Source organism: Xenopus tropicalis, chromosome 5, assembly GCF_000004195.4.
Source record: "Xenopus tropicalis strain Nigerian chromosome 5, UCB_Xtro_10.0, whole genome shotgun sequence".
Lineage (NCBI taxonomy): Eukaryota > Metazoa > Chordata > Amphibia > Anura > Pipidae > Xenopus > Xenopus tropicalis.
In genome coordinates, this window is record NC_030681.2 from 143,903,414 (window position 1) to 143,975,502 (window position 72,089).

At 39.1% G+C, this 72,089-nt stretch overlaps 1 protein-coding gene across 1 annotated transcript; it reads right to left on the reverse strand.

Annotated features, from left to right (window-relative positions):
* Positions 1-16,559: 16,559 nt before the first annotated feature.
* On the reverse strand, positions 16,560-52,516 carry apob (apolipoprotein B). Its single transcript, XM_002934492.5, has 29 exons — positions 52,380-52,516; positions 50,752-50,790; positions 47,505-47,620; positions 47,269-47,414; positions 46,621-46,762; positions 45,757-45,912; positions 45,230-45,354; positions 44,183-44,268; positions 43,702-43,918; positions 43,174-43,401; positions 40,770-40,887; positions 39,780-39,926; positions 39,219-39,430; positions 37,975-38,215; positions 37,629-37,805; positions 36,433-36,624; positions 35,466-35,633; positions 33,636-33,847; positions 33,059-33,241; positions 32,050-32,171; positions 31,748-31,958; positions 31,466-31,641; positions 30,268-30,467; positions 29,903-30,042; positions 28,869-29,233; positions 21,120-28,721; positions 20,823-20,928; positions 19,962-20,145; positions 16,560-18,609 (listed from the first exon to the last, which is right to left on the reverse strand). The coding sequence occupies exons 1-29, from the start codon at positions 52,429-52,431 to the stop codon at positions 16,807-16,809; spliced, it is 13,866 nt and encodes a 4,621-aa protein (XP_002934538.3). The 5' UTR covers positions 52,432-52,516; the 3' UTR covers positions 16,560-16,806.
* Positions 52,517-72,089: the final 19,573 nt, after the last annotated feature.

Sequence of the window (72,089 nt, forward strand, 5' to 3'; positions counted from 1 at the left end):
TCGTGAGCCACAGTCAAATGTAAAAAGACTTGGGGAGCAACACAAGCACCATAAAAGCTCATGGAGGAGCCAAATAAGGGCTGTGATTGGCTATTAGGCAGCCTCTATGCACCCTATCAGCTTACAGGGGCTTTATTTGGTAGGAAATCTTGTTTTTATTCAACCAAAACTTGCCCCCAAGTCAGGAATTCAAAAATAACTCCCTGGTTTGGGGGCACTGAGAGCAACATCCAAGGGGTTGGGGAGCAACACGTTGCCCCTGAGCCACTGGTTGGGGATCCCTGCTATAGATATTTGTCAGGCATTTATCATTAGGCAGTGAGCTAAATCTTATTATAGACACCTATGAACCTAATCATAGAGATAGGACGAGCTTCACAAAAAACACTTGCTAAGTATGCTGCCAGAGGATTTCTACAGGTATCTATTTGAAACAGTGGTCTCCACTTAACAGGCCCCCTTCAACTGCATCAAGCTCTCCCCACAAGGTTGCCCAAAAACTGGCCTTAGGACACAGGACAACAGGGGTGGCTGCCACCAAGTCTGGCTTCATCACATCCAGTGCCCAGGCTCCCTGGTAATGATTACCAAACAGGAGCAGTCATACTGGAAGTAAGAGATAGGTAGGCGGCCAGACACATGGTCCTGGTTGGTGATCAACCCCCAGGGAGGCTGGGCACTGAATGGGATAGGGGCAGACTTGGTGACTGCCAACCCTGGTGCCCTGCATTCTGAGCAAAGTTGTGGGGAAGATACAGTCTCGGGGTTGGGGGAGACCTTGCTCTGGTTGAAGAGCAGGAAAGAGCTTCTTGTCCTTGCTGCCCAGAACTGCCCTGTGCTGTAACGTCCCCCAAGCACAGAATGTGTTTAACCATATTCTTATGAACTGACAAATTCATTAAATCAGTAAATGCTTTTACAGACATGTCTATTCAAGACACATATTCATTTAATAAATCTGCCCCTATAATTGTAACCCCTCATTTACCATGTATCCAGGTAATATTATATCCAGGCAACATGAGAGTTAATCGTGCTTCTATTCCCATCATTTGAAAATATAACACATTTCTTTTTATTTAAAGTTCTATTATGTTCCAGAACACGATCCATATATCCTGAGTTTATTTCCACTGTGACTTGAAACACCTAGAGATTCTGTTCAACTTGAAGAGACGCAGCTCCGCATTAACAGAGAATCATGTACCTCTACTAAAATAGATTATGGAAGATCCCCTTTGTGCGCCATCAGGAATATTTTTGTACTTTAAGCCTAGTATGTCCTGGTTTGCCTTTGTAGCCGGACAGGACAGTTTATTAAATAACGTTTTTTTGCAAAAAAATAATAAAAAATAAACAGCTCATTTATAGAAATCACTGTAACAGAATATCCCAGGAAAAGCATCACAGGCTTAACTGCTCATGGTGCCTTGGCCAACAGTACTGCACAAATAATTTGCTATTGGTTATATCATTAAACATTAAATAGAGCGTAGGAATATACTGTTGGAGCAGAGCAGGAATTTGTAGTCAAAATGGTTTTGGTTGTTGGTTTATCAATTAGATCTTTACTTACATTTTATATGAAAGGTTTGAAAGTAGTGATGGGCGAAATGTTTCGCCAGGCATGGATTCGTGGCGAATTTCCGCGTTTCGCCATTGGCAGATTGTTTCGCGAAACGGCTGAAAAAATTAGCTGCGGAAAAATTCGCCGCACGTCCAAAAATTTCGCCGGCGTCAAAAGAATAGCCGCGCAACGAAATAATAGCTGTGTGATGAAATAATAGCCGCGGGCGACGAAATAATAGCCATGCGACAAAACAATAGCCGCGCGACAAAATAATAGCCGCGGGCGACAAAACAATAGCCGCGCGACAAAATAATAGCCGCGGGCGACAAAAGATTAGTCACGGGCGACAATTTTTTCGGTCGCACTACATTTTCGCCGTTTCGCGAATTTTTTCGGCGAAGCGAAAGGGAACAGATTCGCTCATCACTATTTGAAAGTTCTTTAACTTTATGATAAGGTAGTTTGGTCACATGTCACATGGGCGGAGCCACCTTGGCAACAGTCTGTGTGATAGTGAAATTCAAAAAGCAAGATGGCCATAAATGTGACAACCTTGTCTACAGACTTGAGTTTGATGATGATTTGCAGTGATGGGCGATAAAATTCCCCAGGCATGGATTTGCAGCAAATCTCTTTGTTTCGCCATTGGCGGATTTTTTTTCTGTGACACTGGCATCACAATTCAGCGCGCGTCCAAAAATTTTGCCCTCGTCAAAAGTATTGTCGCACATCAAATGTATTGTTGCGTGGCAAAGAATTTTCTTGTGCCAATAAGAATTGACTCTCTCATCAAAAGAATTGTCTCTCATCAAAAGAATTGTCTCTCGCGTCAAAAAAGATTGTCTCTCATCATAAGAATTGTCTCTCTAATCAAAAGAATTGTCTCTAATCAAAAGAATTGTCTCTCATGTCAAAAAGAATTGTCTCTCATGTCAAAAAGGATTGTCTCTCATCATAAGAATTGTCTCTCATGTCAAAAAGGATTGTCTCTCATAAAAAGAATTCTCTCATCATAAGAATTGTCTCTCATTTTAAGAATTGTCTCTCGTGTCAAAAAGAATTGTCTCTCATAAAAAGAATTGTTCTCATCATAAGAATTGTCTCTCGTGTCAAAAAGAATTGTCTCTAATCATAAGAATTGTCTCTCGTATCAAAAAGGATTGTCTCTCATGTCAAAAAGAATTGTCTCTCATGTCAAAAAGTATTGTCTCTCATCATAAGAATTGTCTCTCGTATCAAAAAGGATTGTCTCTCATCATAAGAATTGTCTCTCATGTCAAAAAGAATTGTCTCTAATCAAAAGAATTGTCTTTCACGTCAAAAAGAATTGTCTCACATCATAAGAATTGTCTCTCGCATCAAAAAGGATTGTCTCTCATAAAAAGAATTGTCTCTCATCATAACAATTGTCTCTCATTTTAAGAATTGTCTCTCGCGTCAAAAAGAATTGTCTCTAATCAAAAGAATTGTCTTTCGCGTCACAAAGAATTATCTCTAATCAAAAGAATTGTCTCTCACGTCAAAAAGAATTGTCTCTAATCAAAAGAATTGTCTCTCACGTCAAAAAGAATTGTCTCACGTCAAAAAGAATTGTCTCTCATCATAAGAATTGTCTCTCGTGTCAAAAAGGGTTGTCTCTCATAAAAAGAATTGTCTCTCATAAAAAGAATTGTCTCTCGCGTCAAAAAGAATTGTCTCTGATGAAAAGAATTGTTGCTCGTCAAACGTATTGCCACAGCCTCATTGCACCCCGCCATATTTAGTGTTGAGCACAACTTCCCCTTGTTTGCTATAGTTTATACAGAAGTGTTGGCCAACTCCATGGTGTAGCTCCCATTAGGATATGAAAATGAAATGGGTCATGGGATTAAGAAACTGGTGGTGACCTGGGGACATTGGTGCCTGTGACAGGAAGTGGACAAATCCCATATTTTTCATGGTTGCCCTAAGGTCTCTAGTTCTGCAACTAAACGGCTGGAAGATTATGGGCTTGTTAACATATTTTTACAGTCTTTGTTTTCTTCAATAGCACCGATACATCATATTCTTCACTTCTACTTGGCACCCATGTCAACTTGGTTTCCCAAAGCCTTCCATTAGGTACTTTACTAAATGGAAGCAATAGGCTCTAAACACCATCCTCCACATGAACTGGCAGAAGAAGAAAATACCAGGGCTGTAGAATGTGGAAAAATGAGACAGTCGTAAAAGCCTTCCCATTTTGTCATAAAATGACCAGAAGTAGTGATAAATCTTAAATCTCTAAATTTGAAACAGGACAGTTGCATTAGGCGTCCCTATTTCTAGGGGCCCCTTGGGCCCCTGTGGCCCAAATCCTACCCTAGCGGCCCCCTGCCCGACCGTTACTCCCCTGACGCGTTAAATTTACCCACGCTCAGGTGGGGTTCCCTGCTCCCCCCAGTCCGACCCTGTTCACAACAACAGACCTATAAATGCTACCTTATAATTGGTTGCTAAGGGTAACAAGAACTGGAACACACTTTGCCCCATAATATACTGCTTAACAGTTATAAGTAGTGATGGGCGAAATGTTTCGCCAGGCATGGATTCGCGGCGAATTTCCGTGTTTCGCGAAACGGCTGAAAAAATTCTCTGCGGAAAAATTCGTTGCACGTCCAAAAATTGTCGCCGGCATCAAAAAAGAATTGTCGCCGGCGTCAAAAGAATAGCCACGCAACGAAATAATAGCTGTGCGACGAAATAGTAGCCGCGCGACAAAATAATAGCCGCGGGCGACTAAATAATAGCCGCGGGCGACTAAATAATAGCCGTGCGACAAAACAATAGCCTCGGGCAACGAAACAATAGCCGCGCGACAAAATAATAGCCGCGGGCGACGAAACAATAGCCGCGCGACAAAATAATAGCCGCGGGTGACAAAACAATAGCCAAGCGACAAAATAATAGCTGCGGGCGAAAAAAGATTAGTCGCAGGCGATAATTTTTTTGGTCGCACGACATTTTCGCCGTTTCGCGGATCTTTTGAAAGATTCGCGAATTTTTCGGCGAAGCCAAACGGAACAGATTCGCTCATCACTAGTTGTAAGATATTTTATCAAGTAGATAACATTGTCCCTCCAGCTGTTGTTGTTCTATAACAACTTATGTCCAAAATCCCATGGCTGCTTGGTAATATTAAGTACGTTGAAATAAATCTACCTGTTTTTGTTATAGTGCCTGACCCAAATGTAATTTTCAGACTCCCTTAATCCAAGGCTGTCAAAACACAAGAATTTATGTTAAAATGATGATATCAAGATGTTCTGATGTCAAGAGTCCATGAAGTGATATAGGATTAATGAATTTGCCCCAAATGGATCCTGCATATTGTATTGCATATTGTAAGGAGGAAGGAGACCACGCCCTGTGTGCTTCTCCTTATAGATTGTCAGCTCTAGGGGCACAGCCTTCGCTACTAGTGATGAACGAATCTGTCCCGTTTTGCTTCGCCAAAAAATTTGCGAATCTTTCAAAAGATTCGAAAAATGGCGAAAATGCTGCATGTCAAAAAAAATTGTCGCCCGCGGCTATTCTTTTGTCGCCTGCAGCTATTCTTTTGTCGCCAGCGGCTATTCTTTTGTCACCTGCGGCTATTCTTTTGTCGCCAGCGGCTATTCTTTTGTCGCCTGCAGCTATTCTTTTGCCACCCGCGGCTATTCTTTTGTTGCCCACGGCTATTCTTTTGTCGCCCACGGCTATTCTTTTGTCGCCAGCGGCTATTCTTTTGTTGCCCGCAGCTATTGTTTTGTCGCCCGCTGCTATTCTTTTGCCACATGCGGCTATTCTTTTGTCGCGGCTATTCTTTTGCCACCCGCGGCTATTCTTTTGTCGCCAACGGCTATTCTTTTGCCACCCGCGGCTATTCATTTGTCACCCGCGGCTATTCTTTTGTCGCCTGCGGCTATTCTTTTGTCGCCAGCGGCCATTCTTTTGTCGCCTGCGGCCATTCTTTTGTCGCCTGCGGACATTCTTTTGTCGCCAGCGGCCATTCTTTTGTTGCCCGCGGCTATTCTTTTTTGACGCGCAACAATTCTTTTGACGCGGGCGACAATTTTTGGACGCAGAGCTAATTTTTCCGCAGCAAATTTTTTCATCCGTTTCGCGAAATAATCCGCCAATGGCGAAACGCGGAGATTCGCCACGAATTCATGCCTGGCGAATCGCCCATCACTACTCGCTACCTTATGTATTGATCAGTATATTATATAATCTGTATCTTTGCCTGTATGTTTTTGCCTCTTTAATAATCAGACAAAAATCCCAGAAGTCCAGAAACAGCATCTGTGGTCCCACGTGTGGCTTGAAAGCGTCGGTAAATTCTCGCTGTTTGTGGGTGGCATTGGTCAGATCCACGTTGGAAACCACAATCATGTGCTTTGTAAGTGACGAGGAGGACAATTATTTTATCCATAACAATACCCAGAGATATTCCTGCAAAGTAAATAATAATTAGTCACTGCATCGGGCCAGTGTCATCTTGATTTAATCTTCTTGTCGTTACCATGTAAATACTTTCCTTTAATCTTCTTGTTATAAATACGGTTTTTAAGGTTAAATACCAAGCATGTTGGTTGGATGAAATAAAAAAAAATAGCCTGGAACCTTTTTTTTTTTTGCAGTTCATTCGGCACCATCTCTGTTTACAATTATTGCTTTAAACAAATATGCAGCACCTTTAACCCTTTCTGCAATGGCAGAGATCCACCGGATAGGATCAGGAGTTGCCAGCCAATGAAATCGACGAGATTTAAAACAGAAAGGGTAAAATATAATTATGTGTATTGGATGCTGTCTTTGGCAGTAGGCTAAAATGGACTTTGCAGGTGTTGGGGCACTCCCCAATACAAGTGTAAATCCACTTGGACTCCATCTTGCAACAGTGTAGAATTTCACACAGTTGCATCACTCATTGCTCGGTCACATGTTTATGACATCATCATTACGCACAACGTGGTGTGGTTGCATCTTGACATTCCATTCATTCCATTCAGGGATTGCGCTTTTCTTCCTCCTTGCCTTGAAAGAATGGCAGCAAACTCCTCTAATGTATTGGTCTTTGTATTGGAGCTTTGGCCTGATTTATTGAGTTTAAAACCTCTCTTCCCTGCCCCAACCCAGACCTGTTGACTTTGGTTCTTCTCGACCCTTGGTGCCTCTCTACTGCTTTGTTCATACTCTTAGCCAAGGCTCCTGTGGGCATTATCTTCACCTTCCTTTCTTGTCCTCTTGTATGGCATGTCAGCCAGGCTCATGATTTATATCAGTGATCCCCAACCAGTGGCTCGGGGGCAACATGTTGCTCCCCAACCCCTTGGATGTTGCCCCCAGTGGCCCCAGAGTAGGTGCCCATTTTTAAATTTCTGGCTTGGAGGCAAGTTTTGGTTGCATAAAACCAGGTGTAAAGCCTAACAGAGCCTTCTGTAGGCTTCCAGTCCATATAGGGGCTACCAAATAGCCAATTATAGCTCTTATTTGCACCCCCAGGAACTTTTTCCATGCTTGTGTCGCTCCCCATCACTTGATTTATATAATGGAGGACTATATGACCTGTGTGCCTTCATCTGACCTACAAAACCCTTAACACGTTGGCAGCCGTTGGCTATTGTTTCTCTACTATACCTACTAATCCTGGCTCTGCATATGATGCTTGCAGAGCCCTGGGCAGTGGCCTCAATATGGACCCCTAAAGATTTTTAACAAAAATGGCCCTTCTGAAGCCCCAAAGCTGCTGTTGAATTAGACCCATCAGCATGCTTCAGTAGCATTTGTTATTTTGGCCCATGTTATATGGATTTCAGGTAAAATAGAACTCAGTAAGACTTCTTCATTCTATGAACACTTAGGGGCTGATTTATGATTGCTTACTGAAACCGCATGGGCATTCCTGAAGGCTCAAGCATTTAGAAATCAGCCCTAAGAAACACAGTACTATCTCACAATAATAGGTCACTGTATACAGGGTTGGACTGGGGGGTGCAGGGTCCACCGGGGCTGCCTCCCAGGGTCCCTGCACCCCCCAAGGTGCCCCCTCCAGCCGTGTCACCCGCACCCACCACAGGGGCCCCTGCCACCTGCCTGACGTCCTCTCCTGAGCATGCATAAGTGAAACGCGTCAGGGGAGGACATCGGCGGCCAGGGGAAACGGCAACAGGGATCTGGTCTAGGCTGCCGGGGCCCACTAGGGCCTGGGCCCAGCAGGTTTTTTCTAGTCCAACCATGACTGTAATATTTTATTTTTACTTTATGAACAGCAGCAAAGTGAAAGCTTTAAGTAAATAATTGTGCTGGGACAAATAGTATTGGCGTCCAAGACAAATAATACTTGACATTGCTGCTTCCAACGTAATCCCATCCTCCGCCACTTTGTCTGAACACCAAACCCACCCAAGCCCTTTTGCTGCTGCCCCCTTTACCCTCTCCAGTTGTGCCACTGAATGCCCCCATAAATTGCATCAATATGGGCTTTCAATTTTAAACCACCTACAGTTTGTAAATGGCCCCTATTGAATCATTATGATTGGTGCATTAGTGATATAGATAGATAATAGATAGTGAAATCACTGTTGGGTGCCCAAAGTACCTCCTGTACCTACTTATAGTGGCCCTGCTTGCCTTTCCCTTGGCAAAATCCCACTGTTCCCATCATCAGAGCTTTGTGAGCGCACAACTATCAGGGGGCCATTCCACAGATCGGCACATCCCAGGAAAGAAAAGCTTCAGCAATGTCAAAAATGTGGGGAATGCAGGTTTTAGGAAAGTCACCAACCCTATCAATATATATAGCAGCAGGCTAACATTGTCGCCCGTATAGATGGGAAACAGAAACCTTTTTTTGATGATGAAGTGGAGCAAGAAATAATTCTCATCCCAATTGTATATAGGGCAATAAAATGAACCTTTTATAATTGTAGCTTGTGTCACATTGAAAGGTGTTAGTGTATCATAAACAGCAATTCTCATAGATACGTAACATATTTGTTATAGAGAGAAAGCAGATTCCGCATGTTCTGAGAAACACACATATAACACACATAATAGAAAAGAAGGCTAACTGTAAATTGTCACTCCATATTGGACACAAAACAATCCTTTTGGGTTTGTTTAATGTTTAAATGATTTTTTTTAGTAGACTTATAGGCTTATTTATAAATCTTCAATGGTAAAACCCCAGGTCCCATGCATTCTGGATAACAGGTCCTATACCTGTACTATACACATAGGGGATCTTATTTCCCGATTTGGATTTTTAGTGCTATGACTATGCAGCCAACAATTCGCCAGTAGTGACAAATTTTTAAAGATTTTGAATATAAAACAGGGATAGGGATACAGAAGAGAAAAGGTGTGTGGGGGAGGGGGGGGGCAGCCATAGTTGAGTTTTGTTATTACAGTGTAATAACATGTAGTTACACTTTTATTTAGGTAACAATTCCAATCATAGTAATCTGATTGGGTGAGTTTCCAACCCGCCACCCAATACCCTATCAAATGTATTAGGTTATTTTGTATGTGAGTTTAATTAACGGGAGCATTTTCTTAACATATTCTATCCACCCAACTTTTTTAGGAGCCAGGGGGGAATCCACAATTTCCTTGCATAGTATAATAGGGATCTTACAATTATTCTTGTATGATTTGTGGGAAGGAATTCATTGACTAGACCCAGTAGACATATTTCTAACTGGTGGAATGGCGGGAGCGCTAAGGTTCTTATCATTTGCCTGGTAACTTTTACCCAGTACCTACTAATGATAGGACAGGTCCAAATCATGCACCAGTTAAGGTGGCTATGCACAAGCCGATTCTAGCTGCCGATATCGGTCCCTTAGACCAGTTCGACAGGTTATCGGCCCGTGTAGGGGCACTACCGACGGGCCCGCCCGACCAACATCTGGCCTGAAATTGGCAAGATCTCGTTCGGGCAGGTTTGAAAATCAGTCGGATCGAGGACTGCATCATGGTCCCTGAACTGCTGGACGCCTATATCCGTCATTCTATTTGAATTAGCCCAATATCGCCCACCCGTATGTGGGCATATTGGTAGACGATCCCCTCGCTTGGTGATCTCGCCAAGCGAGCAGATCTTAGCGTGTATGGCCACCTTTAGACCCATCTACCTCTCCACACCTTTTACAGGTTGGGGATGGAATCTGACCCATACGGTATAATCTATTTGGGGTAAAATACATCCTAAGTAAAAACTTGTGCTGGATCAGCCTATAAAATAAGATAAAAGTTTTCGGTGGCCTCTTCCCACTGGTCTTCTCCAAGCCCGGGAATATTCTCATACCACCTATTATGTGCTGCTTGGAATGTGCCGGAATAGTAGACAATAACTGAGCATATAGATTGGAAACCAATTGTCTTCCCTCCTTGGCTGCAAAAGAAATGGAGGTTCTGCCAGGGTCCGTTCTGTTGCCCCCAACTGTGCTGTAAAGATATGCTTCAACTGCAATTATCTGTATATTAGAAGATTTTTTTTGTATTATTTAGAGCAAAAAAAGTTTGAATACTTTGTATTTTATTTTAATGAATTTAATATGTTGCAATTCCCGCTTCCATATTATCTGCCTGGTCATCTCTATAGAGATTTGCCCCACCTTTCCTTTCCAGTAAGAGCCTTTCTCACACACATTGTGTCCACATTTTTTTTTAATTTGCCGACACGCTGTTTCCAGCGGGAATCCGCTCGCAAGTGATGTTGGTGATCCGAACGTTGAATTCTCGTGCTTTCTCTTACAAATGGCCCCCCCGGCAGATGCATGGCACACTTTATTAACTTTAAGTAGCCGCTTGTTAAGAATTTAATTAGTTTTATGGAAAGGGGATGTGTTCCCTCAGTGTCGCTGGCTTGGGTGGACTTTTTGTGACAAGCTGACCCATATCAAAATGGATTATTGTTGTAAGTGAGACGAGTCGCCTAATGTTCTGTCTGTGAGGCGCACATGATCTACAACCTTTTAAGAAAGGACTGTGGGAAAACGGCGCAGTTCACTGAGTCCCAAAGCATGGATTCTTAGCATGGGACAATCTCGCACCTAGCAACATTTGTTACAGACTGTCTGGATAAGTATATGAATTATCAAAGGTTACTGTTTCCTGCTAGGTAAGTATCCAGGGAAAATGATTGCAGTTAATCAGGGGAGCACAACAGGAAGAAAGAGAGAAAAAAAAGGCAAGAAAACATTTTTTATAAGGACTTCACCTTATCTCTGTGGCTATATCTGCAGTGCCATCCACTGACGGAATTTAATTAGAGAAAAGGGAATCATTTAACCATGAAATAAACCCAATAGGGCTGTTCTGCCCCCAATAAGGGGTAATTATATCTTAGTTGGGATCAAGTACAGGTACTGTTTTATTATTACAGAGAAAAGGGAATCATTTAACCATGAAATAAACCCAATAGGGCTGTTCTGCCCCCAATAAGGGGTAATTATATCTTAGTTTGGATCAAGTACAGGTACTGTTTTATTATTACAGAGAAAAGGGAATCATTTAACCATTAAATAAACCCAATAGGGCTGTTCTGCCCCCAATAAGGGGTAATTATATCTTAGTTGGGATCAAGTACAGGTACTGTTTTATTATTACAGAGAAAAGGGAATCATTTAACCATTAAATAAACCCAATAGGGCTGTTCTGCCCCCAATAAGGGGTAATTATATCTTAGTTGGGATCAAGTACAGGTACTGTTTTATTATTACAGAAAAACGATAATAGGATTTAAAATTCTGATTTACTAAATTAAAATGGAGTCTATGGAAGATGCCAATAATTTGGAGCTTCCTAGATAACGGGTTTCTAGATCATGGATCGTATACCTGACATTTCACAAATTTTTTGGCAAAGTTAAACAGGCCAGATTCACTCATCACTACCTGGGTTTACTTATGCCCAGAAGTAGGGAACACGTATACAGACTCAGAGCAAGATAGCGAAATTGCCTGGGTTGCCACTTGGAAGGAGATTCCCCAAACGCTGGGGGGGGGGGGGTAACCCATTGTTCTTATGCTGCTACATATTGCGCCTGATTGACCCTGCAGGAATAGAGTCTTATCGACCAAGTATTGTGAGTATACACCTCTAAAAATGAATCCTGCATTATCAATGCTACATACTCCTTTGTGGATTTAATAAAAGAAGCAGTTATTGGTTTAGATCAAGAACCACTGGGTCCTTCTTTTGTGAGTTGCACATCACCATGGCCTCATCCGGGGTTTTTGTTGTGTGCTTACCCATTACCCAGTACCTCCAGATGACAAATGACATATCCTTTCCAACGAACGTTCTTTCGTTCAATCCGACCATTTCGGTAAGGTGACGAAAAGTCGGGGAAAATACGAAAAAGTTGTGACGGCGACGAAAAAGTTGCAAAAATACCGATCATTAAAAAAAAAACGCATTTGGATGCCTTCGGAGCGTTCGTGGATTAGTAAATGTGCCCCATAGTCTAACTAACTGAGCATGTACACGGGTCTTGGTCTTGGTGCAGGAGCGAGGCATTATGGGAACTTTCTATACACAGCTCAGCGTTCGTTTTTCCTATGAGGCTTCTGATCATCTGAACGGGAGAAATATGGGGAGACTTAAGGGCACTATTGAGAGAACTGAAGGTATGCCTGCAGCTTGAGATTAACTCTTTATTAGCCTTTCCTTCTCCTTTAAAGAAGTCATGGGCTCCACACTCCCATAGTTATTCATGGAAGCTGAACTATATGGCAGCAACATGCTCAGGTATCGTTATTGTCCTTCATTGCAGAATTAAAGTCAGCGACGTTGCTGACATATTACAGTGTAGGTGACCCGGCGCATCTGAAGGCACAAACGTTTCTAGCACAAAAGGTCCGTGATGGGAATCTGTTTAAACATGGCGGCCCTTGGATTTATGAGCTAGGAAATTGCTTTAATTTACCAGACTTTAAAAAAAAAAAAAAGATCCAAACATCCATGCTAATCGCTTGTGATAAATCTAAACGTCCTATAAAAATGAGCTGCAATAACATGTTCAGGATTATAACACAGAGCAGAATGGGTTGTTAAAAAATTACAAGAAATCGAAGGAACAATATGCCCCGCTGAAGAAGAAAGTCATTCATATAAAGCAGATGATAAATGCGTGTGTTCTGAGCTCAGACGTATGTATCCTCTCCAGCTGCAGTAAAAAACACCTGCCCATATAGGATTTTTTTAAAGATCAGATCTAATTATTGAATAAAATTGTCAAGTACTTTCCTGAATTCTTTTTGGGATAAAATTAATTAATTCTAATTCCTTTATTGCGTACTTGTTATCTGGCTGTGACTGAGGTCCATTTGGGGTGAGGTTTGATGAGAATGTCTCTTTACTCTAGTAGATACTCCTGAAAGCTTAGCAAGAAGGTTAAAAACAGTGGGATTTGGGAGTGAGTTCAGAGTTTTAAAGGAAAACTATACCCCCAGAATGAATACTTAACCAACAGATAGTTTATTTTATATTAAGTGGCCTATTAAAGAATCTTAACAAACTAGAATATATATATCAGTAAATATTTCACTTTAACATCCTTTCCCTTGAGCCGCCATTTAGTGATGGTCTGTGTGCCCCCTCAGAGATCAGCTGACAGGAAGTGATGCAGCTCTAACTGTAACAGGAAGTAGTGTGGGAGGAAAAGGCAGAACTCTGTCCATTCATTGGCTGATGTGACCTAGCATGTATATGTGCCTGTACCTGTACTTGATCCCAACTAAGATATAATTACCCCTTATTGGGGGCAGAACAGCCCTATTGGGTTTATTTCATGGTTAAATGATTCCCTTTTCTCTGTAATAATAAAACAGTACCTGTACTTGATCCCAACTAAGATATAATTACCCCTTATTGGGGGCAGAACAGCCCTATTGGGTTTATTTAATGGTTAAATGATTCCCTTTTCTCTGTAATAATAAAACAGTACCTGTACTTGATCCAAACTAAGATATAATTACCCCTTATTGGGGGCAGAACAGCCCTATTGGGTTTATTTAATGGTTTAATGATTCCTTTTTCTCTGTAATAATAAAACAGTACCTGTACTTGATCCCAACTAAGATATAATTACCCCTTATTGGGGGCAGAACAGCCCTATTGGGTTTATTTCATGGTTAAATGATTCCCTTTTCTCTGTAATAATAAAACAGTACCTGTACTTGATCCCAACTAAGATATACAGTAATTACCCCTTATTGGGGCAGAACAGCCCTATTGGGTTTTTTTCATGGTTAAATTATTCCCTTTTCTCTGTAATAGTAAAACAGTACCTGTACTTGATCCCAACTAAGATATAATTACCCCTTATTGGGGGCAGAACAGCCCTATTGGGTTTATTTAATGGTTAAATGATTCCCTTTTCTCTGTAACAATAAAACAGTACCTGTACTTGATCCCAACTAAGATATAATTACCCCTTATTGGGGGCAGAACAGCCCTATTGGGTTTATTTCATGGTTAAATGATTCCCTTTTCTCTGTAATAATAAAACAGTACCTGTACTTGATCCCAACTAAGATATAATTACCCCTTATTGGAGGCAAAACAATCCTGTTGGGTTTAATTAATGTTTTATTAATTTTTTAGTAGACTTAAGGTATAAAGATCCAAATTATGGAAAGACCCCTTATCCGGAAAACCCCAGGTGGTCCCAAGCATTCTGGATAACGGGTCCTATACCTGTACAGACAGAATGCACTCTTTCAGTGATTATTGGGGCCTCCAAGATCCATTTATTCTCCATACATGTACAGGAATACAAAATCTGCATTAGGCATTAATACATGTAATATATCCCATCTATATTTCTAGTGATGCCTTTGTTACAGCTGCAGACAGAGGAATGTCGAATTTTCTGAAGCAAAGAATATGCCCAGTAATCAAATGAAAATATGAAACTTAATTGAACACCAGTAGAACAGTATGTCCTAAAAAATGACTAAAAAAGTCATTTTTTTAAATTAATTCAGAAAGAATATCTTCTGGTTTGTACATGCTAAATCATACAATATCAAAAGCAGGTGTCCATCAAGTTTAATTTTCAATATACCCCCCTTGAAGAAGGCAAGGAATAACCCACTCTATTCCCAGCTGTTCCTCTAGAGAACAAAGAGGCAGCACAAAGTGGTAGCCATTTATACATTCTTATTTCTTTTGCTCCACTTTTTTCTGACTGCCAGCCAACCCCTATACATTGTATGCCTGTATTCTCTGTCACTGCTTCCAGTCCATGTAGGGTTAATAGCACTTTGAGGGGTATAGTAGTAGGAACAGTGAAAGAATGAATTTTGTGATGGGATGGGAGTGATGTAAAGGGAGCCACAAAAACCATCTGTATGTTCTACCAACATAGTCAATGAAATTCATCCATGGCAATATGGGATCTCTAGCCTGAAATAGGCTTTTATCTTGGAGTACAACATTTTTAGTGGTTGAAGAATCCATTTTATACCACTGCGTACCTACACAGGCATTTGGGTGTCTGTGTTTTTATTTGTTTAAATGTGTGCAATATAAAGGATAATGTACCTTCTGCTGTAAATTATGTGGATAATATATGGATATGGAGTTACCTTGGAGTTCTGTGTCCTGTATAAAACCTCTTGGCAAGTAGTCTTGTGTTTTCATTGACTCTCATTGAGTTCTAATATGCTTGCTCGTGTAGACACGAAGCATGAATGAATTCTTCGACCACTGCTTCAATCACTAAAAATGTTGTACTCTATGCACGTTCCTGGTTGTCTCCTCCGCTCCTCTCAGAGCCTCCGTCTCTTTACACCATCCACACCCACTGCGCTCTCTCGTCTTAAACCTTTCTATCTCGCTGCTCCTTCCCTCTGGAACTCTATCCCTGAATCCCTCCGTAGGGAACACTCACCCACTCTCTTTAAGGTAAAACTCAGCTGTTACCTTCTGGAGCACTAAAACATTATTTTGCCCAGTCCTGCGCTTAAGGACAAATGCCCATACCTGGTGCACTCTTACCTTCCAGTTTGTGCCTGTATGTTACCCAAACACTCAGATTGTAAGCTCTATGGGGCAGGGACCTCCTTCCTACTGTGTCTCACACCACATGGCACTTACTCCCTGTGTATTTATACTTATTTATTGTATTTATTATAACACTTGTCCTCCCTTTGTGTAATTGTGTATATTGTAAGATTGTACAGCGCTGCGTACCCTTGTGGCGCTTTATAAATAAAGTTATACATACATACATACATAAATACATACGATGATCAACATTAGGGAAGGTTCCCGAAGACCCACAGAAGTCTCCAGCATACATGTTCCGTATATATATCACATTGTGTGTGCAAATTAAAGAATAACTTTGCACTGAGCTGTCAGTTAAGATGCTGGGTCCCCAAGCTGGGTGCTGCCCCTTAAACAGGGACTGGGGCAGAGGGTTCGGCCTGAAACTTATTATGGTTGATCAGGTTTGAAAAGAATGTCAATTTATCTCTTAGATATTTCTGGAAGTCTAATTTGAAGGTCAATAGAATGAGATTTTCATGCTGGATACTCATGTAACTATGGCTATATGGTTGATATAGTAATATAAATATATGTTAAACCATAAAGGGATGACTGAACTGAAAAAGTCTGAAAACCACTGAGTTATGTGTTGGTTTAAAATGTAACCTCTTACACAATACCAAAATCATCTACTGGATGTCACATTAGACTACCATCTACTATTGGGATTATATTGACCATATATTCCCTCCCACACCTCTGGTACTCAGGGAAATGCCTTTTTTGTGGCCCAATCCTACCCTTGTGGTCCATAAAATTCTTGTATGACGCCAAATGGTTCAATCCACCGATTTGTTGTATATGGGATTATTGGCCCTCATCATAAAACGTGCACAGAACCAAGATGGTATCGTAGATATACACAAATAAAAAAAAATCTTAATTTGTTGATTTTAAGATGAAAAAGAAAAGCCACTGAATATGATTTTAATGATGCAACCTCATTTTAATGATGATTTTGCATAATGCAAACAATGAAATGATAATAGTTAAAAATAATGCCATCCTATAAGAAACAATCTTTTTATTAGCTTACAATAACGAAAACAAATTTTTGAATTGTTCACACAAAAACACACATTTGAGGGACGTGTAAACCGGTTGTTGCTACTGTACTTGCAAACAACACAAAAGCCTACGTTTCAGCTATGCCATAATATACAGCCTGCTCAGTTTTTTTGCCAGTTCCGAATGTTCTCAATGATCTGCTCTGCAGTTAGTTTCCCTTCTTGAAGTTGTCTCTCGATAAACTGCTGCAGCTCTTCCCATTTCTGAGAACCTTTGTCGATGCCATCCAGTACCATGGCGCGCGCAATTTCTGCTCGTTTGCTTATAATGTCCTCTCTTAAATGCGGGATTTCATCGAAGGATTTCCAGTCAAAGGGATGAGGGACTTCAACCTTAAGTTCTCCTTTACGTGTGGATATATAGGTCTTCATTTCTTCAGTGGCCGAATTCTGAATGCTTTGGAGAAGCTGGTTGACATACTCTATGAAAGAGTTGTAGTTTTGGATGATAATGTCAATGAGTCGGCTTGCCTCGGCAATAAGCTTCTCGTATGAATTTACAAACAGGTTAGATGTAGCTTGAAGTTTTTCATTAAGAATCTTATTGGCATTTTGTGAAAGTTGCCTGGCAGTTGCAGACCACTTAGTTACTCTATCTTCAAGATCTATTGAAGCCCTCCTTATGAGTTCTTTGCCTTGTCCATTAGCATTGGTCAGCAAATCGTTAGCATGTTGGTAATATTTTTTAACAAAGTCCTTTGTTTGTTCTGTAATTTCTGCAGTGTTAATTCCATATTGGGATGACAGATCCTTTAGTGAATCAACGATTTTCTGCAGCAGTTGAATGACCTTTTCTTCTATCTCATAATACTTCACTGACCAGCCCACAATATTTGGATCTAGATATTCTTCACGCAGTGCCTTGGCATAGACTTGCAGCTGCTTCAACTTTTCTGAAAGTTCTTCATGTCCGGTCTGGGCATACTTTTGGAGCTGGCTTGTAGCTTTCTTCAACTCTTCTACTAAGTTCTGAAGTTCTCTCGCGTAATCGGACTTCATGGCATCGCTATACATTTGCTGAAACTGAAGTTTGACATCTTCGATATTCTTAGTTTGCAAAGCCTTGATCATATCCACTGTTTTCTGAGTGATCACCTGTATAAAACTTTTAAGCTGATTGAGTGCACTTTCTAGACTTACGCCTTGAAGGTCCTGTATGGCCTTTTTGGTCATTCGTTCCAGATTAGCGCTAAAGCTTTTGCATGCATCTGTAATTTCTTTGCCCTTGATTGTTACTTCAGTACCGGGAATTTTAAGCTCAGTGCGGTTAATATACTGAACACATGCATCATAAATTTGTTGCATGGCTTTAAAAAACGCATCAATGTTGCTCGCTACATTTTTCATACCAAGGTTAAATAGCTCTTCACCTGTATACTTTCTGCTTTGTCCTGGCAACTGGAATCTTGTGTTTTTCACAAATTTAATAGCTGCATCAATCAAGTCTTTCATCTTATTTTGGTAGGCGCGTACTAATTCAATGGCTTTGTCTTTATATTCACCATCATTCAAGAACATTGACATATCCTTTGGATCTTGATACCATTTTTGGGCACTGTTGACGATTTCATTATATTTGTCACTGGCTCCTCTGGCTGTTGACTGCAACTGATATTCTATGTTGTTGATCTCATTGGCAGTAGATCTGTAGGTTGATGCAATTTTATCCTGGAGATTTTCCTTCATCTTTAGACCTGCTTCACTGATTTCCATTCCAAAATGCTCCTTGTGGTATTTATTGACACAATTATGGATGGAGTTGGAAATCTTTGGTAACCTTTCTTTCAAACCATTAAGTACATCCATAGCTGCTTCTTCTCTCCAGTTGATTTTGTACTGAATGCGTTCAGGATTTTTAAGGGACACCTCACCTTTCATTATTAATGTGTCTTTTCCTGGTGTTGACTAGAAGAAAAAAAGTTAAAGAAAAGTAAGTACAGGTTACTTACACCATTTACTAACAGTCAGATTTTTTTTCTCCTGATTTTTAGAGCTAAAAGTGGAGGAAAAAAACTTTTTCGAGATTTACTATGTGTCCAAACGGCTAAAACTCAGAATTCGACAATTTGCCAGCTAAAAGTTGCCGAGATCATGTACAAGTTAATGGCAGATGTCCCTTCCCTTTCCTTGGAAGATCCTTCTTTTGCCTCGGTTTTAGGCTATGAAGATTTTCATTCATCCAGGTCATGGTATATCTAGTATAAATAGTATAAATTATACTAGATACACCATGTTGGATGACTGAAATAATAGTATAAATTATTTATACTAGATCTAGAGGTTTTAGGTTTTTTACACAATTGAAAAAATTCTAGTTCTTGGGGCAACAATTCCAAAAAGTAGCAGATTCCGCGACTTTTTCCTGTGTTGACTTTTTCCCTTTGGATTTATTTGTAAATGTCAGACATTCGTGGAAGTGAGTTTAGTCGAATTTTCAAAAATAAAAATATGAGAAATGTTAGTTTAGTAAATGTGCCCCTAAGAGGCCCATTTATCAACATTCCCACTTTAGTGGTTTTAGAGGTCTTTGAATCCACAGATCCATGGATCAACTCATTTTCTAAAACAGTCTTTTAAAAAAATCACAGAAAAAATGTGAACAATACTAATTTTTCATTTTGTCGCACAAATAGTAAAAAAAAAACCCGAAAACCTCTAAAACCACAAAGGGAAGAATGATTAGCCGATTGAAAAAGCACAGTTGCCATTGACTTCAACAGACCTCGACTGCTTTTAGATGGCGTATTTTTGTTTTCAGATTTGTCACAGTTTTGATGCGTCATAAATTGGGGGTTTTTTTGCTAATTTTTTTCAAAAAAAACTTGAAACTTAAACTTTTTAAAGCCCACAACTATTAGTAAATGGGCCCCTAAGGGGCAGATTTATAAAAATGTGAGATTACAAATGACCACAGAAAAATTTATTTACCCACCAATGTATTTATCGTTGGGTTATAAGTCCCATTTGATAAATACGCTTCTAAAAATCCCGTAGGAATTATTAGAAAGTGGAGTTTTTCTGTAGTGAGTTCTAATTTCACATTGTAATAAATCTGCCCTTAAGGGGCATAATAATCCAAGTTTGAATGAGGAAACCTGCAGGATTTCTAGACATTTCATCCTTGATGAAATCTTGATTGGATTCATCTAATTAATCCATTACAATGTCAGTTATTAATGCATTTAGACCTTGAGACCACCCTCGGTTCATAGTTGAGTAGCTCATCGCTGTTAAGGGATATTTCTATGCATACTCACCAAGGACCGACTAAAGAGTTTCCCTTTCAGGGCTGAGGATTCCTTCTCAAGTACAAGCCCCAGAGTGCCGGCAGATGAAGATGACACGGATGAAGTTATTTTGTTATTTTCCTGTTGACTACGTATTTGGACATCTGTAAAGGTTGGACTTTTGATGTCTATATCAATGTTATGTCCAGGAATCCTAAAAAGGAAGAATTGGGCTAAGAATCAGTAATGGCCGAGAATGCTTCAATAAACAGTTTAGGCACATCATCTGACGGCCTAGGTTTACAACTTGTAACAGCTCTTACTATAGATGAGATACATTGATACATATTGAATCCCAAAGTCCATCAAGTTCAATCCCTCCAAATGAACCCCAGTGATTATATATACACCCTTATAGGTAGCCATAGATACTCACCTTCATAGATAGCCATTGATACACACACACATTCATATATAGCCTTATCCTTCTAAGGACTTGTGAGTTAGGCCTCACTGCAAGGCATTTTTATAATAGTACAACTTGAAAGTTGAACTACCTAGATCCTGGTACTAGATCATGATTTATGTTTAGTAAAATCATCATGCACTAAGCCAGGGATCCCCAACATTTTTTTACTCATGAGCCACACTAAGATGTAAAAAGTGTTGGTGATGCCAAATATGCGCTGTGATTGGCTATTTGGTAGCCCTATGTGAACTACTGGCCTACAGGAGGCTCTGCTTGGGGTAAAACTGTGTCTCTAGGCTTCCAAAACTTGCTTCCAAGCCAGAAATGTAAAAATGGCACCTACTTTGAGGCCACTGGGGGGAACATCAAAGGGGGTGGTGGGCACTAAGCTGTGTATCTGTAGTAACAAAAAGCAAGGTTACCTTAAACCATTAAAGTTGATATCGTCCTTCCAGTTTATGCTTAGATCAGTATGTGCAAATGTCCCCTGTAGAACAAGTCCATTTGTTGGTGCTGTGCTTGCTGATGCTACAGATAAAAAAAAAATGTTATTCCGTTCTGTAAAGCGTGTAAATGTGTATGTATGAGTTAGCTGAAAGGGAAAAGTTATGGAGAAACAGATTGTGAAAAGAAAAAGAGAGAAACCACCTTAGAAAAGGTAATTTCTATCTCTTAATACAGATGTAAGCTATATATTTATATATAGATGTGTAACTTACCATCAAGATCATATTCCAGAAAACGTAGTGTAGAACTGCTAGATGCATCGATTGAAGCCACAAAACCATCTGCATTGTTGGCCATTTTGTTTGTCCATGTCAGATTGTAGATTGGTGAAGAAAGCTGTGCAGTTCCAGCCAAAGCTCCAAAAGCTGGGATGAAAATGCCAGCGGGCAAGTTCATTTTGATTGGTGGGATCTCAATGTTCTGTTCTGGTATTTCTATCGTTGGCAAATCAATATCTGCTATTTTATTGACCAAGCTGTTAAAGTCTATGTTGTAAAAGCTTTTGGGCAGTGTGTACCTGGCCAGTGTAATCTGATGTTGTGGGATAGTGACTTCAAAGAAAGGTATCTTGTACTCTTCCACTGTAATGTACTTGGTAGTAATGTCAACTTTGGGAAACTTAATCTGTGGCAGTGAAGGTAAGTTGATGTCAAATGGCAAAGTGCTCTTGATTTCACTTATCTTTATGTTGTTCAGGTCCAGTTTAGTGGATGGAACATTCAGATTTGTGAACGGAACCTTAAAAGATGGGATTTCGAGAACAGATGGCACTTCTGGGAGTTCCATATCGCGCATTGTGTTTGGAAGGTCTTTCATCCATTGCGGTGGTTTCAGTGTTACAGCAGGGAATTTAATAACGAATCCATCTGCCACCTTATTGATTGGGATCGGGAACCAAAACCCTTCTTTGTTTTTGGTGTAAGTCACTGATGTTGATACATTTAAGTATTGCTGTTTATCTTCACTTGTTGTAACATCAAACTTCAAGATCTCCCAAAGGCTTTTTTCATATACTGGCAAGATAACATATTTTAGCATACTGGCATGCCCTTGCAGCGACCCATCAATCTGAAATCTTGCATCTGTCTTGTCATTGGACAGCTTCACATTATGAGCTAAAATAATGGTGTGAAAAGTTCCGTCCCCGTTAAGACCGATCTCCTGTTTTTCCTCATTAGCACTTAGTAAAATTTCCTGGTTTAATGCTAAATTTTCAAGCATTGAATTAGGTTGTTCGATCTTGACTTGGAGATTTGCCAGCAAACTCCAAAGAGCTAGTTCGAATGTAGCTTTGCAGTTTTGCAATCCCTTGGTTGTGAAAAGTGGTGTCACTCTTAGATAATTCTCCCCATTGTGCTCCCACACTGCATAAATTCGGCTTGTTGTTGCTTCTACTGCAAGGTTTTCTGCTACATCTAGGTTTCCTACACTATCTGCTTTAGAGCTGCCTACTAATTTCATAGATGATCTAAGACCATTGGAATTAAGGTATGTGTTGGCTTCATTGGTGAACTTTCCAGAAAAGCCTTGTTGGCCTAAAAGGGTACCGGTTATATCTCCATTGGTTTTTGTCTCCATGGAAAAATAAGATGTTAGACCCTCTATAGTCAAAGTGTGATCAATCATTCCTTTGCTCACCATTATTGCATCATTTTCGGAATAACTCAAGCTCATTTTTGATGAAAGATTGGGTTTCGTTTTTGTATTTCCATTCAGCTCCTGTTTGAATGTAAGTTGTATTATGGGTAGGCTCACTTTTGCATTTGTTACTACAGATGCTTCGATGTTTCTTTTTCCCAGTGACATTGAGCTTTCATGTTTTCCGTCAACAAATACATGTTTTACAGCAAGAGCAGTGGCTAATTTTAGCCCCCTTTTACGTGTCAAACCTGTTGTTCCATCTATGGTAAACTGCAGAGCGTTAATGATGGAGGTTGAGGCTACACTGATGCGAGCAGAAAGGTCAGATTGGTTATACAGTCCAGCACTTGTTGTTAATGAAATGACATTGGATTTAAATGAAAAATCATAAGTTAGATTTCCCATTGCTGGAATAGAAATGGTGTGTGGCCCGCTTGGCAGTTTCAATTTGGGGAGTGTAAGTTTGCGCAGAGTATTTGGTACATGAAGGACAGGGAGTTCCAATGATGGCAAAACTACTGTGTAGGTTGGTATGGAGAATCCCATCACAGGCAAGCTAAAGCTTGGTGTGCTGATTTCCTTTGGAATGACATAGCCAAATGCCGGAAGTTCTGCACTAAAAGGGGAAACTTCAATGTTGAGGAGTGGTATGGTGTACCCAGGTACTCTTATGGTTCTTGGTGCTTTACCAGCTGAATTTTCCACCTTGTACTTGTCAAACTTAGCTTTTGCTTCATTGTAGGAGTCCGTGAGCATTCTGAGTGTGTTGTCCCTTCCCTTCTCAAAGTTCTTTGTAAGAACTTTCATGTTGGAATTTATGGAGTCATATAAGGAATCTAGAGGCAACTGAATGGAATGCACGTCCATATTCTTCTTGTACTGAAGTTTCACATTCAAGTCAACATTCTGCTTGGTAGTTGTTAAAAGTTTCTTTAAACCAGCTTGTTCCCACAGAGAAAAGTCTTTTACTTCAGGTGTTTTCATTGACGTATATGGAACATTCATTTCAGGGATGCTTATTGGAATGGTCAGAAAATCAAGGTTTGCTTCACCATTCATTCCTACAATGGCCACAACAGAGTCTTCATTATTGCCAACGGAAATCGTATGTGAAACTTTATATTGATTGAATCTGCCATTGACTTGCCAAGATATTTGCTGAACATTTGTATTGAGTATAAAGTTGTAGTTGTTCAGGAACTCAATTTTGCCAGTGAGTTTTAAAGGAAAGCCAACTTTCAGATTTCCATTGTTTGTAGTAGACAGGTTTATATCAAATGGCTTTGCCGCAAATGTGAGAGCATTTTGAATTGTTCCAGTTGCGCGTCCGGAAAGTTCTGCATTATGAGTTGCTGTCAGTCCTAATGTCATGTCACTAAGCTGGCCACTTCCTTTAACAGATATAATACTGTTTCCAACATAAGGGGATTCGGCTTTTGAAGTTATATCAACATTTACATAACTTAATAAGGCTGAATCATATTTAAAAGCTTGGTCGAGCTTCAGGTACTTATCAGTTATCTTATTACTGCCGGACAACTCTACAAGAGATCCCATTATGTTGAATTTGAGATTGGATTGATGGGTACCTTCATCTGAAATCAAGGGACAGGCCCATTTCCAGTTGCCTTTGCCAGAAGAGATGAGTAGGATTCTGCCTGCCTCCAAAAATGACTCAACATCATTTTGAAGCTCAAGCTGACTTGAGATATCAAACTCAGGAATGTTGAGTTTATGAGAATACTTAGTGTTGCTTTCTGCTGTAATCCTGCCTTGTAGCCTAACGAGAATGGCATTGTCCAAGGAAGCTTCATTCTTCTCCGTTTTCAAACTAGCAACTGTCTGTACCTTTGTCTGAATATAACTTCCAGCAAATGTTGCTTCACTGTTGTGATCAAGTTTAAAATACTTGTTCGATGCCGCCACTGTTTCCTTTAGAATGAGCTGCTCCAACATTGGGGCTGAAATACGAGCATCGGCCACTAGGTTGAAGGCCAAAGCTTCAATCATTGATGTTGATGTGGCTGAGAGAGAAGCGATGAATTCTGGGTTCTTTTCAGAAACGGTGCCATTTTTCATTTCCGCCGCAGTTGAAAGTGTCAAGAACGGAGATTTTACTATAAAAGAGCTGGAGAGTTTGCCAAATGTTGGGACGGAAACAGAGTGTGGAATTTGCGGGAGTCGGAATTCAGGGATTTGAATATCAGCAAACTGGAAGTTGTTCAGATTTAGTTTGGGGATTTTGATTTCTGGTATCTGCATACTGGGCATGTTCATTTCAGGGAAAGTAATGGCAGGAAATCCCATGTCACTCATCTTCAGATCTTTCAGATATGTCTCTGGGGATGGCCATTGAAAATCACTGTGAAGTACTTGATCAATTATTCTCACAATCCTGAGTTTCAGTTCATGGAGATCAATCACATATGAAGGTACTTTGATGCTACTTAGAATGGTGAACTCCGGGATGACAAATCTTGATGGAATTTCAATCTCTTTTAATTTCTTCAAATTAATTTCCACTGATGGCACTTGCAAATCAGTTAACAGAATAGTAAAGGATGGAGTCTTGAAAGTGGCGTCTTTGAGAGCACGGAGGCTAACTTCAAATGGAGGGATGGTCATTAGCCCGAGATTCATTTCTGGCACTGGAAACCCTTCTTCGATGAACAGCTTGAATCTTTCTGCCCACTCTTCAATACTGTGTTCTTTAGCAAACATCTCAATCTTCTCAGACATATTCTTCCACTCATTTGTCACATATGTCACAATTCGTTGGTAAGCTTGGCTAAGTTTTTGCAAATATATTTGAATCTCCTGCTTTATATTCATAGAGTTTATTGTGTCTCTAACATCTTCAAGGTATTGGAGTATTCTAGTTCTTAGCTCGTTTAGGATAGCGGAGCTCATGATATCTTCATACCACTGCATCACAGCAGAAAGTCTGGTGTCTCTCACTTGCTGAACATATTCTGTGGCCATCACGCTTACATCATTCATATACTGTTTCAGGGCCTGTGCTTTTTGTGGCAACTCTAGAGCTTTCATGTTATCATTAATTGTCTGTCTCACCTCTTGTATCCAGTTATTGACATCATCCACAAACTTTTCATAATTGAATGATTTCAGCTTCATTACACATACATTAAGAAACTCATTGATGTCATCAACCAGCTTTTTGAAGTCATATTCTTTCACCTTTTTGACAGAGTCTTGAATAAAAGCCATTAGTCTTCTGTAATACATTTTGATATCAATATTGGTGAGCATGTCTGTTACTTTCTTAATTGTCTCTTTCACTTTTTGTTGGTTGAGAAGCTGAATAAAGTTTTCCAGCAGAGTTTGAACTTTCTTATCAATCTCATATTCTGAAACCACATCCTGCAGCTTGTCCACCACAGCATTGAATTTCTCTGTTACCTCATATTCCATGAGAAGAATGACAATATAATCTTGGATGTATTCAGCTGCTGTATTAATCTCATTGATTGGCAGTGCCCTCATCAACCTCTGTCTGTATTCTGAAAAGTCAATACTTTGAAAGTATTCTCTAACATTAATGGCAATTTGTTCAATATTAATGCTTTGAATCAAAGACTGTATCTTTTGTAGAATCTGCCGAAGATTAGCTTGGATTTGGTATAAATCATCAACATTTTTAATCCAAGCTGCTAAGCTTTCTCCTAACTCATTGATATTGATCTTTTCCACTTGATTTTGAAGGCCTTTGACCATATCAATAGCTTTTTCACGAATGTTATACTGCTTCTCCAACGACTTGACATTCTCAATAAATTGCTGCAGAAGTGTCTCAATGGCTTTGGTCAGTCGTTCCAGGTCATAATTTTCTTGAATGTATTGTTGGATTCCAGAAAGGTAAGACATCAGGTTCTCCCGAGCTGTTTGTAAAGTGCTCGATATTGCTTTGTAAAGCTCCTCTGAAGAAAGTTTAACGTCTTTTGTTAATGCAATCAGTTGTTCTTTTAGCTCATTAATCCTTCTTTCCAAATCCAAATTATTGATATAATCGTTCATTTGTTCTGGGATTTTGTTAAGGGTCATTTTGTATTTCTTTACATACTGGTCAATGTTAATGCTTTTCAGTGAGTTCTGCAGAGCTTGCAGGGATGTCAGCAAGATACTCCTTACCTTTTCAAATAGAGATCCAATGTTTTCGATAAAGGGCAAATTAATTACGTGCACATCTTTGTTTTTGTCGTACTTTACAAATCCAGAAATACTAAATTCCTGGGGAGTAGTCACGCTGTCTCTGAGACTTAAAGCATCTATTGGATTAAATACGCCAAATGGTGTTCGGATATGTCCGTCCAGTATAGAGAGGTCTGCTAGAGTCTGTCCGCTCAGTTCAATGCCTATTTTTTCAGCGTTGTTATAAAGGCTGAAATCCTGATTGTGTGTATTCTGGTTTAGCTGACTTTTCAATTTCCATGAACTTGCTTGCTCCGAAGGAGTAACCAGGGCATTCACCTTGTAATCTAGTAATGTAGTATGTCTATTTCGTGAATTAAGTGTATGACTTGTGGACCCTCTGAAATCATGGACTAAGTTAAAGGAAAGAGGCTCTGCTTTCAAGATGAATTTGCTATAGAGCTCTCCGGAATGATCTCCGAAAATGCTTAACCTACCATCTGCATTAGTATGAGAGTCAACAGTCACGGTAAATGGAGCCACCACGGAACGAATCGCATTAGTAAAACGCGTTGATTTGGTTTCAGAGTTCGTACTGCTGCTGAATGATGCAGAAAGGCCGGCAATCTCCATATTTACATTATGACTGTGGGCTGTGCCTTGGATATTCGCAACTGTGTCTGTTTTTACGTTTGCTGTCAGGTCACTGAAGGAGAAGGCATAGGAATGTTTTACGTTGTCTTTGTCAAAAGCCCCTCTCATATTTCCATTCACTTTGATACTGAACACCGCAAGCTCCATTTGCCCCATGTTACTTAACTGAAGTGCACCATATAGGAATTCATTGTTCAACATAGCTGTCATGGTGTATGGCTGCAGCTGTAGGTCAAATTCATGCTTGTAAGATTTGTCAGTGCTGAGAGCGTTTTCAAGTTTGGAATTAAAGTGTGCTAATGATCCACTAATGACCAGGTCGTTGCTGTTTTCTAGTTTCATTTGGTCATAGGATCCCATCATATTATTGGAGAACTTCAGTCCTTCTTTGCTGATTTTAAAGCTCAGGACATTTTTACTGCCTACGCCAAAAACAGTGGCTTGATAGACACTACCGAAGGACAGTTCTGTTAGAGCTGCTTTCCCATCGACAGTAAACTTGGCGTTATGTTCTTTGTATCGGCCATTGGCTGTCATTTTCATCATTCCTCCTGTTAATCCAATAGCGGCATTCAAGTCATTCTCCAAGGTCAAAGGACTAAAGTTAACATTAGTTGTAGCACTGGTGGATAACCCTTCTTGGGAGATCTTGAGAGTAGCTTTGTGGGCAGCCCGGTTAACTTGACTGTTAAGACTGACGTCGGCATTTAATTCAAGGCCTTGGGAATTCAAAGATCCAGAAAGTAGGGTGTAAAATCTGTTTCTCTTATAGTCTGCTTGGTATTCAGAACGAATTGCCGCCATTTGCCTTGACAGAGTAACTTCAAACTTATTCAGGCCAATCAAGTTGTAATAATTGCCATTTGTATCTGACTTATATGTGAGTTGTCTGTTTCGGTAATCTAGGGTCATAGTATTTGTTAGGGCTCCATCTTGAACATCGGTGGTTGAAGTTATTGTTACTCTTTCGCTAAGGATCATTGCAGACATTTTATTTGTTAACTTAATAATAGATAAGTCCACATTAAAACTTGATTCTGTATTTAATTGCAAGTTGTCTGTGTTAAAAGTAACCCTCAGTGTGTAATCGCTTGTCGTTAGCAATGATGCCAATTTAAACTGCCCGTTAATGTTATAATCACATGTCACAAGGTTATTGGTCGATGCTGTTTCAGCCTCTGAAGTGAAAGAGCCTTCAACCCCCAGTATGCTTTTGACGTCAAACATGATGGTTTCTTTCACTATTGGATTACTTTGGAAGTTATATGTTTCTTTCAGATTTATATTTGCCTCAAGAAGGTTATGAAGGACCGATCCGGTATATGACATTAGTACGAATTTATCTGGATTGTATGAAAAAGCGGCAGCACCTAGAGTAAAACAGAACCACAAAAAGTTAAAAATGGAAGTCAATGTCTGCCATTAGATATTTCATCCAACAATGCATAGTAACTGTAATGTATATCATATGTTAAGTTGAAACCACTATGATCATTGTCTCTAAAAATGACACTTACCATCAATTTTATATGACAAAATATCCCAAATGGCATTGGCTTTCATCTCATAGTCAGCCTTGTATGAAGGGAAATCACTTGGAGTGTTCCCGGCGCTGTAGGATGCAGACCAGTTGTAGTAATTGCTTTTTACATTTGATGAAAGGTCAATACTTCCAAACAATGGAACTTTCAGTTGGTAGGACTCTGGGATGGTGAAGGAAGGAATCCGGAACTCCTTGGAGGGAAACTTCAGTCCAATGGATGGCATATCAACTGGAGGGGATCTCATGCTCATCAGTTGTTTAGTTGTCCTTCCTCCATAGGGTAATGGAATAGTGATGTCTATACTGTCCTTGCTAAACATGCCTCTGATTCTTCCATTGCTGCAATAAAATAGTATAGTATGAAATACCATACCTCAGTAGAGGTAAAGGACCCATTATCCAGAATGCTTGGGACCAAGGGTATTCCAGATAAGGGGTCTTTTCGTAATTTGGATCACCATACCTTAGGTCTACTAAAAATCAATAAACCATTAATTAAACCCAATAGGATTGTTTTGCATCTAATAAGGATTACTTATATCTTAGTTGGGATCAAGTACAGGTACTGTTTTATTATTACAGAGAAAAGGGAATCATTTAACCATTAAATAAACCCAATAGGGCTGTTCTGCCCCCAATAAGGGGTAATTATATCTTAGTTGGGATCAAGTACAGGTACTGTTTTATTATTACAGAGAAAAGGGAATCATTTAACCATTAAATAAACCCAATAGGACTGTTCTGCCCCCAATAAGGGGTAATTATATCTTAGTTGGGATTAAGTACAAGGTTCTGTTTTATTATTACAGAGAAAAAGGAAATCAGTTTTAAAATTCTGAATTATTTGATTAAAATGGAGTCTATGGGAGACAGGCTTTCCATAATTCGAAGCTTTCTTTATTACGGGTTTCTGGATAAGGGATCCCATACCTGTATATATAATTTCCTTTATTACAAACCTAAGTATATAATTTAGGTTTCAACACTTTCAGGTTAAGTCCCGTTTACCTGTTCAGGAAGAGTATCTCTGGAAGAGGTGGAAAACCCAATTCTGGAAAGTCCAGTTCCTTCAGCGCAGTCAGTTTATTATGGAGGGTATTTGCAAAGGGGATATCTTTTGATGTCTTCTTCAGCCAGTTATTTGCAGCCTGCAGGTAAAATTAAACTTTAATTACAAGTGTACTAATTATTTAGGTTATGGCCTGAATCTCTATATATTGGTATGAATTCTATCTTTTGTTGTATATTTGATTTTTCGGGCATACTGAAAGGTTTCTATTTAGACACAGTTAATAACAATAATAATAATGTACCTTTATCAACGGTACCTGAGCCAACACTCATATGTTAACCTAATATTAAGAAACGCTTACCACCAGTGACTGTGAAGCAATGTGCCTCATTGTCATGTCAGTCTGGGCAACCTTGAAATCCAGAGCCTCGTTGGCATAGTTCTTCATCATCTCTGGATAATTATAGACATCTGAGAACTCAACATCAGGAAGCTGAGATATAATCTTCTTTACATTTGTGTTAGTCTCCGTGCTCCATTCTAGGTCAATCTTTTCATTATCTAAAAACAAAACATAGCAAATCAAATTAACATCAAGACCCCAATCCAAGACCTAAGGCAGATGTGGTATTTGGACTGCTGCAGTAAGGGAGAACCATGTTGGTCTATAAGCCCCTCCAGTTAGTGAATGCTGTGCATTGATGAGTGGTCCCTCTCTGGAAATACTTTCATTGTTAATTCCCATAGTCATATATCCTGTAAGAAATCCATTGTTACTTTCTATGACCATAGAAAAGTAAATAGAAGCTTTAAAATAGGCATATTAAGACAAAGCAGATTACAGAGCGCTGGTAAGGCCCCATCTAGAATATGCTGTTCAGTTTTGGTCTCCAGTGCTCAAACGGGACATGATTGAGTTAGAGAGGGTCCAGGGAAGGGCAACTAAGCTGGTAAAGGGTATGGGAAGTCTCAGTTATGGGGAAAGACTGGCCGGGTTGGGTTTGTTTACACTGGAGAAGAGACGCTTAAGAGGTGACATGATAACTATGTATAAATATATAAAGGGATCATATAATAACCTTTCTAATGTTTTATTTACCAGTAGGTCCTTCCAACGGACACGAGGGCACCCACTCCGTTTAGAAGAAGGGAGGTTCCATTTAAATATTTGGAAAGGATTTGTTACAGTGAGAGCTGTGAAGTTCTGGAATTCCCTCCCCGAATCAGTCGTGCTGGCTGATACATTATATAGCTTTAAGAAGGGGCTGGATGGATTTAGCAAGTGAGGGAATACAGGGTTATGGGAGATAGCTCTTAGTACTAGTTGATCCAGGGACTGGTCTGATTGCCATCTTGGAGTCAGGAAGGAATTTTTTCCCCTCTGCGGCAAATTAGAGAGGCTTCAGATGGGGTTTTTGCCTTCCTCTGGATCAACTAGCAGTTAGGCAGGTTATACAGTATATAGGCATTATGTTTGAATGTGATGGACATATGTCTTTTTTTAACCTAACTTACTATGTTACCAATATGGTACAGCACCACTGGAAACAATGACGTACCATATGTAAAGGCTACACTTCCAGATCCAGACAAGGAGCAGATCTGAGCAGAAGACTGCATCTGAATTCTGAGGGACTGTACAAAGTCTTGTAGAGAAGCTTGAGATGTTAATTGCACTTTCAGGCGTGGGATAGATAGCATGCCTTCCATTTGAGCATCACGCATTCCATCATAGCTGCCAAAAGAATTGGAACCATAATTAGTTTTTTTTTCATGCTTCAAACTGTTGCTTTTCATAAGATCTATATAATATTCTTAATAATAATACATTCTAGGATTACCTTATCTTTCCAGTAAGGGTAACTTCTGGAACTTGCTGGTTGTGGACATCAAGCATAACAGCATATGACTTCTTTGACTCAGTGGATTCATCATTTAGTTTCATAATGGCACCGAAGTTCACATCATAATTTGGAACTTGTACGTCGCTTGTCAAGATCACCTTATTGCGGTTGTACTTTGTGATCAGTTTAGCATCAGATGGACCTGATCCTACATTTAAATGATATGTATATTGAGCTTTTGATATTATGTATTATAAAATAAACCCAGACGGCACTGTTCTGTTAGAATATATAGTTACCTTCAGCTTGAGCAGACAATATGAACGTATCAACCATGTCTTCATCTTCCCTATTCAGATTGTAGCTTGCTATTACAGAGTACTCTTCCACTTCTCCAGTTGGCTGAATCTCCAGGTCAAATCTGGAAAATTTCAGATTGTTAGTTAGATAGTTATGAAGAAAATTTTAGATTTGTTAGTAACCACAATGGTCCATTATATGGTCCAGCTAAAGAACGTTCTACAATATAATATATTTGATATATATTGTACATTTTTGGTTATAAAATAGCCATATTTGTAGTTGATAAGATAAATACAAAGAAGAGTGATGAGCAAACAGGGTCGGACTGGGGTGTGGAGGGCCCACCGGGGCGCCCATAGCGTACCCCCCTGAGGGCCCCCCAACCCCCTCGCAGGGCCCCTCCAAAGCCCCTCGCAGGCCCCCCCACCCGACGACCTTCCCCGAGCGCGTAAATATAACGCGTCAGGGCAGGAGAGTTCGGGCAGGGGGAGCGCCGCAAGGGTTGGGTCTGGGCCACCGGGGCCCACTAGAGCCAGGGCCCAGTCCGACCCTCTGAGCAAATCTTTTCACTGGGCATGGATTCACATCAAATTTCAGCATTTTACCATTGGTGAAAATTTGAAGTTGCTTCAAAATAGGCGCGGTCGGGTCAAAAAAGGACTCGACCACGTCAAAAAAAGGTGTGGTCGCTTCAAAAAAAGGCACAGTCGTGTCAAAATAGGCGCTGGGGTGGCAAAAAAAGGCACGGACACATCACACAAAGATGTGGACATGTAAAAAAAGTCATGTGCATTAAAAAAACATGTGGCACCCGTGTTTGCAGGATTTTGGGGTGTTTCGTGAATTTTTCCATAGATTCGGGAATTTGTCGACAAAGCGGGCCAGATTAGTTTATCACTAATTAAGAAGTATACTGATGGTCCACCAAATGAAATCTTAACCTGCATGCACTTGGGTTCCAGATTAAAGTATTCTTTGTAAGAAAAGAGAACATGTCTGACTAACCTTGCCTCTCCAGTCAGAGGGAAGTAAGGAGCGCCTTCCTTGCCACTTGCATTGGAGTATTCCAGATTCGTGCAGGAATTTATTCCTTTAAACAAAGGCCTGCAAGATGCCTGTGCCACTCGGTTTTGAAGTATAGAAGCCATGATCTCTGTCTTTGATGCGAAGACCAAGTTAAGCTGATTTCTAAAAGCAAGAACAAATTCTAGTTAATTTTGCTGTTTCCCATTACATGAAGAAGTTCCTTCATTTAAGGAACAAAGACATGGACACTGACCCAGGCCTTCAGCTTGAGAAGGTACAAAGTGTCCTAGAATATGGGCAGGAACTTAAATGAACCCAAGACCAGTAAGTAAACATTACAGGAACATATAAATGTCTACATTTACTTTACAATGCCTGGTCACCGGTCTTTGTGAGTCCCTGCTCATATTCTGGGATACAAAACTGCCTAAAGGCTGTGTTTATCTCCAATCTAAGCATATTTAGGTATGTTTACATACAGGATCAATTAATAAAAAGGCTTGCCTATTATGCCTAGAAAATACAAATAATGAATAAGATTCATTATCACACGTACCTGATGCTGAACAGCTTGGTTGGTGTCTTTGGTGCTGGGATGGAAAATTTAAGTTGCCCTTCTTTCATGGAAAATCGTCCTTCAAATCCAGATTCATGATAGAGATTAGTATTCATCAGTACTGCGTGTCTAGAAAACTCCGGAATCTGAATTCCCATTTGAGTGACAAATTCCACAGCAACCGCTGGTTTCATAGAGAGTTCTGCTCTTATCTAGGGAGTCAAATAAACATTACTCAGAAGTTTTCTCATCTCTGAACTTTTCATTAGAGGTAAATGAAGAGCAAAAGTGGATTGACCTTAATAAGACTCTCAATGGATATCAGCTGTTGATATCACTCTGCCTTTCTAGTTTGCTCTTTTGTTTTGCTCAACTGGTGGTCAGTGGTGGTAATGTGTGTAACGTACAGAGAAGTGATCCCCAACTAGTGGCTCGTGAGCAATATGTTGCTCACCACCCCCTTTGATGTTGCTCCCAGTGGCCTCAAAGTAGGTGCCATTTTTACATTTCTGGCTTGGAGAAAAGTTTTGGAAACATGGAGACACAGTTTTACCCCAAGCAGTTCCCATGGGGCTAACAAATAGCCAATCACAGCCCTTATTTGGCATCCCCAAAGATTTTTTTTCATTCTTGTATGGCTCGCGAACACCTTTTACATCTGAGCGTGGCTCAAGAGGTATGTCCTGGTATGTGTAGGTGACCTAGCAGGATACTGGTGTACTTCAAGAGCTAAGACATACAGAGCTACTTGTCGCGACTACAAAATTGACAATACTAATAATTACTGATAATTATCTCTATAATTATCTGTGTTTTAGCAGAGGCAATTCTCAGTATTGTCTGTGGCAGGGTATTTTTAATAGCCGTAATAGCAGGCTACAAGTAGCTCAGTGTGTCTTAGACCTTAGATTAGGGGTCCCCAACCTTTCTTACTCGTTAACCAGAGTGAAATGTAAAAAGACTTGGAGAGCAACTCAAGCACCATAAAAGTTCATGGAGGAGCCAAATAAGGGCTGTGATTGGCTATTAGGCAGCCTCTATGCACCCTATCAGCTTACAGGGGGCTTTATTTGGTAGGAAATCTTGTTTTTATTCAACCAAAACTTGCCCCCAATTCAGGAATTGAAAAATAACTCCCTGGTTTGGGGGCACTGGGAGCAACATCCAAGGGGTTGGGGAGCAACATGTTGCCTCTGAGCCACTGGTTGGGGATCCACTGCCCTTAGATCATCACTTGCATTGTGTGCCTTAGAGCCCTAATCCTTAACCAGTGCCTCAATATTTTCAAGTAAACACTGTCCCACTCAAAACTTAGTGGAATGTGGCTCATAATGTAGAAAAAAATAGGAATCTCTGTCCTAGAATGATGTACTTGAGGAGAGCAGTTTTCCCTTTTGTCATCCTTCAAGGAGCTCAGCGCTATAGAAACATATCCCGTTATTGTTTCTTATATGAATGGTTGTGGTGTCATTATGGAAAATCTTTGGGTCATTTCTAATCACTTCTGTCATAGTATTTGCCTTGTTTACCATGAACCATTCATGGAATATTATTTCTCCGTCATGCTTTTCATTAATAACACGGATTTCACTTTGAATGGATATGGTGATTAGAATAAATAAACCGCTGCTCGACAAATGACTAAAAAGGCACTAAAACTGAATAAACAAATAATAACAGCGGAAGGGGAAGAACTGCAAAGGGTTTCTTAATGGATTTGCTGATGCAATCTGTCGTAGCAATAAATCATCTATGAGAGTTTATTTAATGTACAAGATTTGCCATTGTGATTATTTTATGTGTAGAGATGTAACAAATGCTTTGACTTACATTTCTCCCTCCGAACTTCATACCAGCCCGTGTCCCAGGGGCAATTACACCGGAAAATGAGACTTGAAGCTGGAGGCCAGATCCTGTAGGCAAGTCAAACTCATTGTCCATAAAGATGTAATGAAGGAAGAGATCAGTCTCAGCTCCCTTGGATATGGCCTTCATGATCTGCAAATGAAAGGATCACATTGATATCCCATAATCGTTTTCGAGTATTATTGTAAATGAGCCTTTCCATTGATCTATGGGTCGACTAATTTCTTCCAGATTATCAAGTTATCCTTGAATAGTTAACAAACGTATTTTATATATTCATTTTTAAAAGGCGTTTACAGTTGAATGACTACCAAGGGAACTAAGAGGGGGGTTAAGAACAAGGGATATAAAAGCAGGAAGACAAAACAAGGGAAATATTACATTAGGAGTGTATTCAGAGGTCGTTATATGGGTGATTTGGAAACTCCCATCTCACCAGCAGCATTATTTGTATAAGGCTTGGCTCCAGTAATCCGAGTAGCCCCAACTTGGATTTAAAAAGGAAACTGCCATTGATATAAACATGTTCCCTAACTGTACTTAATGTGGTAGTGTAGTAGTAGTAGTAGTGTGTTCCCTCACCTTTTTGCAAACAACCCAACCACGCTGTGCGCCGTTAGTGATTTGCTGCCCAGCCAATTAGAGCAGCCGAAATGTGTCAGTGACTCACAGCATGAGTGTGTTTGTTTACAGCTGGAAAATGTTAGGTTGAAGAACTGAATGTATAAACTGTAAAAAGACCTTTCTTACATTCCCATGCATTTTGTTTCATAATAATGACAATTCCTCTTTAATGTCAAAGAATATTCAAGGCACACTGTGATGTAATTCTATGCCAGATTATATTAATTGCCCTATACATGGCCAGTAAATCATGTTAAGGTAGGCTAATTTGTACCGACATGGATAATTAAGGTAAAAGCTATGGTACCTGAGCCGGCAGCTCTTGAGTAGTATGTAAAGTCCTTAACAGCATGGATCCAAGAGTTCTGAAGTCGTTCAGTTGCAAGTAGCCCAGTTCTTTCCCAAGGATTTCAAGGTATAATTTTGCTTCAGGGGCATAGTTGGATCTCACTTCCTTTATCAGTTTCTCAACATTGTATAAAATTGCTTTAGTCAAGTCCTAAAATAAATACATTGTAATACAGCATTGCATTAAAAGACATAAACCCACACAAAAATGTAATCAGTGAACAGCCTCTTTGAAACCTTTCAATATCTGCCACTCCGGTGGTTGAAAGCTTAACAGTAAAGCTGCAGCATCCCCTTAATCACTTGGGATTCCTTCTCCTCCTGTAACCCACTCAGCCCCCTCTCACGGGAATTTACTTTGACTACTGGCTACTGAGCATGCTCAGTTCTTCTCAACTAAGGTCCCCAAACACACCCTCCAGTTTAGCAGCCAGTGAAAAGATGACATTGCTGGTTCCCATAGAAACTCTGCTCTAGCTGTCTGCTCCTATTTTTTTCCTAACCTACTCTCCTGAGTAAGATCTGCCTGTGTAAGCCTGCATTATTCATTACATTAACTTTACAGTGTACATGTGCTGTTTGCAAATGTAAATGTCATTGATGTGTCAGAGGTAAAATGTTAACGGCTATTTGTTTTAGGAAAGTGTGATGGCACTGGAAAACAGAGGGGATATATGCAGTACAAATTATGCCATATACATTGTAGAAAAATGTAGGCTTTACATGTACAAACAACTTTCTTTTCTTATTAGAAATACAATATGGGGGCTATTTATAATGGTGAAAGTGACTTACAAATGGTGTCAAATATTGTGAGGACCCATTTTGGTCTTTATCCTGACATAGAATGAAACACTTGGTCTACCCTTGATGTACTCTGGTCTTTTTTCAACCCTATGTAACTATGTAACTATGTACCCAGATGGCTGCTGTGTGGGTGATCATATCAACATATTAGAATGAACTTTATGCACCTCCCACAGTTCCCATTTTCAAGTTGTTCATCTTATTAACCTCTAGATATAATACAATCTGGGTCTCATATAGGAATAATAATTACTATAATAATAATTACAATGTGCAAATAATAGCCTTATTACATGCAACGGGAAATGTCTAAACCTTGTACTGCAACATCATGTACAGTGTATTTACCTGATTCTGCCCGCTCTGCCTGGGAACGCCGTACCACTTGAACAAAATCTCAGTGACCTTGTCTGGAAGCTTTCCATCAGCCCAGTACAGTGCTTTTAAAGTGCAATCAGGAAAGAATCCCCCATTTCCAAAGAGAGAATCTAGAGTGGGCTCAAAGCCTTTTCCTTCTACTCCAATCTATGAAAGTAAAAAAATAAGAAAAAGTCTTAGGTCAACTTGTCTTCTCATGATACAAAAGACAGACGCAAGCCCTTCAATGGCGACCCTGGCTTTTAAGAATATCATTAGTATTTTTCTATACGGATGGATTATTCTATTACAATGTCAGCAAAGCAGAATACAGTACCTCAAACATATCCACAGACTTTCCGAACACATTTAGTGTAGCCTCCAGCATTGCTTCTTTAGGCATGTAGCCTTCAGAATCAAAAATGATATTGGCAACCATATCAGCTCCTGCTGCATCATAAAGGCCGGGAATAGTAACATCTCGGGAGAAATGGTAGTTCTGTGAGAGCTTTGTAAAGTCTGTATCAACATTTAATGGCTGAGATGATTTAAGAGCCTCCTGAAGTTTAGTTTTAAGTCTGCAAATAAAAGAAAATACAAGATTAAGATACATAGTATGATAATTACTGTATATACTCGAGTATAAGCCGATCCGAATATAAGCCGAGGTACCTAATTTTACCTAAGAAAACTGGAAAAACTTATTGACTCGAGTATAAGCCTAGGGTGGGAAATGCAGCAGCTACTGCTAAGTTTCATCAAAATAAATACCAATAAAATTATATTAAATGAGGCATCAGTGGGGTATATGTTTTTAAATATTTTTAAATATTTATTTCAAATAAAACCTGTAAACTAGCTCTGTAAGTGGAGGGTCAACAAAAACAATTGTTTTATCAACAATGATACCTTAGGAGTACTCAGCAACCAAGCTAAAACACAAAGAGTTAAAATCCTTCAAAACTATATATAGTTTATATAGAATATAAAGTGCAATGTCTAGTGCAGAATGGGACAGGTGAGGTGAGGATGGCCTAATTTGCACACAAAGGACAGAGGGTGCTAGTCTGGAGGGAACCATGGCACCCGACTCGAGTATAAGCCGAGGGTGACTTTTTGAGCACATTTTGGGTGCTGAAAAACTAGGCTTATACTCGAGTATATACATTATTACTCCCTAAATGTTTTGGTACAAGGAATTAATGTTGATCACATGACAACACGGATTTATGGTTGGAAAAAAGTTCTTCTATTGAAATGTCTCAGCTTAGCAACTGCTGCTTTAGGCATATTGCCATTAGTCCCAACCAATACTGAAAGGGAAAGTTTAGAAAATAGGACCAAAGAATTCTGTTTATAATATGTTTGTATGTTTTTTGCCGATAATTTAGGGGGCTATAGATATAGGGTGAACCCATGAGCGCAATCATGGCTGCTCCTAACATGGATATGCAGATAGATAAGGCTCACTGTGCAGATCATTTGATGTCATTATCTTTTACTGAATGTCTATGGAAAGTTAAAAAACTTAGTCCTGATTTTAAAAAAGGGGTAGATTGTTCCTTTGAAATAAGTACTTGCCCTTCAGCTTCTGGAGCATCCATTTGCAGAATGTTACGGATATGAGAGGACACAAAGTTTTTCACTTGTTTGTTATCATCCCTAAGCAGCACTTTGACAACCTTGCGGAGGTCTGATTGAGAAGGGTTCTTCATCAGCATGAGATAGGCTGCCAGTCTCTTTTGCTCGGGGGCATTACTGTCTTGGAAGACCTGGACAAGTACTCCTCGAACCTAATTAAAAATGGTCAAAACAGGTTAAACTCTATCTGCAACTCCCTGTAGAGTGGAGCTGAGCACAAACATTGTATTATTTTGAAGGCTGGAGAAGCTAGCAGATAAAATGTCTTCATGACTTGACTTAGCCTGGGTTTTATAGAGCAGAAAGAACATAGGACCTGGACCAATGTCTGAGATGATCTTAAATAAAAACCTTTCTAAGTTTCAGAATGACTTTAATTGTTCTGTATCACCTTAATATCCCAACATCAACATGTTGTGATAACATACAATGCAAGTATCTAGTGATTAGGACATCATCCAAGAGGGTTACAGAAATGTGTGATGTCAAACTGTAACTTACATCATCTGTCATGGTCATTCTGCGGAACGCTTGAATAGCAGCTTTCTGAATGTCGGGAGATGAGGCCTGGCCCCTGGCACATTTCAGCAGAGAAGACTTGATTTCTGGATTTGTAGCTTCCATAGCACTACCCATGATGCCGATGGCCTGTGTAAAAGTGAAGATTTTAGCTATATAAGCAATATTCATGGACAACCTAGTTTTACTAAGCAGATATGTCTCTTAAATAAATATTAGCCATGGGTTACTAAATTAGTAACAATATTTGGGACAATAGGGGTGAAATTGCAAAGTGATGGCATTTAAATGAAATGCAATTAGTGAAGATACATCTGATCCCTTATCTGATAACCCTACAGCAGCAACACGTTCCATGGCGCTTCATCAATTCACATCAATCCCCGGTAGGGCTTACAACTGAATTTCCTTCTCATTTTCACACAATACATCTAGGGTCAATTTAATTGGCAGCTAATTTACCTGCCTGTATGTTTTTAGAGCATAGGGAGAAACCTACACAAACGCATTCTCCTAGCAGATTATTGGTCAAAATAGATCTCAAGACTCAATTAAGGTCCCCATACACGGGCCGATAGAAGCTGCCGATATCTGTCCCTTGGACCGACTCGGCAGCTTATCGGCCCATGTAGGGGCAGAAACAAGGGGCCTGGCCGACCGATATCTGGCCTGAAATTGGGCAGATATCGATCGGCCAGGTTAGAAAATCCAGTCGGATTGGGGACCGCATCGGCTCGTTGATGCAGTCCCCAAACCGACTGCCCCATTCGCCTACATGCCTCCCCGATATCGCCACCCGTAGGTGGGGATGTCGGGTGAAGATCCGCTCACTTGGCGGCATCACCAAGCGAGCGGATCTGCCCGTGTATGGCCAGCTTTAAAGCACAATCTCACCAATGTGCTTTCAAGTCTTTCATGTTTGACTTTCTACTTATCATATAGATTTCCATAAGGCATTAAAGTTCGTCTTACCTTGAGGGTTTGGAATGTTTTGTCTTCATTTCCTGTGCATTCATTGCCGATGAGTGAGAGCATAAAATCGGCAACATCCCTCAATTCATCTGTCACTGTTTGTTGCTCTTCATAGAACCTGAACAGATTGAAATACATTAGCTGATTAAGCTTTTTTTTTTCATCTAGTAGTAATAAGTCTAAAACAACTGGGACTGTTGAGGAATCTTGAAAACAATTTACCCCTCCACTTGAATGAGAAATACTAAACATGTCCAGTTGCTTTAGATTCATACAGTATAGCATATCCGTATATCTATGACCTGGATGAGTAAAAATATTGAAGAAGCCACTTGGGGGATTGGTGAAACATTTCAAGATTACTCAGATTACTCATCGTTTCCAGTTGCTTCCATTTCCCATAGACTCCATTATACAAAAATTCTAATTTACAACAGTATCTTGTATTTGATCCCAACTAAGATATAATTACCCCTTATTGGGGCAGAACAGCCCTATTGGGTTTATTTAATGGTTAAATGATTCCCTTTTCTCTGTAATAATAAAACAGTACCTGTACTTGATCCCAACTAAGATATAATTACCCCTTATTGGGGGCAGAACAGCCCTATTGGGTTTATTTAATGGTTAAATGATTCCCTTTTCTCTGTAATAATAAAACAGTACCTGTACTTGATCCCAACTAAGATATAATTACCCCTTATTGGGGGCAGAACAGCCCTATTGGGTTTATTTCATGGTTAAATGATTCCCTTTTCTCTGTAATAATAAAACAGTACCTGTACTTGATCCCAACTAAGATATAATTACCCCTTATTGGGGGCAGAACAGCCCTATTGGGTTTATTTCATGGTGAAATGATTCCCTTTTCTCTGTATAGAGATCCAAATTATGGAACGATCCCTTATCTGGAAAACTGGATAACAGGTCCCATACCTATATTATCACTTCTAGGTACTATGACTTAGATGAATAAAAACAAAAGGTCCAAAGAAGTGGTGAAACATTTCTAGATGACTCCACGTGCCCGGCTGCTTTACACTTATGACTGCTAGATACTTTATATCATGACCTTAGTGAATGAATATTTTTTAAGAGATGTTTTTATTTGGTTGGAGAATAAAAACTTATCACCCAATACCCTCAGAAAAAGATGGGGAGTTTTGTGATCCGTCTATATCAGAGAGAACAAGCCTACTGACCCTTAGGCTATTGTAAACCTACAGCTAATATCATCCCACAGCTGGTAAAGCATAACTTGTATTTTAGCAACTAGTGAGGTGACGAAAGGTCCTCATTATAGCACTTTAAATAAACCAAACATCCAAATTATCTATATATAGTATAGAGGCAACGGCATTTTCCTTAGAGAGGAAAAAGTAAACATCTTGCAGTAAAGTGTATTCTCTTGTGTGTGGCTTTTTCCTTTCAAAGAGAAATCCCCGTGGCAAGATATAGTTAGATAACTCCACTGGCCAAATTTGTAAGTTATTTTGTTAAGTTATGCTTAATAACATGTATATAGGATGCATTTGAAAAATATTAAATAAATCATTTTTTAATGAAATGATTAAATGAAAATTGTTGGGGTATATTGATGACAATATACATTTTTATTACACACAGGGTGTAATCCTCATAACTTAATTTTTGTGGGAATACAGTATAGGACCCATTATCCAGAATGCTTGGGACCAAGGGTATTTCGGATAAGTGGCGTTTCCGTAATTTGGATCTCCATACCTTAAGTCTGATAAAAAATCAATAAACCATTAATCAAACCCAATAGGACTGTTCTGCCCCAATAAGGATTATTTATATCATAGTTGGGATCGAGTACAGGTACTGTTTTATTATTACAGAGAAAAGGGAATCATTTAACCATGAAATAAACCCAATAGGGCTGTTCTGCCCCCAATAAGGGGTAATTATATCTTAGTTGGGATCAAGTACAGGTACTGTTTTATTATTACAGAGAAAAAGGAAATCAATCTTAAAAATCTGAATTATTTGATTAAAATGGAGTCTATGGGAGACGGGTTTTCCGTAATTCTGAGCTTTCTGGATAATGGGTTTCCGGATAAGGGATCCCATACCTGTACTAGCATTTAATTCTCAATAATAAAAACAATGTTTAAGAATTATAGGCAAACAGACATATTTGTCTGTTAGATAGATAGACAGACAGACAGACAGGCAGATAGATAGACAGACAGACAGGCAGATAGATAGACAGACAGACAGATAGATAGATGATAGATAGATATGATAGATAGATAGATAGATAGATAGATAGATAGATAGATAGATAGATATAGATAGATAGATAGATAGATAGATAGATAGATAGATAGATAGATAGATATGCAAGACTAAATTATTTAGAATTAACAAAAAGTCTTACTTGCTGACTGCATGGCTTAATGCATAGAACGAAGCTCTGCTTGACTGATACTGGGCCATGTTGAGAAGTTCCCTTACACGTTTTGTACATGGAGAAGGTAAAAGGCCCAAACCGAAGGTTACAGTGTCACTTATGACTGGGGATATGTCTCCACTTCTGAGCACCTGAAGGATTCCACCGAAGCATTCAGGGGTCCCACACTGAGTCAATGCTTGCAGAGCAATAGGGCTGAAATTTTAGATATATCACATTAAATTCCATTTAACAAGATTTACATAAACATTTAGTAAAAATAATGATTATGTTCTTATCATGTATAAATATATATGAAATATAATCTACTTTTGAAGCTGTCTTCATGTGCATGCTACATAGGGCAAGTTATAAGAAGCCATACTGCCACCTAGTGGTCAATTTGCTTACAGCACAATTACCACCCAATATTCAACGCAACAAAGTACGTATGTATAACTTTATTTATAAAGCGCTAGTATATAAAATACAAAATATATAACCTCTAGCCAGTACCTGGATAGCTGCATTAGCCTGGGCACAAGGGGTCCTAGTGAGTCGTTATTCAGACCCCTTAAGGCTGTCACAAGCTTGTAAAAGCGACTGGCTCTCTGCTGGTTCTGTTCTGACGTGGATAGTTTCTGTAATTCCTGTAGGTTTTCCAATGCAGCATCTTCATTTTTGGACACTGTTTTTGTAGCCTCCAAGGCAAAGCCTCGTGCCAGACTGGTGTCTGAAACAAAGTTAAAAAAATGATTATATATAAATATATAAATAAAATATATATAAATAAATATATATAAAATAACTTAATTTTGCCCCCCAGTCTTTACCAGGAATTGAACACTCAAAAGACTCAAAGGCTACAGAGAATACTTGTACTGAGTATTGCCAGCTTCTCTCTTGCCTAATACCTAATGCTGAATCTTTTCTGATCTCGTCCCAAAATCCCCTACTAAGCTGTGGCCCAAGTGCTCAAATGGGTTTATTTTTGTACCTGGGTCAAAATCTCTGCTGTTGGTCTTGGCTACATCTTCCAGCTTCAGAGTCTGAGTGACTTTTCCATTTATGCCATACTGGTCTCTAGAGAAGGAAAAGGTTGAGATGCATTAAAAAAATGGCAAGTAGAAAACTTTGTGTATTTATAGGTTACAGCCAAAAATCAAACTTCCCCAGTGTTGGTAAGTAAACCCCAGTGCCTATTGGGACTTGGATTGGCAGCACGGTGGTTCAGTTGGTAGCGCTTCTGTGCTGGGGTCCTGAGTTCAATCCCAGTCAGGGAGCTATCTGCGGGGAGTTTCCTCTGGGTACCCCAGTTTCCTCCCAGATCATACAGGCAGCTTAACTGGCTTCTGACTAAAATAACCATAGTGTGTGAATGCAATAGAGACCTTAGATTGTAAGCTTCGTTGGGACAAGGACTAATTTGAATGAGGAATAATCTCTGTAAAGTGCTGCAGAAATGTGTTGGCGCTATATAAATAACAGGAAAATTAGATGAATTTCTCATTCCCTCTACCTTTCCACATTCTCTTTCTACTATACACTTAACTTCTCTTCTTGCCTGTTTCCTAAGTGTCACCCATGTGCCTCTCTCTAACTAACCAACTACCCCAGAGAGATAGAGAGATAGATAAATAGATAGTTAGATAGAGAGATAGAGATAGATAGATATATAGATAGATAGATAGATGATAGATAGAGAGATAGATAAATAGATAGTTAGATAGAGAGATAGATAGATAGATAGATAGGTAGATAGATAGATGATAGATAGAGAGATAGAGATAGATAGACAGATAGATAGATGATAGATAGATAGATAGATAGATAGATAGATAGATAGATAGATAGATAGATAGATAGAGAGAGATAGATAGATGATAGATAGAGAGATAGATAGATAGATGATAGATAGAGAGATAGATAAATAGATAGATAGATAGATGATTGATAGATAGATATATAGATAGATGATAGATAGATAGATAGATACATGATAGATAAATAGATAGATAGATGATATTACAACTCTATTACTCACCTGTATGAGAAGGGCAGGAAGAGGTGAGTCTCAGCACACGATGCCTCAGTAATATGCCTCCTCTTGGGATCCAGGCTGTACTGACAAACCTGACTGCTGCTGATCAGTGTAGACAATGGACGATTCTGTGAAGAAAACCATACAGGACAATCAGACTTCAATCCAGTGAAATATTTTAATGCCTGATCAATACATACATCAATCCATAGCATTGACTAGCATAGTCATTCTCGTTTTCTTAAAGCCAAGAAACCCATTATTATTATTAACATTTATTTATAAAGCGCCAACATATTCCCCAACGCTGTACAATAAGTGGGTTTCATAGACACAAGGTGTGGGAATGGGCATGACCAGAGTTGTGAGAGGTGTGGCACAGGGTGTTGCTAAGCTAGATTAGGGTAAGCCTCTCTAAATAAATGTGTTTTTAGAGATCTCTTGAAGGCAGAGAGATTGGGAGAAAGTCTGACAGTTTGTGGGAGCGAATTCCAGAGAAGGGGGGCAGCCCTTGCAAAGTCTTGACTTACCATGCCTTTAATGATTGCTAGGGGGTTGACATAATCTCTGATTGGTGTAAACCTGTCACAGGTCTTCAGATTCCTCTTGACCGTAACATCTGTCGGCGTGTTACCCTTTCGGCCTGTGACTTTAATCTCGCTGGTACATTTTCCATACACGGTATCCTGAGCAAGAAACGGGACATTCGGTATTAGTGATTCCCTCTAATGCATTATTGTAGGTGACATTTTATTGCTTTTTGTGCAGGCGTACAGTTAACATTCATCAATGTAATTCGCTATATGAATATTGGCTTCATTCAAACAAGTTTATATGAATTTCCCAGCAAACATGACCCCCAGTCATAGCCATGGAATAATGATGGGGAGGCCCATTTATCAACATTCTACTACGAACGCCAAGTGATTTACTCAAACAGACTTTTAAAAAAATCACGAATGAAACAAAACGCAGGAAAAATGCAAAAGACACAAATTATTTCGTTTTGTCGTACAAATGAAACCGTCAACAAAACCTGATAACCTCTAAAACCACGAAGCAAAGCAAGATCTTCCAGTTGTAACAGGGACGCCTGCCGTTGACCTCGACAGCTTTTAGATGGAATTTTTTTTACTTTTGGATTTGTCGCAGTTTTGATGTATAATAAATGGGCATAAAAATCATGTTTTTTCTGCGAATATTGTATTTTTGCCCAAAAAATATCAATCGTGAAAATGAACATTAGTAACTGCCCCCTTTAGAGAATCTTCACCTACTCCAGAATAAACCAACTGCTATATAACCATTGATACTTTTAGGTTCTACAATAGAAAGCTGCGGATTAGTAGCCTCCCCAAACATTTCATCCTCCTCACTTGCCCCCCATTCCTTACCATATAATCTGTTTCCTGGGTTTCATCAACAAGAAGAGCAGAAAGAATTCCCCTCTTCATGTTCAACACATTGAGAGGTTCATCTTTGTCTGGATACAGAACAACATTCTTCCCGTCTTGCACGGTGACCTTAACCTCATACCTGGAAAGGGAGATGGGTATCAGAGTACAGTACGTAAGGGTAACTACAGGAACATACACTACTCTTCATTTGTATCAGGATAATCCAAAATACTTAGAGATAAACCTCAAGAACTGATATTTTCTCAACAGTTCTCTTGTACTTTGCAGATTTGCTAAGCGTTGACAGGAACTGGCAGTTCCATGAGTTATCGTTCCCTAGGGAAACCACAAATGAGAAGTATACCAACATAGCGGGAATATAATTCAATGCCATGAAAAGTATCATGGATAGGGATGGTATGATAAATGGTACTTAGTAATGTCATTAGACATACTGAAGACTCATTGAAAAAAATCCTTGTGGTTTTGTGCTTTTATGAGGATATGGAACTCCTTGATGATTTTTATTATCCATATCCATTACTATAGTAAGTCCTATAAATAGATATAGCAATATACGACTGGTGGAGGAGATCATTCTTGAGCTTTACTTTGTCCAATAAACTGCCACAGTATCTTACGTACTTGGTCATAGCATTGGAGAAGTCCTCAGAGTTCTTTGACTTCTTCAGAAGAGCTTTGCCCTCCGAACTGACCCCGTACACCTCTCGCAGGGTGCATTGCTTGACCCGAAGGATGAAGTTGCATGACTGAGGAACCTCCAATTCAACCTGTTACATAAAAGGATGTTAGCATTATGCCTGATTGAAATGAATGGCCTCCATTAGAATAGAGTAGCACAGAGCCATTAGAATTCCTACCTTGCAGTTGAATTTGGTTCCACTTTGGGAGTCTGCTGTACCAGACACTCCACTCGTGGTTGCAGCTTCATAGTTGTATACATATTTCCTTAGATGTTTGAATTTCAAAGCAGCTTCTGCAACATAAAATGTGCTTATTAATATAAATAAAATGTTTCATTAGTGTATACGGGATTAGCTTTCATGATAAAGAAAACAATTAGGGTCGTTAGTGAGCACCACTCCACTCATCTCCATATGTCTAATGAAGGGTAGTCCACCTGAAGGCTAATGGGACAATATCTGTAGTAATAAGTCAAATCAACTGGACCTGCTGTGTTTTTCTTGAAGATGTTTTGCCAGTCATCCAACTGGCTTTCTTGATTCCGGGAAAGCCAGTAGGGTGAGAATTGGAATTGAGAAAACCAGTATGATGACTAGTGAAATTTCTTCAAGAAAAATACATCAAGTCCATTTGATTTGATTTATTACTACAGACATACCATGATATTGATGAATTAGAACTTCACAGACTAATGGGACGATGTGGTCTTCTAAAGGATTTGCATGGCCCCGGCCAACTCATGGACTAATAAGGGCAATAAGAAATATCAACCAACTACTTTCTTTGCAACGACAGACTTCTAATTACCCAACTAGGGTTAAAAGCGTTTCAGTAGCTTTCATACATGCTACAGTCATAACTAGTGCACCATAGGAGACCACTAGGCACTTCCAGTGAACAGTAGGCAGAACGGTCTTCTCTGCCACACCAATGTCTTTGTATGACATTATCATTATATTATAAGCTGGTTGGGTGGTGTAGAAGATAACTGACCACTGCATGCAAAAAAGGCCATACACACACTGATTATATAGTACAAAATGAGGTTTCATATGATATTTGGTGTGTGTATGGTGGATCAACGAGACGGCTGATATTGCAAAAGTCTTGGATGTCGGTCGTCTCGTTGATTGGACAGGACAAAAGATTTTGATCGGGCGCTGTAGAAGGCACCCCAAGCAAAAGCTGCGTTTAGGGCTGAATCATCAAATAGGGGTAGAATTCTACCTCCATATCTGATGATTCAGCCCTGAATGTTAGTGGAGGGTAGGAATGACCAATAGTCACAGGAAAGATCGTAATTGTAACATGTTTGGCCAACTCTGAGGACTGGAGTGGGTTGCTTTTATCTGTCGGCAATGTGATTCACTGTGAGTAGTTCTTGGACCATGATAATTGTCTATAAAATGTTCCGTAAGGTTTAATTGAACTGTTTTCTCATTGGTTAGCAATTTCCATACATCTAGCGGGTCGATAGCCTTGCAGTATGGTAAAAAGCTAGCTAGATGGCAGTATAAGTTCATAATAAAGAAAATTCCAAATGGTCATCGCAAGGTAATTCAGCAACCCATTTAGTACTTTGTCCTCCTGTTCCCCTCCCTGCCTGTACAGCGTGTACCAATTCCCGTTAACAGGATACACTCCAGCCTCCAATACAAAGGTTAAATACACAGTACACATTTCACGATCCTCGCAGAGATTATCTGTAATAAATTATTATCCACGCTGATAGGGCTGGTATGAAGTCAGCTCTGTGCATGTTTACCACTCTGTCCAGTAGACAAGTGACAGAGGTCACTGAAGATAAACACTGACTTCTTTTTCCTCCCTGGATGTAGCAATCAGCTGCAATTATACAAGCTTCGGCAGGGAGATATAGTTCCACTACCGCACCATCCCTAGCTATCGTCCCAACATGTAAGGAACTAGAACTTTAGATCAAAAATGTCCATGATGAATATGTACAATAGGCAGAGGGCACATTAGATTGCAAGCTCAGTGGATCAATAGCTCTCCACTTCAAAAAATATCTCAAAATATGCTGTAATATTGAGTATGATAAAAGCATCTTGTCTTGTGTTAACCAAAGGGAGTGAAATGAAAGTGGCACGGGTATGGGATATGTTCTTTGGAAACCCATTATCCAGAACATTCCGAATTACAGAAAGGCTATCTCCCATAGACTCCATTATAATCAAATAATTCAAATTTAAAAAATGATTTCCTTTTCTCTGTAATAATAAAACAGTACCTGTACTTGATCCCAACTAAGATATAATTACCCCTTATTGGGGGCAGAACAGCCCTATTGGGTTTATTTAATGGTTAAATGATTCCCTTTTCTCTGTAATAATAAAACAGTACCTGTACTTGATCCCAACTAAGATATAATTACCCCTTATTGGGGGCAGAACAGCCCTATTGGGTTTATTTAATGGTTAAATGATTCCCTTTTCTCTGTAATAATAAAACAGTACCTGTACTTGATCCCAACTAAGATATAATTACCCCTTATTGGGGCAGAACAGCCCTATTGGGTTTATTTCATGGTTAAATGATTCCCTTTTCTCTGTAATAATAAAACAGTACCTGTACTTGATCCCAACTAAGATATAATTACCCCTTATTGGGGGCAGAACAGTCCTATTGGGTTTATTTCATGGTTAAATGATTCCCTTTTCTCTGTAATAATAAAACAGTACCTGTACTTGATCCCAACTAAGATATAATTACCACTTATTGGGGCAGAACAGCCCTATTGGGTTTATTTAATGGTTAAATGATTCCCTTTTCTCTGTAATAATAAAACAGTACCTGTACTTGATCCCAACTAAGATATAATTACCCCTTATTGGGGGCAGAACAGCCCTATTGGGTTTATTTCATGGTTAAATGATTCCCTTTTCTCTGTAATAATAAAACAGTACCTGTACTTGATCCCAACTAAGATATAATTACCCCTTATTGGAGGCAAAACAATCCTATTGGGTTTATTTAATGTTTATATTATTTTTTTAGTAGTCTTAAGGTATGGGGTTCTATTATACAGAAAGACCCCTTTTCCGTAAACCCCAGGTCCCGAGCATTCTGCACAACAGGTCCCATAGCTGTACCTTGTATTGGCTAATCAAATACATTGTTAGCCAATAGCTGAGGTCACTTTATCAGACACAGTTAAAGTGTTCTGGCAAGTTAATAAAATACTGGCCGCTGGGGGCATTGTTTTATTACAATATAAATGGAGATATGCATTCTCATTGTTACATGCAGATATATAGAAGGATAATGGCAACTACATACCCTTATTGACATTTTTAAACAATATTTCATCTCCATTCTTTTTTTTGGAATAATTATTTAAGTAAAGGGCAAGTAAGTGTTTTTATCTTTAGTGTATACATAATACAATGCAAGAACTCTTACTTGAACATGTTGAATCCTGAGAGTCTGACCCATCTTCCTCTGTAAAAAAAACACACAAAAGACATGTCAACTAACTGATCATTTACTGGGAATAGCTGCTCTGTCCCATCAGTCCCTGCCCCAATGAAGTTTTCCTACCACAGACAATACATATACAATATAAGAAGTCCATTAATCTACCAGACAGTGGTAGGAAACCCATGCAATAGGGAGAACATATACATTCCCCGCAGATATTGTCTTTGTTAGTAGCAAAGCCGGGACTTCATAGAAGAACACACACATATATACATGTATATATCAATGGTTTTCATTAAATATTGTACAGTTACACATATATATGCCTTTTCATGTGCCCTTATCTCCAGGGTCTCCCAGAATACACAGCTATCCTGCCTTTTAGGATCAGCAGGACCAGGTAATAAAGGGAAGAGTAGGGCAGGGCATAACAGATGGATCAACTCAAACTTCAAAATCTTGAAAACTGTCACATTAGGCTACTGTAGGGGTAGCATTACAAGGTGATTTACCATAAGGAATATCATGCACATACAATTTGCTGCTGAAAGCTTGGCCCTCTATGAATTTCAGACCTTAGTCTCTGCATTAGACACCCTTAAGCTTATTGCTATCTGTCTGGACATTAACGTTCGTTGTCCCAGTACATCCCAACACAGCTCTATCATTTAAACACCAGTGTCAGCAAATATTGAATGCCCTCTTGGTTATATAATCCATCATATATTGTATTTGCTAATCATACACAAACCCAATCTTCCCTGCTAAAGGGCTGAGGTTGCCTTGGGCTGATACAGAAACCCAAAACATAAGGTCCAACATTTCTACCCTACTTCTTTAGTTAAGCTTTAGTTCTCCTTTAATATCAATGTACCAATAAAACCATCTGTTATTATGAGGCTTAGGGACCCTGCTGCATGATCCCCTCTAATAGGTCCTTAATAGGTACTTAAAAGCTACAGGATGAGAAGTAATATTAATATATCAAGGCAGAAGCTTTGCACTACATGAGGGCTCGTCTGTTTCCTTGGCACTTAATTCCAGCGTATCAACATATGTGGAAAACAATAATTAAGCAAAAATAATTAAGTAAAACTTGAGAGGCTACTCATGTTGGGTAAGAATTGTTGGTACAATTTATATGGTAAATTGGTATTTATTCCCCCTATCGTAAAAAATAAAGGTGCACATAAAGCACTGCAGTCTCAATCAAAATTACTTCTTAATTCATAAGCCAATCAGAAGCTAGATTGTATATATGGCCACCAGTATTGAAATATCAACTGGCTACACTAGCCAACATAGGACTATATATATATATTTATATATATATTGGCTAAAGTGCCAAATGCCCCATACATATGAACATGAGTAATAATATACAATCATTAATTAAATATCATAAATAAAATGTTCAAAATAATTTGTCATTTCCTATGGAATACAAATCAATGGTTCTTATATTTCCTAATAGCTAATAGCATAATAATTCAGCTATCCCATTACTTTTTTATGCACTAGGAAACTTTTTGTTTTTGATTTTGATGGACCCCATCACGGCAGCTTCCAACCACGGAGGAAAAAGCAGAATAAAAGGATTGGTTACTTACGAGCTAAGGCGCTGGCGAGCAAAAGAAGGAGCAGCAGCTTCTCATTGCCCATGGTGAGCTGTGAAAGCTCTAGGGAGTTGCTGTAACCCACTCAATATTTTCTCTCCTATTCCGCTGTCCAATAGAGAGAATGAGCCTTTTCCCTTGTCCCTGAATTTATATACTCAGGAAAACCAGCTGAGCTATTCTGTTTAGAAGTTCAGAGCAAATTGCAAAAGGTCCAAAGGTTAAAGTTTTGTCTCTGAGATTACTGAGAGCAGATCGGGGCCTAGCGATGGGAAAAACAGCAACACAGAAATGATAACATAGAGCAATGATTAGGGATAGAATATATGTTTTCGATTTATTTTTTTTTCATTGTTTGAAATTAACGATTTATCTATTCTGTTGATCTCTATCATCTATTGGTTGCAGAGCAGAGATGGGCAGCTGGAGACTTTGGAGATGGTGGACTAGAGCTACAGTTGGGGGATGCTAGAAATAGTAGCTCGGCATCTGGAGGGCTAGCTGTCCATCACTAATATAGAATGTAGTCTGACCAACTAGCCAGAAGATAAGATGTTCCCAAGTAAGAAATATGTCAGCTCCCAATGGCCACGCATGAGTGGATAACATCATGCCGCCCCCTGTACATGTACGGGGGACCTGTTAATGAAATTAACATTTTATCTATTCTGTTGATCTCTATCATCTATTGGTTGCTATATCTGGATTACAACACTGATTAAACAGGAAAACTGGTGATTTTCAGTCTAAATGTATGATCTGCCATGCATGTGGGACTTGTATGGAGTCATTTGGCCAATGTGGCCTATGATTTCACCAGATATCAATGGAGAAAAAAATGACATCTTGCTGGAAACTGGAAGGGCTTGCATGCAGAGCAGAGATGGGCAGCTGGAGACTTTGGAGATGTTGGTGGACTAGAGCTACTGTTGTGGGATGCTAGAAATAGTAGTGCAGCATCTGGAGGGCTAGTTGTCCATCACTAATATATGTAGTCTGACCAACTAGCCAGAAGGTGAGATGTCCCAAGTAAGAAATATGTCAGCTCCCAATGGCCACGCATGAGTGGATAACATCATGCCGCCCCCTGTACATGTACGGGGGCCCTGTTAATGAAATTAACATTTTATCTATTCTGTTGATCTCTATCATCTATTGGTTGCTATATCTGGATTACAACACTGATTAAACAGGAAAACTGGTGATTTTCAGGCTAAATGTATGATCTGCCATGCATGTGGGACTTGTATAGAGTTATTTGGCCAATGTGGCGGATAATTTCATGAGACATCAATGGAGAAAAAAAGGAAATCTTGCTGGATATTGGAAGGGCTTGCATGCAGAGCAGAGATGGGCAACTGGAGACTTTGGAGATGTTGGTGGGCTAGAGCTACTGTTGTGGGATGCTAGAAATAGTAGTTCAGCATCTGGAGGGCTAGTTGTCCATCACTAATATAAGGGTGTTGACACACTGGGCTACTAGTCACAGCTTCTTTGTAATGGCTACTAAACTCCAGAAAATTCCCCACCATAGACAATACTGAGAATTACCTCTACTAAAACACACATAGAGACAATTATCAGTAAATGATCAGCATTGTCTTTTTTAGTAGCCATGACAAGTAGCTGCTACTAGTAGCTCCACCCTAAAATGTAGTCTGACCAACTAGCCAGGAGGTGAGATGCCCCAAGTAAGAAGTATGTCAGCTCCCATGTGTATATCTCTAATATACACAGGAATAAAATTGGGTGCATATGAGTGGATAAAATTGTGCCATTATCTGCGCATGTATGGGGGCCCACCAATAGTGACCAAGATCCATGTACTGGGGATATTAACCATTTCGGGGATCAGGCAGTTTTGAAAATGTCATTTGCTGATATAGTAGATGCCAGTGACCTGCTGTTTGCTATACAGTGTCTCTCTATCTGTAGTCAATTCATTTGTTGTTAATCTGGCCACAGATGCTTAGAGTTAACCATCAACCTGCCTACAAATCACTATCTCTGCACTCACATACTGCCCATTATAGGTCAAGCTTGTTATTTCCAAGGTGCTCTGATTCCTTCTACTACTGTTTTCTGGTTTCTTGGTCCTGTTCCTTGTGCCGACTCCCTTGTTTTGACCCGGCCTTGTTCCTGACTTTGAGTTTGTCTCTCGATTGTATGGTTATTATCTGGTTCTGGCCCTGCCTGTCCAGCTCTCCCCTTACTGGTTCTTTCCCTTGCCTGCCCCTGTGAGAGTTACTGGATCCTTATGTGGTAAGTCCTGGCAGCACTCGGGTAGCTGAGAGCCAGGCCCAAAGCCAAAGGTGACTGTTATAGGCAGAAATGCCAGCTTAGACAGAAATCCATATTCTCCCCTTGGGTTGCCATAAGTGATGGCGTGGTGCATGGGCAGATGAACAAGTAAAGGGGAACTGCAACTACTCCACTACCTGTTTTGCTAATCATTCTCTTTGCATGAAAGATCAGAACAATAGAACAGTGGCCTTGCTGTATGTGGATCCCTCATATCCTCTCCATCCCATGGGTAAAGCCATAAGCTATTCGTCCATGTATGGCCATCTTGAGACTGCCTGGGGAAAACAATAAGTGACGTATTTTTTTGGGGGGGATGAACTCCATCTCCTAGGACAGAGACCTGTGGAAATGCAGAGCAGAGTGTAAAGTTTTAAAAACATGGCAGATTGAACTCTGTCCGGCACTTGGTAAATTCCTCCTGTGTGTTTTAATTGAATGTAAGGCACCGTGGGCTATAAGTCATGGACCTCATGGTTTTTGCAGGCCTTCATTAACTACTTGGTCTGGAAAACAGTCAAGGGGTTTTTGGTAAACTTGGCTTTACCACCAGGCTTTCCCTGTTTAAAACTTTGCCCACACCATCCTGGTCCCCATGGTTCTGGGGGCAAAAAGTTGACTTCCCTCAACTTACTGGTCAACTTAAACAAAAGGAAATTAAATTTTAGGTTCCATTTGGCCAAGGGCTGATGTGAATGATAAAACTTCCTCTCCAAAGAGCTGTGTAATGTGTTGTTATTATATAAATAAAAAATACAGCAAACATAAAGCTTGGGGAAATTAAAACCTATCTAGCCTGGGCCTCAAATCTATGCTTATTACTAAATCATTTATGAGGAAAGCAGATAGGAAAACACTGTCACCACCACCACTAGGCTCCAGTTCTCTAGATCATCTCAAAATCTCTCTTTGGGCACTACTTGTGCCTACTCCTACTTGTAGAGCAAATGGAGAAACTGACACTTTCGAGACAAAACCTGGCGCCTTCTTTCTACAGCTGTGACTTATATAACATATTAATATCGACAAACAGATTTCTGAAGAAGCAATAAACAGATACTGTACAGAGTTCACAGATATTCCAAGTTTTGCTGCAACATAACTTATGTACTGTAAGATATGCTTTTTGCTGAAGATAAAAAAAAAACAATCAAATGAGCGCCGCTTCGCTGCATACCTCGATTCGCGTCGATTGAGGTCAAGTCATGGTATCAACTGGTACTGATTTGCTGACTGCACATCCCCCTTTTTTTTTTTAGCCGAAACGACCTATTCACCTCTGTCATATATCATATATATCAATAATTAATCTTTCGCCACTTCTGTAACAAAATTCACAAGAATTTAAGAAAATATTTTATGGGTTAAGGATATGGTCCCCAATCTATTATACACACGAGCCACAAAAAGTGTCCAGAAGCAACACAAACATGAAAACATTTCTGGGGGTGCAAAAAAGAGATATGGTTGGCTATTTGGTAGCCCCAGTGTGGACTGGCAGCCAACAGGAGACTCTGTTTGGCATAACATTGGGATTTTATGCAACCAAAACTTGCCCCCAAGCTAGAAACGTAAAAATAGTCAACATTTTTTAGGCCACTGGGAGCAACATCCAAGGGGTTTATGAGCAACATGTTGCTCGTAAGTCCCATCCCATTGTACTGATGGTGTCTGACTTACGTTTTGGCCAGTCTATAATAAAATGATGATGACATTGAGCACAATGGGGAACATAGAAATGCTTTATAGTATTACTAGTGATGAGTGGCATGGATTAGTTGCAAAATTTTGCATTTCTCCATTGGCCTTTTATTTTTGTGAAACTGCTACGGAAAATTCGCCGCTACAAAAAAGTTACAAAAAAAAAAGTCACGAACGTATCAAATAAGCCAACTGTTACATCAAATAAGTTGCGATTGAGTCAAGAAATTTGTGGTCAAGTCACATGTTTGCTTTAAAAAAATGCCCATGTAAAAAAGTTTTTGAATTTTTCACCCATTTTGTGAATTTTTCAGCAGTTTCGGTAATTTTTTGGCGAAGCGAAACAAGACAGATTAGCTCACGACTATTACATTTAGCTGGCAATTTAATCAAATAAGCAGATCTCCTAATGTATAGCTAGTCTTAAGCAGGTCATAAACGGACCGACAAAAGCTGCCGACTCAGCCCAAGCACACCAAGTGGGCAATTTATGAGAACATGTATGGACTGCCTGTCCAACTGACATCTGACCAGATATCTATTGTATCTTTGGGTTAGGACAATATTGGCACATTGCTGTGATGCTCACCTGAAAATTTGCACTGAAATTCAAACTTTATAACAGATTCTAACGTTCTAACAGAAAATAATGTGATTTTTTGCTATTTAAATCCAAAAGAAAAAATACATCATCTAAAATCTGTCAAGATCCTGTAGAAGTCATGTAGATCTTTTATTAAATGACATTTGTGGTTTTTGTAGAAATTAGTTTTTCTAATTACTAATCCACGAATCCGAATGAGAAAAATTCGGATTGGAAAAGGAACATTTTACGACTTTTCGTATTTTTTTGCGAATTTTTTTGTCGCCGTTACGACTTTTCCATAAATTGTCGCGACTTTTTCGTAACCGGTACGGCTTTCGCGAATTGTTGCGACTTTTTCATAGCCGTTACAAATTTCGTGAATTGTCGCGACTTTTTCCATTGCCATTGTGACTTTCGTGAATTGTCGCGCCTTTTTCATTGTCATTATGACTTGTGTGAATTGTCGCGGCTTTTTCATAGCCATTACGACTTTCGCGAATTGCCGCAACTTTCGTATTGAGAGCTCGAAAAAGTTGCGACAATTCGCGGAAAAGTCGCAAAGTACCGATCATTACGAAAAAAACGCATTTGGACGCTTTTTGGACGTTCGTGGATTAGTAAATGTGCCCCTAAATGAACTTTTTTGGGGCTGATTTATCAACATTCAGATTTGTGTGGTTTTAGAGTTGAACTAACCCTTTCATGTATAAATTTACACAATAAATAAGAAAACGAGAAAACCGGCAAATGTTGGAGAATACGACCTGTGGCCAAAAGTGTCTTGTTACCATATCTCCATCATTTATCTAAGAGTCATGTATTTTGCTGGTTTTCTCATTACTAATCACCCTGAGCACACAGTGTTTGTGTACGACTCTCCCGTACAAATGATATCACAGCATTAATAATGACTCAGTGTTTTTCAGTTTGCCTGACAATTCGACACTAGCAAATAGATAGACAAATGTAGGTACAACAGATAACAGATCCCCGTCACACCTCTACAGATGAATATTTAGACAGACTTTTTTTTACAGGGATTATCAGCACTCAAACAGAGCTCAAGAAGGTGATAAAGAAGGATGATGGAAGTAGGGCCGTGTAGGGTGACTGCACCACAAGCGCTTTAGCAGACCTGGTCTTCCCAGACCTCCACCAGAGATGTTCATGGCACTGGTAGGACAGGACACAAGTGGAGCTGCCAGCAAATTGTGTTTATGATTTTGCCTGTTTAACAACCAATTGCATCTGATTGGCACATTGCTAATGCATGTTTTCCAGTGGTGTAGCTATAGAGCAAGAAGACCCCACAGTCTCAGGGGAGCCCAGGGGACAGGGGGGCCCAGACCGCAGGTTCTGTTTCTTCTATAGCTTAAGTGAACCCCCCACCCCACCGCTCTCCTGAGAGCTAGCAGATGGGGAGGGGGGAGGTGAGGGAGGGCTGGAGAGTTGGGATGTGAGGGGCGGGTGGGTACAGAATGGGAGGGGTGGGAGGGAACTGCTTGCATTGTGTGCCAGGCCCTCCAAATATTTTTTTTGGGGGGGGGCTGGCATGGTTTAGGGACAGCACGGCTGTTTTCTGTATTTATTGCACTACCACCTCTGACCTTATTGCCATTTAGCTTGCCTGTTGCTGATGCCTTTCTTCTTGACCCCTTTCTGAACATATCTAGACAAAAAGACTCCAAGCTAAAAACTTTCGTTGTCAGGTGCACTTGGAGTCTTTTTGTCTACATATGGTTTTACCTTCCCCAGCTACGGGTTTGGGGCTTTAAGCACCTGGACCGCTTCTAGACTACAGTGAGCTTTTTCGTTTCCTTCCTCTTCACTTGATTTGAGCCAAATTGACTGCTTTGGGGTTTTGGTTTAGATCAGGGATCCCCAACCTTTTTTACCCATGAGCCACACTCAAATGTAAAAAGAGTTGGGGAGCAACACAAACATGAAAAATGTTCATGAGGGTGCCAAATAAGGGTTGTGATTGGCTATTTGGTAGCCCCTATGTGGACTGCAGCCAACAGGAGGCTCTGTTTGGCATTATACCAGGTCTTTATGCAACCAAAATTTGCCTCCAAGTCAGGAATTCAAAAATAACTCCCTGGTTTGGGGGCACTGAGAGCAACATCCAAGGGGTTGGGGAGCAACATGTTGCTCACGAACCACTGGTTGGGGATCACTGGTTTAGATCCTTCAGGAGATAGACCCGGGTCTTCACTGCGTATTTGGTATGAATAGTTTCAGCTATTCCTTTATCCCATTATTTAAAGCTTTTTAATCTTTTCATTTCTCTATATATTCGTTAATTTACTATTTTGACTTTTTTCACTTAAATTAGTTTGTTTGAGGTTATTATATAAAGTTTCTGAACATGAAGCCCTTGCAGTTGCTGCTTGGGAAATCACCTACCCTGCTCCTAACGGTGGCCAAAGATTTTTCTTTCCCTAATAAACCAAGTGCAATTTGACAAATCCATCAAATTATCATAAGGAATGATTGCACATCTGTCGATTTATCATCCCATAACGGTCAGAAAATCGTAATTTTCGTTATTGGGCAAATTGTACTTTTAAAGAATCGCTCCAAGATAAACCTGGTCCTGCGATAACGAAAAAAAAAAATGTTAATATGTATGGCAAGCTCAAGTCTTGGTCTCTGCAGAGAAGGGGCCCATCCCAAGGGTAAGCAGGATATTAACCCAATATTAATTAGCCCAATATTGAAGGGAACAATACCTGAAAGCAGCGCTGCCCTATTTCCTATAGAAGGATACAGAGAAAACAGAAGATTGCACAAAATTAGAAACCGTGAGTAACCCCCTTACAAAGGTTACTTTAGTTTGTTAATATTTTCACTGGGCAAACATGGTCTTATGGCCATGAATGAATACGGTACTAACAGCATTATTAAACCAAAGTCACCAGAAGGTTAAAATAGAATACATATCCACCAAAACTACAGACTATGACAAGACCCCAGAGAGAGCGAATCAGAGATTTCCCAGTGCAGCCGGTCCAGTTTAACAATTAATCAGGTGGCACGATGCTGTTTGTATAACCTCTACCCATACAATGTCAGTGCCTCCTGTAATGACATATGGCAGTATGTATTACTGAACTCTGTACCTGCCAAATTACCGAATAACAATATCATGACTATTAGATAGCTTTCCCTGTTTCTCTGTTCTGTTACAGACAAAGCATAATATGTACATTTACATATATGAAAGAGCTATTCACACAGCTATGTGAGCCTATGCATGTCCCTAGCAACCTGCCACGGGCACCCTTCAGCCTGTTAGTTGTACCGAGCCCAACTGTGACCCTATAAAACCTTCGGACTACTTTCAGCCTGATCGTGATGTTAATTCATTTAAACATGAAATAAACCCAATAGGACTGCCCCCAATAAGGGGTAATTATATCTTAGTTGGGATCAAGTACAGGTACTGTTTTATTATTACAGAGAAAAGGGAATCATTTAACCATTAAATAAACCCAATAGGGCTGTTCTGCCCCCAATAAGGGGTAATTATATCTTAGTTGGGATCAAGTACAGGTACTGTTTTATTATTATAGAGAAAAGGGAATCATTTAACCATGAAATAAACCCAATAGGGCTGTTCTGCCCCCAATAAGGGGTAATTATATCTTAGTTGGGATCAAGTACAGGTACTGTTTTATTATTACAGAGAAAAGGGAATCATTTAACTATTAAATAAACCCAATAGGGCTGTTCTGCCCCCAATAAGGGGTAATTATATCTTAGTTGGGATCAAGTACAGGTACTGTTTTATTATTACAGAGAAAAGGGAATCATTTAACCATGAAATAAACCCAATAGGGCTGTTCTGCCCCCAATAAGGGGTAATTATATCTTAGTTGGGATCAAGTACAGGTACTGTTTTATTATTACAGAGAAAAGGGAATCATTTAACCATGAAATAAACCCAATAGGGCTGTTCTGCCCCCAATAAGGGGTAATTATATCTTAGTTGGGATCAAGTACAGGTACTGTTTTATTATTACAGAGAAAAGGGAATCATTTAACCATGAAATAAACCCAATAGGGCTGTTCTGCCCCCAATAAGGGGTAATTATATCTTAGTTGGGATCAAGTACAGGTACTGTTTTATTATTACAGAGAAAAGGGAATCATTTAAACATTAAATAAACCCAAAACCCAAATCATTTATAAAAATGTAAATTATTTGATTAAAATGGAGTCTATGGAAGATGGTCTTTTTGTAATTTGGAACTTTCTGGATAATGGGTTTCCGGATAAGAGGTCTGATACCTGTAGTCATAAAAGCTGCCTATAAATGGGGCTCATTATCTAACACAGATGCTAAGCTGTTGTCCATAGCAACAAATAAAATCTCTGCCTTCATTTTTTATCTCCTAGTCTCCTGTTAAATGTAAACTCTTGATTATCATCATTATATATCTGCACTGGTGCAATATAATAAATCAGCCCCCATGTGTCAGTTAGTGATTCGAATTTTAATAAATGGGCCCCTAACAGCCACCATATTTGTTGTTTGTTACTTTTTAACCTACTGTTCTTTTTAGGAACTTATATTGCACCTTAGATGCAATTTGATAACCAACATTGATTCTGAGAAAAAAAGAAATATATGGAACACATGATTATTCTCAGAGAGAAGAACAGAGACCCACAATTAAATATTGCTTTATTAGTAAAGCCAAGATATTGCAATGCTGAGGGCTGATGGTTAATGTTTTACAGAAATTACCTGAAGAGGCAGCAATGAGAAAAGCTAAATAGGTAATTGGGAAACTTATCTTGTGAACAGTCCCTGCAAGGAAGAGATAACCATCTTAATGCGGCAGAGATAAGCCGGCCGTGGCTACAGTTAGAAACTGTAGGGTGATGAGTCCATGGCTAGTACAGAAAGTAGAAAGTAGGCGATTTATAATTCCATATTCGCTGTGGTTTCCTACAGGCCCCCGGTTGGTGATAACATCATTGCAAATAAAGTGCATCTTAAATGTGAAGAAAGGGTTGAGATAAAAGACACACGACATTTAATGCATCAGGCGACACTCAATAAAAGGCAACTGTCCCTCAGGGTCTGGGTATTAATCTTTATTTGGAAGAAACACATTCAGATTTGGATTTGTATAAATCCTTGTTGTAACATTAGCAATGGATACAGCAAAGCCATAGGGTACTGTCTTATACACAGAGGGAAATATGCATGTTGTACAGAAGAGTTCCATCACTCTATCGGGGAATTCTCCACCTACAGTGGTTATTTGCACATTTTGTTGTGCAAGAAAGATCCATGAACTCTCCCTCAGCGAGTAAGCGATAGGGCAGTTATCATTAATAAAGTCAAGAGCAAATGTACAGTCTATGTAACAAACACAGAGATACTGTACATTTTTTTTTTAAAAAATTTAGGCCTCGCCACAAATCCGGGACTGATTTTTAATCCAGACTGTGATTGGTTAATACAGGTATAGGATCTGTTATCCAGAAACCTGTTATGCAGAAAGCTCCGAATTATGGGAAGGCCATCTCCCATAGGCTCCATTTTATTCAGATAATTCAGATTTTAAAAATTGATTTCCTTTTTCTCTGTAATAATAAAACAGTGTCTGTACCTGATCCCAACTAAGATATAATTACCCCTTATTGGGGCAGAACAGCCCTATTGGGTTTATTTAATGGTTAAATGATTCCCTTTTCTCTGTAATAATAAAACAGTGTCTGTACCTGATCCCAACTAAGATATAATTACCCCTTATTGGGGCAGAACAGCCCTATTGGGTTTATTTAATGGTTAAATGATTCCCTTTTCTCTGTAATAATAAAACAGTACCTGTACTTGATCCCAACTAAGATATAATTACCCCTTATTGGGGGCAGAACAGCCCTATTGGGTTTATTTAATGGTTAAATGATTCCCTTTTCTCTGTAATAATAAAACAGTACCTGTACTTGATCCCAACTAAGATATAATTACCCCTTATTGGGGGCAGAACAGCCCTATTGGGTTTATTTCATGGTTAAATGATTCCCTTTTCTCTGTAATAATAAAACAGTACCTGTACTTGATCTCAACTAAGATATAATTACCCAAAACAATCCTATTTGGTTTATTTCATGTTTAAATTATTCCCTTAAGGCAGGTCTGAAAATCCCATATGGTAAAAACCTCATTGTTGCATTAAAGGAAAACTATACCCACAAGTAATAACATAACTGCCATTTTAAGTACTAAGGGCCGCCTCCTAAGATCTTTTAATTCAATGTGCACACAAACAAACCAAGGGCACATCAGCCAATGAATGGACAGAGTTCTGTCTTTTACTCCCACACTACTTCCTGTTACAGTTAGAGCTGCATTATTTCCTGTCAGCTGATCTCTGAGGACAGTGTCGGACTGACCCACCAGGATACCAGGAAAACTCCCGGTGGGCCTTGGTGTCAGTGGGCCCTCTTGCTTCTAACTATTTGCTGGAGTTGGACTGGTCCATTGGGATACCAGGAAAACTCCCGGTGACCTGCTTCATGGTCATTCCCTATTTCTGTATGAGAACAAAGAGGAACGGAGAGCCTAAGATAATAAAGAGATTAAATAAGCAAAGGATGAATAACAGTTTAGAGAGTGGGCCCATGATCCAAGGTTCTCTGGTGGGCCCCGGGCATCTCAGTTCGACACTGTCTGAGGGAGCACACAGACCATAACAAAATGGCGGCTCAAGGCAAAAGATGTAGAAGGTCAATATTTACTGATATATATGTTCCAGTTTGGTAAGATTATTTAATAGGGCCACTTAATATGATCTGTCGATTAAGTACAGTAAAAATTCTGGGGGTATAGTTTTCCCTTAATGGAGTCCTAGCCAGGAGGGTCTCTGGATCAGTATGATCAGATATGATCACTGGCCTTGGATTAGCAATATTTGCCATATATTTCATTTTGTTGGTACATGAACACAAACAAGGTAGAGAAGGATATGTTGTTCTTTGAACTTCACACTGTCTGAATTTAGTGCACCACTTACTTATATGGCTCTCGTCCCAGTCTGTAGGGGCGGCTGAGTCTGCCAGCAGTTGCTAAAGAGAAGGTTAAGTCAGTAGTAATGTGGCAAGCCGCTGGTAAGCTCCCGTGCCCTTTGTCTTCTCTTTTGTTTAGTTATAGATTGTTTGCCTTCACCAAGCTAGACAATACCCACCTATAATACAAGAGCCTATACATATATATATTTGTAATAATTAACTTAAATGGACACTATGGTCACAGATGGTTCCATTCTCTTCAATGTGTATTTAACGCTTACACAGACATAGAGAAAGAGTTAACTTTTTTAAGTAAAGAATGATGGAAAATAATACATTTAACACTGTTTGTGAGAGACAGAGGATGGAAACAGTACCAGGCAGCAATATTATTATTATTAGAAGGTTATTGTGTGTAGAGGTCAGTGGCAGCGATTGCAACAGGAGCACAAAGAAGTGGATTGGGATGTAGCCTGTAGGTGCTATGTGCAGTTCTGCAAACCCCAGGGAGAAAATCAGGGTGATTATAAAAGGGGTCCAACCAAATGTTGGACTGCAAAGACAACATTAAGCTCAATAGAGTATACCGTATTTTTCGGACCATAAGACGCACCGGACCATAAGACGCACCAATTTTTTGGGAAGGGAAATGAAGAAAAAAAGATTCTGAAACAAAGTGTCCTAAAATATTTTATGTGCATTAAAACCCAACCTGTACCAGCAGCACCCAACATATTGCCCCCCACCTGTACCAGCAGCACCCAACATATTTCACCCAACATATTGCCCCCCACCTGTACCAGCAGCACCCAACATATTTCACCCAACATATTGCCCCATCTGTACCAGCATATAGCCTACCGATATACTTTGAAAAAATGTTTTTACTTGCCCATGTGGTCTCCGCAGGGCCCTCCTCTATTTACCGGCGCTTAGCTCTGGCGCATGCACAATGACGCGCATGCGTATGGGCATGCGCGTCATTGTGCATGCGCACAGCGCCATAGCTAAGCGCCGGCAAATAGAGGAGGGCCCTGCGGAGACCACATGGGCAAGTAAAAACATTTGTTTAAAGTATATCGGTAGGCTATATTCGGACCATAAGACGCAGGGACTTTTTCCCCCCACTTCTGGGGGAAAAAAAGTGCGTCTTATGGTCCGAAAAATACGGTAATTAAAAAAAAAATTATACTTGCGGCAATTCTTCTACATGCAGAGCAGGGCACATACCCCAATGTGTAATAAAAGGAACTAAGTTTGCCCAGGAGCAGTAACCCATAGCAACCAATAGGATGTTTGTTTTCAAGCAGGTGACCAGTAAATGCTACCTGCTATTTGGTTAATGCACCTGGGCAAACTTAGTGGCCCCATAGTGCAAAAAACATAGTGGATTGTTGCATTTAGTAATGTCCCCTAATGTTTTGTAATGAGCCGCCTTTATATGGCAAATGGGTTTAAAGTAGGGATGCACTGAATCCAGGATTCGGTTCGGTATTCAGCCAGGATTCGGCCTCTTTTGGCAGGGTTCAGTTTCAGTTGAATCCAATTAGTATATACTAATTAGCATTTGGAAGGGTTAAATGTTAGGGGGGAAAAATGTTCACTGCATGCTGTGCGCACACCGATACCAGTTCGGTATTCGGCCAAATCCGTTGGGATGGGTTCAAGGGCTCAGCCAAACCCAAAAAAGTGTGTTTGGTGCATCCCTAGTTTAAAGACGCATTTAACAAATGTATACTATATATTTTCTTAACGAACTGGATGCTGCTATTAGGTAACAGATAGGTCACAGAATTTCAGATGAATGAATTTTAATGGCAAATGCCACATAGGCAACCCCTCCCTCCATTACTTTTCAAACAAAGCTTTTCTGGTCTAGCTCTTGCTCCCTTCCATCCCTCCATCCATAAGTATGGGTGGGGTGTTATACACTCCAATAATTTGATTAACACCAACTCTTCCATCTTAAGTCATCAGTGGGTTAAATCCAAATCAGTTACAAAAAATGTCACCACCGCCATATGGGGGCTATAGAGACAGGGCAAGGAATATATGATTGACAGCTCAGATTTTTACCTACAATTCCTTTCACTTTATAGTCAGCATGTTCTAAATGTCCCCTAGAGACGCATATACACGATTTTGGGGTGATATCAAATTTGTCTTAATAACAATGTCCACCAATGACACCTGCTTGCTTGCTGTGATTGTGAATTCCAAGACTGAACGAAAACATCTGATTTCCTGCTATCTCGTCCTTCTGTTATCAAGGGTACAACAAAAAACACGTTAAGATTTTTAAAAGATCTTTTTGTTATCGTAGGACCGAGCTTATCCTGAAACAATCATTTAAAAGTGCCATTTGTCTGTCAACAAAAACAGCCATTTCAAACAATATTGTCTAGTTGAAGCTAGGAAACTAATTGCTTGGTCCTGCAAACAGTTGGACAATGGGCAAATTTCATTGGTAACGTCCAAAAAGTTCAAACCTGCCCAATCGATTTTCTAACCGATGTCGGATAAAAAATCATCAGATGTGCATTCGTTTGCTGCCCATAAACCAAACGAAGATTTGACGGATTTGGCACTGAAATTGGATGTTAATCTCAACGTGTATGGGCAGCACCACTTTCATTAAAGGTAATCGCTTCAAAATATGTCCCTTGCAATTATATATATAAGTGTGCTTGGTGATGCTCAGTCCTACCTGCCGTTCTGGGTGCTGCTGCACCTTTAGAAGCATAGGGACCCTGGAATCTCAACCAGACAGTAGCTTGAAGGGTTCCCTCTGTGCCCTTCAAGCTACCCACTTGCACCTAAAGGATTGGGTGCCGAGAACTGTTTATGATGGCAGATGGACTTCCATGCAATTGTATCCTATATCCATGATTTGGATTTGATTATTTGGCTCTAGGGCCAAATGATCGAATTAGCCCGTTATATATATATATATATACAAGTATGGGATCCCTTATCCGGAAACCCGTTATCCAGAATGCTCCGAATTACGGAATGCCCATCTCTCATAGACTCCATTTTAATCAAATAATTCATAATTTTAAAACTGATTTCCTTTTTCTTTGTAGTTATAAAACAGAACCTTGTAATTGATCCCAACTAAGATATAATTACCCCTTATTGGGGGCAGAACAGTCCTATTGGGTTTATTTCATGTTTAAATGATTCCCTTTTCTCTGTAATAATAAAACAGTACCTGTACTTGATCCCAACTAAGATATAATTACCCCTTATTGGGGGCAGAACAGCCCTATTGGGTTTATTTCATGGTTAAATGATTCCCTTTTCTCTGTAATAATAAAACAGTACCTGTACTTGATCCCAACTAAGATATAATTACCCCTTATTGGGGGCAGAACAGCCCTATTGGGTTTATTTAATGGTTAAATGATTCCCTTTTCTCTGTAATAATAAAACAGTACCTGTACTTGATCCCAACTAAGATATAATTACCCCTTATTGGGGGCAGAACAGCCCTATTGGGTTTATTTCATGGTTAAATGATTCCCTTTCCTCTGTAATAATAAAACAGTACCTGTACTTGATCCCAACTAAGATATAATTACCCCTTATTGGGGGCAGAACAGCCCTATTGGGTTTATTTCATGGTTAAATGATTCCCTTTTCTCTGTAATAATAAAACAGTACCTGTACTTGATCCCAACTAAGATATAATTACCCCTTATTGGGGCAGAACAGCCCTATTGGGTTTATTTCATGGTTAAATGATTCCCTTTTCTCTGTAATAATAAAACAGTACCTGTACTTGATCCCAACTAAGATATAAATAATCCTTATTGGATGCAAAACAATCCCATAGGGTTTAATTAATGTTTTATTGATTCTTTAGTAGCCTTAAGGTATGGAGATCAAAATTACGGAAAGACCCCTTATCCGGAATACCCTTGGTCCCGAGCATTCTGGATAACGGGTCCTATACCTGTATATATATATATTTTTTTCAATTAAACTACAGATGCACTTGAAGTTTGTATAATGAAATGTGTCTTGCTGTTAATTTAAGAATAGTAATTCCACATACTCATCCATATAGATTATCTGTCAGAATAGAAGGCTCTGGGTTATATATTTTTGCATATAAAGTTCAAAGTGCTTCAAATTGGCTCTTTTTTGTGGTTTAAACTTCACATTGAGGAACCTGAGAAAGAAAAGAACCCAGAATGCTCTGTGTCTGGCAGGCTCTGCGGGTGACACTATCAGTTCCCTTTGCCCTACAATGTTATCTCATTAAGCATCATGAATAAACATATATATGGATTTGTTTGTGCAAACCAATGTGAAAAGGTGAGCATTGTCATAATCATTAGAAAAGTATTTATTGCATTGTTTCATTGGGATAATATTGAAAGAGCCAGCTTGGCGCAAAGCAAAGGGAGAATGATTTATGGCATGCTGTGCCAAGCCTTGCCATGTTTATATATTGGAAAATATTTCCTTGCACATTTAAGTCATTTGCCCGTTTGTGAAGATGAAACTGTAAGTATCTATCAGGAGAATGCAACAAAAGTCATTAGTGGAAAAAAAATATGAGAGAAGGAGAACAACTGTGTTATGTGCATTTAATAAAAATCCTTTAGCTTCACAACAATATTTTATTTAGGTCTTCAGGTCTTCAGTAAACCCTAAAATGAATATGGTTGAAAATGCCATATTTTATATACTGAACTTAATGCATAAAAGTAATGATTCGGTACTTCAAACTTGTCACAGGGGCTCCCCATCTTGGAAAATGTCTGTGACACTGCACATGCTCAGTGGGCTATGGAAGCTAAGCCGAGGGGTTGTCACACATTACCAAGCAGAAAATGAGGTTTGTCTGTCATATAATATGATGCTACAGGGCTGATCATTAAATTCTGATGCAGAAAGCACTGGTCTCTGAGCTGCCATTAAATGAGCATCTGCATTACTTACTAATCAGCCTTGTATTGTAACATTTCTATTCTATACCTGTATATACAGGATAGTGAGACATTTCTATTCTATATATACAGGATAGTGTGACATTTATATTCTATATATACAGGATAGTGTGCCATTTATATTCTATATATACAGGATAGTGTGACATTTATATTCTATATATACAGGATAGTGTGCCATTTATATTCTATATATACAGGATAGTGTGCCATTAATATTCTATATATACAGTATAGTGTGACATTTATATTCTATATATACAGTATAGTGGGACATTTATATTCTATATATACAGTATAGTGTGACATTTATATTCTATATATACAGTATAGTGGGACATTTATATTCTATATATAGAGGATAGTGGGACATTTATATTCTATATATACAGGATAGTGTGCCATTAATATTCTATATATACAGGATAGTGTGACATTTATACTCTATATATACAGGATAGTGTGCCATTTATATTCTATATATACGGGATAGTGGGACATTTATATTCTATATATACAGGATAGTGTGACATTTATATTCTATATATACAGGATAGTGTGACATTTATATTCTATATATACAGGATAGTGTGACATTTATATTCTATATATACAGGATAGTGTGACATTTATATTCTATATATACAGGATAGTGTGCCATTTATATTCTATATATACAGGATAGTGTGCCATTAATATTCTATATATACAGGATAGTGTGACATTTATACTCTATATATACAGGATAGTGTGACATTTATATTCTATATATACAGTATAGTGTGACATTTATACTCTATATATACAGGATAGTATGACATTTATATTCTATATATACAGTATAGTGTGACATTTATACTCTATATATACAGGATAGTGGGACATTTATATTCTATATATACAGTATAGTGTGACATTTATACTCTATATATACAGGATAGTATGACATTTATATTCTATATATACAGTATAGTGTGACATTTATATTCTATATATACAGTATAGTGTGACATTTATATTCTATATATACAGGATAGTGGGACATTTATATTCTATATATACAGTATAGTGTGACATTTATACTCTATATATACAGGATAGTATGACATTTATATTCTATATATACAGGATAGTGTGCCATTTATATTCTATATATACAGGATAGTGTGCCATTAATATTCTATATATACAGGATAGTGTGACATTTATACTCTATATATACAGGATAGTGTGCCATTTATATTCTATATATACGGGATAGTGGGACATTTATATTCTATATATACAGGATAGTGTGCCATTTATATTCTATATATACAGTATAGTGGGACATTTATATTCTATATATACGGGATAGTGTGCCATTAATATTCTATATATACAGGATAGTGTGACATTTATACTCTATATATACAGGATAGTGTGCCATTTATATTCTATATATACAGTATAGTGTGCCATTTATATTCTATATATACGGGATAGTGTGCCATTAATATTCTATATATACAGGATAGTGTGACATTTATACTCTATATATACAGGATAGTGTGCCATTTATATTCTATATATACGGGATAGTGGGACATTTATATTCTATATATACAGTATAGTGGGACATTTATATTCTATATATACAGGATAGTGGGACATTTATATTCTATATATACAGTATAGTGTGACATTTATACTCTATATATACAGGATAGTATGACATTTATATTCTATATATACAGTATAGTGTGACATTTATATTCTATATATACAGTATAGTGTGACATTTATATTCTATATATACAGGATAGTGGGACATTTATATTCTATATATACAGTATAGTGTGACATTTATACTCTATATATACAGGATAGTATGACATTTATATTCTATATATACAGGATAGTGTGCCATTTATATTCTATATATACAGGATAGTGTGCCATTAATATTCTATATATACAGGATAGTGTGACATTTATACTCTATATATACAGGATAGTGTGCCATTTATATTCTATATATACGGGATAGTGGGACATTTATATTCTATATATACAGGATAGTGTGCCATTTATATTCTATATATACAGTATAGTGTGACATTTATATTCTATATATACAGTATAGTGTGCCATTTATATTCTATATATACAGTATAGTGTGCCATTTATATTCTATATATACAGGATAGTGTGACATTTATATTCTATATATACAGGATAGTGTGACATTTATATTCTATATATACAGGATAGTGTGACATTTATATTCTATATATACAGGATAGTGTGACATTTATATTCTATATATACAGGATAGTGGGACATTTATATTCTATATATACAGGATAGTGAGACATTTATACTCTATATATACAGGATAGTGTAACATTTATATTCTATATATACAGTATAGTGTGACATTTATACTCTATATATACAGGATAGTATGACATTTATATTCTATATATACAGGATAGTGTGACATTTATATTCTATATATACAGTATAGTGTGACATTTATATTCTATATATACAGGATAGTGGGGCATTTATATTCTATATATACAGTATAGTGTGACATTTATATTCTATATATACAGGATAGTGTGACATTTATATTCTATATATACAGGATAGTGTGACATTTATATTCTATATATACAGGATAGTATGACATTTATATTCTATATATACAGTAGAGTGTGACATTTATACTCTATATATACAGGATAGTGTGAGTGGGCCCCTAAGCTCAGGTAAGTGCCAGCAGCACAGAGTATGGGCAGGGAATCAGTAGAAAAGAAGATGGGGGGCTACTGGGGCACCTTTGGGGGCACAGATCTTCCCTGCTAAAGGGCTGTGGATGCCTTGGGCTGGTACAGATGCACCCAACATAATGTACAGCATTTCTACCCTACTTCTTTGTTAAACTTTAGTTCGTCTCTAAGGGGTCCTTTATAATGTGGAAGCTGGGGTGCAAATCGCAAAAAACAGGCACAGTTCACCATGTTTTTGCACTTTGCACCATACCTCGAAGGTCACCCCCATAAATACAGCGCTGTATACATATATCAGAACTTTATGCTGGGTACATGGAGATATGTTTGTACCTCTCAACCTATACCC

What these genes read in the sequence shown, in the direction of transcription:
- apob (XM_002934492.5), bottom strand. Translation starts at nt 52,431, where the DNA reads ATGGGCAATGAGAAGCTGCTGCTCCTTCTTTTGCTCGCCAGCGCCTTA. An exon ending in GAATGACCATGACAGATGAT is followed by an intron (nt 39,431 to 39,779) that starts GTAAGTTACAGT and finishes ATTTTTAATTAG; the next exon opens with GTTCGAGGAGTACTTGTCCA. An exon ending in AAGTGTAGCCTTTACATATG is followed by an intron (nt 30,468 to 31,465) that starts GTACGTCATTGT and finishes TTTTGTTTTTAG; the next exon opens with ATAATGAAAAGATTGACCTA.